General features: G+C 43.3%; 1 long non-coding RNA gene across 1 annotated transcript; it reads right to left on the bottom strand.

Moving 5' to 3' along the window:
• Window positions 1–28,129: 28,129 nt before the first annotated feature.
• LOC119627571 (uncharacterized) lies at window positions 28,130–51,554 on the bottom strand. Its single transcript, XR_005243767.1, has 2 exons — window positions 51,463–51,554; window positions 28,130–28,749 (listed from the first exon to the last, which is right to left on the bottom strand). It is a non-coding gene; the product is annotated as an uncharacterized lncRNA (long non-coding RNA).
• Between the last annotated feature and the right edge of the window lie 7,096 nt (window positions 51,555–58,650).

The raw sequence follows: 58,650 nt of genomic DNA, 5'->3' as shown, positions 1-58,650 counted from the left end.
AAACTAAGTGCCTTAATAATATTATGTCATATTTTATGTAATCTGAGGCAATTCACTACTTCCTGGTCTTCAGTTTATTGTAATGCAAGAGTCAGCAAGATAATTTCTGAATTTGACTATAGAATCATCTGGGGGCATCTTGGATCATTTATTTCATATTTAATATGAAATGAAGTTGCATAAATACAGGTGATTGGACAAGTGAAGAGATTCAATGCACTGGTTTCCATTTTATGGACCAAGAAGGAAATAGCAAATAAACTGTTATACTCACCATCTTTCAGTTTCAAATTTCTGCTTACTCTTAAGGCAATGAGATGCAGTGAAAAGATGGCTGAGCCCTGTGCTGCCACAAGGGGAGCTTAAAAGGGGTGAGTCATTGTCATATGTACTTTGTTCTAAAAATACGGGGTGACACTCCCACATCAAAACAAAGAGACCCAGTAAATAGAGAAAACAGAAGCACCAATGAAGTCATGTCTCCGAATCTTCTCTCAACACATACTTGAGGAAGAAAGCGCATCAACTGTCCTAAGGTGACCTAAGTTGACCAGGGGCTATTTGGGGTCTTAGCGAAGAATCCTAAAACATGAATGGAAGGGTCATGTGCCAGGGATATGGGAGTGAGAGCAGCTGCGACAGCTGCAGCTTATGACAGGACAGCTGTCCCACCGGAACCAAGTCTGCAGAGGCCCAGGAGGTGCCCCTGTTGCACGTGGTCCCTTTGAGCAAGAGCAGGACAGCAGGACAGGCCAGAGCCATGGCCAGTGGTCAGAACCACACCACCACCTACAAATACAAACCAAGTGAGCAGACCTCTGGTGCTCACACCGTGTTCAATAGTATCATTACTCTTTAGATTCCTCTTCTATTCCACAGTGCTTTTGAGGCATAGTTTGTGTACTATGTTATGCTGGGAACAGCCAGGGGGAAGAAGGGGTTCTGTCGGCTGCTGAGTGTGTCTGTTTCACTGATGCTCCCCAGACCTGGGGAAGGAGCCACAAGATGGGGACCTACTGGGCCCACTGGGAGACAGACTTGAGCTAAGACTCCACTGACCACCTGACCTCCATAAGCCCTTACTCTGACTGGGGGCCACAGACATTTCAAGTCTTCCGGAATCAGAACCAGTTCAGAACCAGAGTCCAATAGTCCTGGAAAGTTCTGATTATTTCCTTTCCCATGCACAGCGACGTGGGTGAAAGCTGTCCCTTTGGGGGAGTCTGGGAGAAAGAGTAACCGTGTAAACTCTGGGCAGCAGAGTGGGGTACTTCCTCAGGCTTCTTCTTTTGAGGCCTCTGGGTCTGTCCACTGGCTCAAGTCTGGGAATTGATTTAGGGGCAGCAACACTCTGTTTTTATGATTCAGATTCGCTTTCATTCACTCGGCCTAGGACTCCTCCGTTTATGCAGGTCAAGAAGGAATTGAGTAGGCTTCCCTCCATTTCCCTCCTAGGAACCCCACCATCACCAGCCAAGGCCACGGGGCCCTGGGAGCCACCCTCTTCTGGCTGCTGCTTGGCCTCTGTTGTGCCTGCGGGCACCACCTCACCCTGACACCAGGTTCTGATGACTCTCGCTGCCTTTAGCTTTCCGGCGGTGGCTGTGGCTCTGTGAGGCCTGGCCTGCAGAGAAGAGTTCTTCAAGGGTGCAGATCCCCTCCCAGGTTTGTTCTCACAGTCATGTAGGGTTTCCAGACTCTCCTAGGATGAGCAGGTCTTGCACGGCAATCCTCTCTGCCGGTCTACTCTCTCCTCGCTGCTGTGAGCTGCAGCTTCTTTCGCAGCATCCTCTCCCCTCACTGCTGTGAGCTGCAGCTTCTTCCACAGCATCCCAAGGCAGGTCACATGCTGACTTCATTTAGGATGGGGCACCCCTAGGCCCATGTTTTAGCCAAGCAAACCCCTTAGCCCTTTCTGGCTTAAACTAGAATGAGGAGTCTGCAATCGCCACATAGTGAGCACACACCCATGGGTTCAGCCTGGCCCAGCATCACCTACCATCACCCCACGCCCTCACTGTCCACCCCCACGTGGGTTCCCCGCTCCCATTGTGCAGATAGGAAGAGTCACGTGGTCCCTTTGGCATGGCCCCTCCTCGCAGGCCCTACTGGGGCTGGCCTGGCTGCAGATGTAGATGCAGGGAGTGCTAGGGGTCCCCGGGAGTATAACAGAGCCCACGTTTGTTCATGGAAGGGGCCCCCTGCAGAGGACCCAGTCCATGCCCCTGCCTCTCCAGGACCTGCACGCACGCCCCTGTCCAAGTGCCAGGATTCCATCAACGTGCATCATTTTATCCAGTGTGCGGGGGCCATGCAGAGAAGACTCACATTATTCCCGGAGCGCAAAGCAGTCCCTAACTCAGCTTGGAGAGAGGCAGAGGAGCATCTTGTGAAGGAGTCCTGAGCTGTGGGCGGCCAGGACTCAGGCAGCCAAGGGGGCAGTATCTGGCCAGGGGACAGAGGAGCAGAGGTGAGGCTGGGGGTATGTGTGTGTGCATGCTGCATATGTGTGTATATGTGGTGCATGTGTACACGCGTATGTGGTGTATGGGTGTGTGTCTGTGCACATGATGTGTATATGTGTGTGCATGTTCATGGTGTGTGTTCATGTGTGTGCTGTGTATGTGTGTATACATAGTGCATGTGTACACGTGTATGTGGTGCATGTGTGTGTCTATGCACATGATGTGTATGTGTGTATGTGCATGTACATGCTGCATATGTATGTATATATGGTGCATGTGTACACACGTATGTGGTATATATGCATGTGTGTCTGTGTGCATGATGTGTATATGTGTGTATGTGCGTGGTGTGTGTGTGTGCATGCTGTGTATGTGTGTATATGTGGTGTATGTGTGTGCATGTGTATGTGGTGTATGTGCATGGGTGTGTGTCCACGTGCATGGTGTGTATGTGTGTGTGGTGTGTGTGAGGTGTGTATGTGCGTGGTGTGTATGTGTGCGTGTATGTGTGTGCTGGAGCAAACAAGTATTTCTATAATTGCTGAAGTTTAAACTGTGAGGCAAGAAATCATAAGAAACAACACTGGACCACAATATTGAACTCATGGAAGATACAGACACTATTGTAAATTGAACATGCTCATATCAATTCACGTGGCCCTCTCGAAACCCTGATGTGTTTTTCTTCTTGTTGTTGTTGCTGCTGTCACTTGTTACCATGGTACCGGTTTCGAAGATGAGGAAAAGAGCCCACAAGGTGGTTCACTGCAGCCATCTGGCCCCAGAGCCTCAGGGCTTTCCCCAGGGGAGGGCGTGTGCAGAGGATGGGCCTGGAGGGCAAGAAGAGGCTGAACGTGGGTCTTCACGTGACATGGAGTCTGTGCTGTCCTCCATGATGAGCACAGAAGCTCCAGAGACACGCACATCCTCCAGACGCTGCACACTCAGGGCATGGGACGGTGCGCTGGAGAGCAGCACAACAGAGAGGGACCAAGTGAGGCCACGCAGAGGGTCGTGTCCCCACAGGGAAGCCACAGCGGAGATGCCAAAAGGGGCGGACTTGCTCAAGATTGAGGTGACAATACTTTCAATACGTTCAATACTGTCATTTGAACATGGAGTGGAAGGAAGGGAGATAGGGTGTGAATCCCACACTTCATGACAACTCAGACATATTTGTTTATAACCACTAAGACTTTTTTTTCCCTGTTTTTACTGTTGCTAATTAAAAGTATTATAATGTTTACTTCTTTTCAGCTTCCAAATGTCATAAACACCAGGCTCTTTTATTCTGGGGGGAACCAATTTGACTGATATATCATTTACATACACATACCAACTTTAAAAACATAAATTGATGAGTTTCAACAGATGTATACAGTCATGAACACTGCTGACTGTGCGGTCACGTCACAGAACATTTTCACCACTGTGCCTGTCTGTGGAGGCTCATGTATATTTTACTGGAAGGTTCTGGAAACTAGAGGAGAGACTGTTTGGCTGCAGGCACATTGGCAGGGTAGGACACTGCCCTCAGTCGTGCCTTTAGCATGCACTCACTGACCACCTGTTCTGTGTCAGAGCAGGTCAGATTCCTGAGGGGGCATGTGCTCCACACCCATTTCATCCTCAGGGCCTGTCTTATCTGCTGAGGGTGAGTTCCACGTGACCTTTCTTTAGAGGAAAGGGCACTGATGCTAGAGCCTGATGAACCCCGCTGGTGCCAGCCCCTCCTCCTGTTTGCTGGGTGCCTAACACTGGGCTGGATGGGTCCCAGCCACAGCCTCACTTCCCCTGTGAACCTGGACTCTGAATGGCTTCAGCCATTTAGGCGTCCAGGCAAACAGGGACTGATCCCCAGGATGTTCAGTGTTCAACCACACCCTCCGGTGACAGAGACCCAGGCCGCTTCTGAGCCTCTTGGTGGAAAGGCAGCCTCAGATGACAAATTCCACCTGGATTGGGCACAGATGTGATTCCTTCTCATCCTAGGGACCGAGTCTCTTGGCCGCTGTGGAGAGAGACAGCTGTGCTGCTGCCCCAACCTCCGGGGCTTAACTCTCCTCTCCCCGAGCCCAGCCCAGGTCCCCGTGTACCCCACAACCAAGGATGCAAAGTGTGGGACAATATCATAAGCACAATCAAAAGGCCTCAGTGAGCAGGTGGATTTGGGGAATAAAGAGAGTAGAAATTTATAGCTATGAATTTCAAATTTGGACGAGTAGGTAAGAGGAGAGGGAACTGGGGAGGAAAAACAGATGTGGGAGGGAGAGCAAGAGAGGGAGTAGATAATGTTTCCCCAGACAAACATTCAGCTTGGGACATATTATGCTTGAAGTCTCTCAGGGTAAACAAATGAAGATGTTTGATTGGAAGTTGAAAAACTCCATGATGGGAATTTGGAAAATTGAAATGAGAGACCCCTTGATGAAAAGGTGGTATTCATATTTCAAGCCATTGGAATAGACGGGCTTATGGGACGTGGGGAGTGCAGAAAGAAAACTATTATAGGAAGGACCCAGGGGAGGTCCCAACCTTTAAGAGATGGGCAACTGCAGGGAATGTCATGGAAATCAGGGAGGAGAGAACGTTGAGAAGAAAGGAGAGGCTGATGGTGTAAAATATGGAGAAGGGTTTAAGCAGAACGAGGACTGGGAAGAGAAGCCAATTGGATTGGCGAATCGAGAAGTGATTAGTGCTCTTAAAGAGTGTAGTTTCCATTCCATGATGCATTAGAAGTCACACATCATGGAGTTTAGGCATGACTGACAAGTGAGGAAGAGGAGGGAGTATGCCTTGCTTTTAACATGGGCTGGTGAAGGGTGGTGAGATATAAGACAAGATGGTGTATTTATTTACCTTACAGACCACATGCTCACAGACAAGACAGCAGATGAGCTCAGCATCAGAAGAAATAAGTCAAAATCATTCACCTGTGGCTTTTTTTTTTTTTTTTCCTAGATGGCGTCTTGCCTTGTTGCCCAGGCTAGAGTGCAGTGGCACGATCTCAGCTTACTGCAACCTCTGCCTCCCAGGTTCAAGAAATTCTCCTGCCTCAGCCTCCCGAGTAGCTGGGATTACAGGCACCCACCACCATGCCCAGCTAATTTTTGTATTTTTTAGTAGAGACAGGGTTTTGCCATGTTGGCCAGGCTGGTCTCAAACTCCTGGACTCAAGTGATCTGCCCGCCATGGCCTCCCAAAGTGCTGGGGTTATAAGCATGAGCCACCGTGCCTGGTCCACCTGTGGCTTTTAGGACAAAGACTAAATAGGACAAGGCTTGTTTATACCCTGCTGTCTTCCAAAATCATGTGAAGTGAAGTGTTATAGGGCAAAAGTATGCCTGTTTTCTCTTGAACTACTTAGAGCAAAAAGGGTGAAAAAGAGCATCTTATACTCTGAAAAAACACTGTTATGCTTAAACGTTATGAACAAAGTGCTAAGAGTCCTAGGTAGAAGGGGGGTCGCTGTGAGCACAGTGGCCTGCCCCTCCGTGCCCTGCCTTCCCAATGCTTTCCCTGTGAAGTGCCCCTCCCGTCACTCTGCTGTGTCTGAGTTAGTGCGTCTAGTATTCTCAGTACTGAGCGTCTAGTATTCTCAGTACTGAGCGTCTGGTATTCTCAGTACTGAGCGTCTGGTATTCTCAGTACTGAGCGTCTGGTATTCTCAGTACTGAGCGACTCCGCACTGAAGAAGAGGCTGCTTCTGTCAGTTACAGCAGCTTTGGCTGTAATTCGTGAAAAACCCTGACTATAAGTGGTTTAAGCAATAAGATATTTATTATCTTACCAACAAGAAGTCTAAACTGGCTGGATGGGGCAGCTCACGCCCGTAATCCCAGCACTTTGGGTGGCCAAGGTGGGCAGATCGCTAGAGCCCAGGAGTCTGAGACCAGCCTGGGCAACATGGTGAAAGCCCATCTCTACAAAAAATACAAAACTCAGCGGGGTATGGTGGCGTGTGCCTGTAGTCTCAGAGAGAGACCCTGTCTAAAAAAAAAAAAAAAATGTCTAGACTTAGTTCAGGTTGGTTCAGCAGTTCCATTAGGTTACTGTAGACCCTGATGGACCTATTTCTCCCTCTGCTTGTGAGGTTAATGTCATCCAAGGCTGACTTATCTCATGGCCAGAGGATGACTGCCAGAAATAAATAAAAATACGTGATGGCAAAGTTGTTTTATATTTTACATAAAGTGGCACAATAATAACTAAGTAGACAGTAGGAATTTACAAACTGATATTGCTAACTTTATAGCAATCACAAAAAAAATGCAGAAGGAGCTTAGTAGAACAATTAAAAGATATTAAAAGATAGACCATATGGATGCTGTCAGAAATCTGGAGTGGCTCAGATAATAGACTAGGAACAATGAGCTGTGCTAAAACTGACTTTTCCCCAGTCCTCATTCTACCAAAACTCTTGTGTGTATTTTACACCATCAGCCGCTTCTTTCTTCTTGAAGTTCTTGCCTCCCTGATTTCAGTGGCATTCTTTGCATTTGCCCATCTCTTACATATTGGGACCTCCCCAGGGCCCTTCCTGTAATACTTCTCTTCCTGCACTTTCCAACCCACCACAAGCCCATCTATCCCAGCGACTTGAAATGCCGCCTTTTCATCAAAGGGTCTCTAATTTCAATTTTCCAAATTCCCACAGTGGTACTTCCAATGCCCAATCTAAGTCCACACTGTCTGCAGTATATACATTGCAGGTACAGTAACATGACTAGGTTGATAGTGACACGACATTAAAAGATCTACCCTGTGGATGGTGTTAGAAATCTGCAGTGGCTCAGATTATAGACCACAAGACGATGAGTAGTGTCAGACATAGAGATGTTCGTAGCAGTGAAAGTCACTTAGCAGGAAGACATGACCATCATAGATGTGCAGATGCTTAAGAAGACTTTCCAAATAGATGAAGCAAACATTAAAAAAATTAAAGGAAGAAATAGATGAACTTGCACTTATAGTTGGAGATTTTCACATCTCTTTCACAGTAATTGGTTGATCAATTAGGTGAACAGTCAGTGAGGACATGGGAGATCTGGACAACGCTATCGGCTACCTCAATCTAATTGATATTCATAGAATCTTACACAACTGCATAACATACCTTTATCTGCAGGTGTACATTTTTGCTTGTATTCATAGTCTTTTGGGTAACTTCCTTTAGGAGATTATCAATTCATTAAAAGCAGAGTCTATGACTTAATCACCCTTTTCACATCCATAGTTTCTGTCATAATGCTTTGCATACAGCAAACCTCAATGAATACTCGACAAATGAGTGAGTGAACTGTCCTTTCTAGGAAGATAGGGAGAATTAGCAAAGAAGCAATTGCCTAGGGTAAAATGTCAGGGATTGTCAACAGGTTGGTGACGAGAAACAGGTAAGGAATCATCTTTCTTTGGTTGTCTTGAAATAAAAGATCATAGGAATACATAAGTTCTCAAACACACACACACGCACATACACAGGGCCCAAAACCACTGGTTTATGCGGCTCTATGTGGGTAAACAGATGTGAGGAGTCAGCCCACATTCTCCACCACTGCCTTGCACCGTCATTTCTGGAGGTCAAATACCTGAATCTGTAGAGTGTGCAACCAGACAGCCGTGGGTGCAAGGAGAGGCCCAGGAGGTCAGACCTCAGCCTGAACATCTCCTAGATACAGCAGTGCTTACAGCTTTTGATCCAAACGAGAAAGGCCAGTCACTCATGGATGCCCCAAGCCTTGGGTCTCTCCTCTGTATGGACACCATTGCCTAGGGCTGTCTAGATGGGAGTCACAGCACTGTCCAGATCACAGGGGCCCCGTGGCTGTCTCAGCTCACTTCTGTTTTAATTCTCTCTAGACCTAGATAGATACAAGTCTCTCCAAACGTGCAGCCTCAAGGAATCTGTGTAAACCTAATGTTCATGTCTGTTTTCTTGCTCAGAAACATTAAGCTGTTTCCAGGCCAGTGACATCCAGTGGGATTTCCATGGTGAGCTGGAGTGATTCCTGTCTCCAAGGCATCTCAAATAAGCACTGCTAATTTTCTAAAACACAGACAATTTTAATTAGTTTTGTTGATAGGTCAAACTGCCCTGCAGGAATGTTTTGTGATGGGTTGCTAGGAAAGTTTTAAAAAATTACAAATTGTCACTGCTCCAAATATTTTTTGGAGCAACTGATCAATGGGGCAAGGATTAGCTTTCTCTTCTATGCCAATAATAATTATACCGTCGTTGTGGGTTGAATTACATCCCCTCCAATTCACATGTTGAAGTCCTTAGTCTATTGTGACTCTATTTCTAAATGTAATAGGTCAGATATTCAGAAGCTTTTATAAATTCATCTTTGGGGAGCTTTTCTACCACCATTTATGGACAAAGGTAAGTTACATGAAACCGAATAGAATTGGTTAAGACCACACATTTCAGTCAAAAATTACCTCAGCGTAAAGAGTGAAGCTGCGTTTTGCCGGGAGATGGAGGCACTTCACCACCAACGCAGCCTAAAGGCAGTTCCGTGCATCTCAGCCAAGGTCTGGCGCTGATCCGCGTCCGAGCTCCAAGCTGTGGATGATTTTATGTACTCGTTTCCTTCTCTGAAGATCTCCAGGTTTGCATATGAATATCAATAATCACCCAACCGAGATATCAATGCTAGTCCTTGCAGAGTGTCTCTGGGAATTCCAAATGCAAAGAGGTAAGGAGAGGAGTGAGACCTGCAAAAATCCCATCTGAGCCGCAGCATTTCCTTGGCTTCCTGCCTGTTATTAGAGCTGCCCTCCGTTTCTTCTTCCATTTCCTATCACACGAAGATAAAGAACCCTAGCATGCACCTGCAAAAAATCCGCCCTGATCCCTCCAGTCCCAGAGCTCCTGGGCTTTCCATCCACAGTGCTCTTACAGCCCAGGAGACCTGTGCGCAGAGCCTTCCTCGAGTTAATTATCTCGTCTGCCAGACAGGCTGGTGAGCTCCACACCAGGCATCTTTAGGGAGGTGGGAAGAGTTTACAGAATTTTCAGAAGTGGGGTTTGGCAAGATGCTCACCACATCTAAATGCAAAGTGTTTCCATCTGAAGGGTTATTACCAGGTGTGGAAACAGGTTCCACGCAGGCTTCCTAATGAACAGATGGTCCTCTGACCCGGTGTGGGGGCTGTGCCTGGCTTGCAGAAATGTGTTTGAGCTGCAAAATGTTTTAAATCTCTTTTAAATTGGTTAGCCACGTTTAAAAATAGGAAAAGTTCACATAAAATATGAATTTCTGACTTGTCTTTAAAAATAGGGCCATCTGTCGATATGGGATGCACACTCGTGCATGAATTCCACAGTCCCCAGAGCTGCCCCCACAGGCCCTCCCTACCGCCTCGGCTGCTCCCCTCACACCCAACCTCACTGGGCCTTAGAGCACTGGAACCTGCAACCCCTTGTCTACAGCCTGTTGTCTTCCTCTAAGTCAGCACATGTGAAAACCTACAAGTCAGAGAGAGACACAAATAGAGTAAGATAACGATTAAAACAAAACCCAGAGTAAACCCTCATACCGCAAAGGAGCGTGTTCCCAGGCGGGAACCAAGGGTGCAGTAGGGCCTTTCCACATGCATTGACTGCTGCGAAGTTATTGGGTGGACAGGAATAAAACCAGAGCGGGGTTACCTTGACAGAAAAGAATAATCTGGTATCTCTTAAGGATGTTTCTCCGACTCCTGCCTTGGGCACTTTTGTGCTCACCACCAGAAATGTCCTTAGCTGCCCATCAGAGCCTCACTACTCAACTCTCAGGTTCTTCTTTCAACGATTCTTTCACCTGGAGAAAAGGAACACTGTCTCAGCTGCAGTTCATGTTCAGACCAAGAGTAGGAGATGTTCCTCTGGGCTGTATAAAAACCCAAGTTGTCCACCTGAGGTCAGGAGTTCAAGACCAGCCTGGCCAACAGAGTGAAACCCCATCTCTACTGAAAAAAAAAACAAAAAAACAAAAAAAAATTAGCCTAGCATGGTGGCACATGCCTGTAGTCCCAGCTATTCAGGAGGCTGAGGCAGGAGAATACCTTGAACCTGGGAGGCAGAGCTTGCAGTGAGCCAAGATGGTGCCACCACACTCCAGCCTGGTGACAGAGCAAGACTCCAGCTCAAAAAAACAAAAACAAAAACAAACAAACAAACAAAAAACAAAAAACCCACGTCATCATTTTAAAATTTAGTTGCAATACTTTTTACCAAGAAAAAAAAATTTGTTTTGGATACCATGAGTGAATAATTTTACCCCATTTTATAATTGCAGGCTGAAACTTATTTCTCAATAATATTCTATCAAAGAGGTCATGGACCTCTCCATCTGATTCTACTGATGTAATATTTCATGTATTACATGTCTAAACATAAAAGTATTACAAAATTAGGAGTGATTTTGAACATGGAGTGCAAATTAGGTAAAGAAAAGGACAAGTCTGCTTCTCTAATTGTGAAAAGCAATGCTTCTTTTAGAGCAGTGGTTCTTATCTGGGGGTGATTTTGCCCCTCCAGACACCTTTGGCAATGTCTGCAAGCATCTTTGGTTGCTACAATGAGTGTGGAAGGGCTCCTGGAATCGAATAGAGGCCAGTGAGGCTGCTGAGCGCCCGCCAGGGCACAGGACGGCCCCACGACAGAATTCTCCAGCTGAAAGGTCATCCGTTGAGAGACCCCATTCTAGAAAATTAAGTCGTCGAGAGATAATTATGTTAGAATTTGAAGTTAATCAATCATCTGAATAATGTAAGCAAAGAGAATAATCTTTATTCAAAACTACCCAAATTGGTAGAGCTCTAAATCACCCGATAATCGTGTCTTCTGCGGAGAGGTGAAAGAATGGCAGGGGAGTTTTCAAGCCAGGCCACTGTTCATTCTGGAGAATGTGGGAGTCGAATCTGACCACTGCATACCCTACGAAGCTGCTTTGCAAAACATACGTGCTCATTAGTGTGTCAACAAAAGTGTTTTTGGATATTTTCAATATTAGTTCAGTCACCTCCTTAAATTTCATTAAAATATAGTAACTTTATTTACTATTTCATTTACAACTACACTATCACAGCTTAATTTTTAATAATAGTTCTGAAGTAAGTAATAGTGTTTATCTATTTATAAGTTAAAAAGTGAAAAATACAGTAAAGTCCAAGTAGAAAATGAAAGCATTCATAAGCCTACCTACACAGATAAGACGATCGTTAATACTTTGCATAGGTGTACAGAATTTCTACCTAAATATAGAATCATGCTGTACACAGTTTTGTAATCTGCCTTTTATTACTCATATGATTAATATTTCCATACAAATAAATATCTGTCTAAAATTGTTATAGTCTTCGTCTTACGGAGGTACCATCGTTTATGTTTAACATATTTCATGGATGAATATATAGGTTGTTTTCAACTTCTCACAGACTTGAATAATCTTAATGAGATAACAATAGACAAATCTGAGTAAACATCTATGTAACTCCTTAGGATAAGTTCCTAGAAGTGGATGTCATGAGCCAGCCTTTGGAGGTACTGCCAGACTGTTCTCTGAAAGGTCATGTGAGATGCACATTCCCTGGGCATGAATTGCCCTCTCGCCAACAACATGCAAGTCATTGTCTGATATTTGCTACCTCAATTGGGGAAGATACACTGTTTTCATTTCATTTGTTTGATTATTTGTGAGAAATAATGTTTTCCATATGCTTATAGGATATTTATTTTCTATGCTTTTTGTGTGTTAGCTGTTCCTGTCCTTTCCTCATTTTCCTACTAATATATTTGTCTTTTATTGCTCTGTAAACATTCTTCCTATGTTGTTATACTGTCATCTGTCATTACTCCTCCAGTGTATGTTTGTTTATAAATATAATTTAGGCAATTAAAATTTTCCTTCAATGTCTCTTTGGTCCTTTATGGAGTCTACTTTTACATGTATGCTTAGAACCACTTAGTCTCTTAATACTTTTTACCATAATCCTTTTACATTCTGAAACTGATTCTTCACTGTTTTACTAGATTGTTTTTAATTTAATTAATTGATTAATTAATTTTTTGAGGTGAGATCTCACTCTGTTGTCCAGGCTGGAGTGCAGTGGCATGATCATAGCTCACTACAGCCTCCGACTCCCGGGCTCTAGTGATCCTCCCACCTCAGCCTCCCAAAGTGCTGGGATTATAGGCATGAGCTACCACACCTGGTATTTTTTTTTTTAAATTATGACTTATGTCTGAGTTTTGATGTTTATTCAGTCCAATTTAACAGATATTTTTTTCCATTCCAAGGCTGAGTCTAGCCAGGAGTTGGGGGTACAGAGAGGACTTCCAGGGGAGAAGACCACCTCAGTTTCCTTTGTTGAAGTTAAGTGGGAGAGACAAAGAGGAACAGACCACGACAAGCTTGTCCGGGAGAAGAATTAAGACATGAAACAGCCCACACAGTGATTTTGTGATCAATTATAAGCATGGTACCTTTTCACTAATGGTTTCAGTCATATTAAAATGCCACTTGATATTAATAAAAACAACAGTTTAAAAATTACTTTAAATGCCCTGAAATCCATCCATGGACCCTGAGAGCTGCCCCCTCACGTGGGCTCCTCTGGCGGTGGCAGGAGCCCTTGTTCAGCCCCATGTGGCGGGGCCTGCCTCCTCCTGGCTCAGGGCAACAGGAGGTTGCACAGGCTCAGGGACTGCTTCCAGAAAAAGCCGTTCTTCCCCGTTGTTCTCTTCTCTTTTCCCACCTATAAAGTCACCTCTAGGATGCGATGAGCATAGTACTGGAGCTAGAGGCTTATGGTGGGGAAATCCTCAGTCACCTCCAACGAGGAGTCTATTGACTCCCAAATACTGTGAAATCAAATGTCATAACTTTAATACAAATTGTGACTCAGTATTGTGACTCACTGTTCAGAGGCAAAGCAGTTTCATGGAACAGATTGTTGGACGCGATTAGGGAGCACAGTGCCCCTTGCAGATACCTTAGTGAGGACCCTGGCACACGGAGGTGACTGCAAGCAGGAGCACCTCCCGATTCCAGCCACCCGCTGCCCTGTACACACACTGCCAGGAGAGAGGACCCTCTCCTCCTCTTCTCTCTCTCCTCTCCCACCCTTTCTTCTCTCTCTTTCTCTCTCCCTATTTCCTCTCTCTCTCTGTCCCTCTCTTCTCTGTTATTCTCTCCTTCCTCACCTCTCTCTCTGTCTGTCTCTCTCCTCTCTCTCTCTGTGTCTGTCTCTGTATCTCTGTCTCTCCCTCTCCCACCCTCTCTCCTTCCTCTCCTCTCTCTCTCTCTCTGTCTGTTTTTCTCTCTCTCTTCTCTCTTCGTTTCTCCCTCCTCTCTTTCTCTGTCTGTTTCTATCTCTCTCTTCATTTCTATCTTCTCCCCCTTGTTTCCGCCTTGGCTTGTGTTTTACCGTCCCAGAGCAGCTGTAACAAAGCAGTTTTTTTCTCAGGGTTCTGAAGGTCGGAGTCTGTGTGAAGGTATAGCATGGCTGCACTCCCTCCACGGGCTCCAGGGATGGTCCTTCCTGGCCTCTGCCGGGGTCTGCTGTCCCCAGGAGTTCCCTGGTCCGTGGCTGTTTCCCTCCAATCTCAGCCTCTGCCTTCATGGCCTCCTCCTGTGGTGTCGTCCCCTCTTCTTATGGGAAAAACAGTCATTAGACTAGGGCCCATCCTACGTCTAGGATGGTTTAATCTCAAGATCCTTAGCTGAGCACACGTATAAGACCCTATTTCCAAATAAGGGCACATTCGGAGCTTCTGCGTAATCATGCACATGGGGCGCGAGGAGTATTCAACCCCCCCAGAGCTTGTAAGGCGGACACGACAGCTTGAGGAGGTACTGGGGGAACGCTGTTACCTCCCCCAACTCTAGGCCATTCCTCCTGCAAGAGGATGTCCTCAGTCTGCGGGACCTGCCACTCTTCACACACATGCACTCACTCTCCCTGTCAGGGACCCCCCTGGGCTGGGGCAAAGTTACCCCACCTGTGGCTCAGTGGATGAGCTGATCTGGGGTGCAGCGACCGGTAGGAAGCTAGTGTGGGCCTGGGTCCAAGCACGGTCCTGCATGTATCTCTCAGAGAGTTTGCACCAGAAGTTGGGGGGATGTGATGGGGAGGCTTGGGCATCCCCAGCAGTGGTCTCTGGTCATGGAAGAGACACCAGCAGTTCCTGTAGGAGGCAGCCTGGCCATCATCCCAGTGAGAGGATCCAGAGGCCCCAGCAGGCCTCCGCTTGCTCAGCCCCAATCTCTCCAGCAAAGCCCAACGACTCAGACGAGGGTCAGGCTAGGTCTTCGAAGGTACAAGCCTGGGGTGGTCAGGAGCGTGGGGCATCCTCACAGGACTGGATTACTGGGAGAGGAGTGGGGAAGGGGCACCAAGCCAGGAACCCACCTACCATGTTTCTCTGGCTGGTCCCAGGTTGTTCTACACACATTCCCCTGGAGGAGTAGGGTACCTGTTATTTTCATTTCAAACCTTGGGCTTTCGGTGCAGAGTCCTGTGCCCTGAGACCCCGTAACTGTGGTCAGATCCATGGAAGTTCACTAGATTGCCCAGTGGTGAGTAGTAGTGTGAAGCTTGGGGACAGCTCCCCAATCCCTCCACATTCCCCAGCCGGCCCCTTCCTCCATCCTCAAGCTAAGGCCATGGGATGCGGCACCAGCCCCAAGCCAGACCTTCCAGGAGCTAATTCTCCCTGAGAATAAGTCGCTTGCCCCATCGGCTCTGATCACAAGTAAGAGTTGCTAAGCAATCGACCGAGGTACTTGGGTAAGCTGGTGTGCTTCCACGGATCCGACCACAGCAAGGGTGTCTCAGGGCGCAGGATGGCACTGCAAGCCCGAGTTCTGAAATAAAGACCACATGTGACAGGATGTTCCCACTGGCTGTTGGGAAGACTCAGGATTCTAAGTCACTGACTCACATCAGGACTAGGACAGCTGGCGGTAGTGCCTGCCCGCCTCAAGGTTGTAGGACAGGAGTGAGCTGCTTCCTGGGGACAGGTGTCTCCACCACCATAGCTCACTGGCTACAAGGGAAAGGCCAGAGCTGGGCCTACAGAAAGAGCCACTTCACCTTCCAAACGCACCAGTGCCTGGCGTTTTCCAGCATGAAGTCATGTGACTGCAGGATTTGTCATTCAGCAAACAGACACTCATTGGTGAAACAGCTGTTAGTGGTGAATAAATCTATCTTAAGACGACAAGAATGAGCCTGGGATAGCAAGAGCATTTCTAGTAAACATGGCTGCCCAAATGATCATTCGCTTAACATAGTCTGTATCTGAGAAGTGTGACTTCTTTGCAAGAAAGTTGAGATTTAGACCCAGTGTAGCCCACTGTGAGGAAGACACAGAAGCATAGAGAACTGGCCAGCACACATGAGCTCTCCACAAAAGTTGTCTGTGACGACGCAGAGGGCGATCCCTGCACGGGCACTATGACAGCGGCTGGCATGGCAGCTGGGGAGCCTTAGATGACCTAAGGACTGGCTGCCTCCTGGATCACCTGCGTTCCCTAAGCACATGCCGGTCTGCAGGGGAAGCCCAGAGAGTCTAGTGTTCATTCTGAGATTAAAACTTTGATGCATGGAACTTCAAAACTGAATAATCAAGGTGTAACTGGATATATAAAATTAAAGCCCCTTTAAACATTAAACCTTAGATGATTGATTTAAATTCATTTGGTCTACTCAGTAATTTATTCTAAAATTTCTAATAGCTGTTAGTTTTCAGATGTCAAAATCAATTACTTTACTTAAATGAATTGGGCTTTCTCTTGTGGCCACAGTTGTCATTTGCCAATGGGGAGAGAAAAGGAGGAAAGAGATAAAGGATTTAGGAGCAGCATCTACAAAACGGTCTCAATTGTTACAACCACCACATTTGGGAGGGCTTTAGGCCTCCTTTACAGGCTACAGTTAAGACCTAAAATTGGTCCAGCTGGGTGTTGGAGCAGCTCATTTTTCTACCCCATGACAAAGAGGAAGAAGAGGTTAAAGTCAGCCTTTATGCCATGTCTATCACTGTCATCCCAAATGCCACGAGCTTATCAGTGTCCTCCTGGCTGCCTGGGCTGGAGAGCATCTGTCCAGAGGGGATGGTGCCCAATGACATTCTTGATCCAACGATGGCATGGGTGCCAGGCTAGGAAGACAGTCTCCACGGGCAGGCTGAGAACCCTGTAGGCAGCATCCTTCAGCACATCCCAGATGTGTTCTCTGTGCGCCGGGCATCAGGGCCACCAACTGCTCCAGCCACACTGCTACAATTCGATGGCACAAAGCAGCTAGTCCACGGAGGCTTTGCCCACAAAGATAGGGAGTTCTGTCCTATAACCGTGGCTGGAGCATGGGGATGGCAGGCACTCTCTGGAGAGAGTGGCGACCCAGGATGGCAGTCCCAACAGCTGAGGGCAGTGAGCCCTGCAGCCATGCTGTGCCCACACACCCAGGGAGTTCCACAGAGCTGGGCAGCCGGTGGCAGGGACTGCTCAAGGCCCATCGTGGCGATGCGGGACAAAGGCACAAGACTGAATGTAGGTGTGCAGCCTCCAGCAGAGCACGGGAGGATTCGGAAACAGCCTGTCATGGGTCTTCACCCCATCAAAACATTTGTTGGCACTGTGTTAGAATCATTAGGTCACAGAAGCTGAAGTCATGCCTGTGAGTAAGGAGGTCCCCCAAAATTGAGAAGAGGAGGTAACAGTTTGCTTTTTGCTACATAATAAACAAGCATTGATTTGGCACATAAATCTGTGGGTCAGCTGTTTGGGCTGGACTCGGCTGGATGGTTTTATGGGTCCTGGTTGGGCTCTCTCAAAGGTCTAGGTTCAGCTGCTGGTCAACTAGGTAACTGTATTTCTAGGGCTGCTGGTAATTAGTTGGGACATGGATTGCAAGATCAAATAGCATCTGACCCTGCAATTGCACAGCTCGCCAATAAGCTCAGGCTTGCTCCATTGCTGCTAGGCAGACTCTAAGACAGAGATGATGCATGCAAGGCCTTGGTGCAGACCTAGTACAGCATCAGTTCCTCTGCACCAGCCCTGATTCTAGGAATGAGGAAACAGACTCCACCCTACAAAGTCACACTGTGAGGGCTTTGGGTGGGGTGGGTAGAAGCAGAATTCGGGCTATTTTGGCAACTCACACAGGGACCCAGAACTGAGTTCGATGGACATCAATACTTAAGAAACAGTCAGAAGAAAAGAATAGCAGGTAAAAGAGGCCAAGGAATTCGTAGAGAAATAAGAAGAGAGCCAGAGACGCTAGCCTCATAGAGCAAGGGAGGAGAGTTCAGGAGGAACTCTCAGCAGAACCAACGTCTAAGAGAATACTTAAAAGGTCTGAAAAATGGCTCTCAAGTTTGGCAACTGCCATGCCTTTGATGGATGTGGCAGGAGCAATTCCAAAGGCAGAAGTCAGATTGCAGCAGGTTGGTTTAGCAGCTAGGGCTAAGGAAACCTCTATTTTAAACACACATGACATAGCAATAATAAAGAAAAATAGAGCTGATAGGAATGGGAATGAGTAGAGATTGTAGTTCCAGTTTCATTTTAATGATGGAAGTCCTCATTTGAGAAAGTGTGTGCCGGTGTCCCCAGAACACCATGTGTTTCAAATTTTTATCAAAGTTCCTCTGGATCCAGTCTGCATCTCACCTTCATTGAAGTCCTGAGTTTATCGTACGCTGGTGTGGCTATAGGAACTATTTCCCCGGTGATAAGAAGATTATCTTCTATTTCTCCCAGAGTTGTAATAGTTCCCATTCAGACCATCTTCAGTGCTGTTGCTACAAGTTGATGTCAGTTGGAGATACATGAAAGGACAAGAATTTGTCCTGTTTTGATCTCTACTGCTTGACAAAAGGAGAGATTGTTATTAAATTAGCTTTTCAATGACAGAAGCACTGCAAGTGCATTTTAAGGTAATTCAAAAAAAACCAAAACATACTAGATGAAGCTAAAGTTCTCCTTGAATACTTGTGTCTTCCCACTGCCTGCCTCTGCTTCCCACAGGTACCCTCTTACCAAGTGGTGTGGACTTTTCAGATCTTTTATGCAGTTATATGCTGTATTCTCATAGAAAACACAGTCATGTGGTAATACATTCTGAGAAATGCATTGTTAGTCGATTTTGTCTTGTACATCGTAGAGTATGCCTACACAAACCTAGATGGTACAGGCTACCACACCCCTAGGCTAGATGTTACAGCCTATTCCTCCTAGACTACAAACTTGTACAGCATGTGACTGTACTGAATATAGTAGGCAATTGTAACACAATAGTAAGTATTTGTGTATCTAAGCATAGAGAAGGTACAGTAAAAATACAGTCTAAAAGATTAAAAATGGCACACCTGTATCAGGCACTTACCATGAATAGAGCTTGCAGGACTAGAAGTTGCTCTGGGTGACATGTGAGTGAATGTGAAGTTCTATGACATTACCGTATACTCCTGTAGACTTCATAAACACTGTACACTTAGGCTACACTAAAACTATTTAAAATACTTTTCTTTCTTCAATGGTAGATTAACCTTTGCTTACTGTAACTTTTTTTACTTTAAAAACTTAATGTTTTAACTTGACTGTTGTGAGAATACTTAGCTTCAAACACAAACACATTGTGCAGCTATACAAAAATATTCTTTCTCTAAATCCTTATTCCATAAGCTTTTTTCTATTTTTCATTTTTTTGCTAAAAATTTGGCATAAACACACACATTAGCCCAGGCCTACACAGGTCAGGATCATCACTGTCACTGTCTCCCATCTCCAGGTCTGTCCCACTGCAAGGTCTTCAGGGACAGTGACACGCATGGAGCCGCCATCTCCTCTGAAAACAATGCCTTCTTCTGGATGCCTCCTGAAGGACCCACATGAGGCAGCTCAACAGTTAACTGTTTTTTTAATAAGGAGAAGGAGTATGCTCCAAGATAATAATAAAATGTGCAGTATGGTAAATACTAGGCAATGGGAATGTTCCAGCTTCATTATAAACTTATGGGACCATTGCCATGTTTGTGGTCCACCATTGACCAAAACATTGCTCTGTAGTACGTGACTGTACCTGGTGTAGTCAAACCACGTAGTGTCATTTTATGATTTTGTGTGTTGTTTCTTTAACACATACATTTAACGATTTTATAGAAGTCATTCTGAACTGTCCGTTTTTATTTTTATTTTTTTAACTAAACAGTGTATCTTCCCTCCACAACTTCATCCATTACAAGGGGAATTTACTGTCTTCAGCAGCTCTTTCTCCTGTTCAGAGCATTAGGGCTTCAAATGTATTCGTATTTTGTGCAATACAGTAAGTATTTCTGTTTCTTATTCTTTCAGCTTTGGGGCCATTTCTGAATAGCTAAGAGGAAATATCCAACTTCATTACATTTTCTTAAAACTGGACATCTTTTGTTTATTTTCCATTTGGTGTGTTAGGGTTATATCCCTAGTATAGTTTTGCCATTATGAGGGGTCTTCAAAAAGATCATGAAAAATGCATATTGTGAAAAAAACTACACATGAATTCAATTTTTTGCACTAAAATAAACTCATACTGACTTGTTATAACATGTCTGGACAGGACCTAGTTTGAGTCACTAAGAAGGATAAAACATCAGTTTGAAAAGAGCTCCTGTCAGAGCAATATGAATTCTGCGAAGACAGAAGCAAGAACAAACAACTTCTTAAATTTTTTGTTTTTTTTTAGAGACAGGGTCTTACTCTTTTACCCAGGCTGGAGTGCAATAACGTGATCATAGCTCCCTGTAACCTCAAACCACTGGGTTCAAGTAATCCTCCCACCTCAGCCTCCCCAGTAGCTGGAGCAACAGGTGTGTACCATCACACCCAGCTATTTTTAATTTTTTTTTGTAGAGGTGAGGTCTTGCTATGTTGCCTAGGCTGATCTCAAAATGGTCTTAGGTAATCCTCCTGCCTTGGCCTCCCAAAGTGTTGGGATTACAGGTGTGAACCACTGTACTCAATCTCAAATATTTGGGTGGAAGAATGGTGAAATCATTGATGCTTTATGAAAGGATTTATGGAGATGCTATTCCCAAAGAAATCAGCAGTTTACGAATGGATAACTTGTTTTAAGAAGTGATGAGATAATTCTGAAGATGAAGCCCTCTGCAGTAGACCATCTACATCAATTTTTAAGGAAAAAAATGGTTTTTGTTCATGTAATAATTAAACAGGACCAATGATTAACAGCAGAAACAATAGCCAACACTATAGAAATCTGAATGGGTTCAGCTCCACAATTCTGACTGAAAAAATAGAGTTGAGCAAACTTTCCACTCCACAGGTGCTGAAACTATTGTTCCCAGATTGGCTGCAGACAAGAGCAGAGCTTTCAATGGGAATTTTAAAGAATTGGGATCAACAGCCAGAAGCATTTCTTCAAAGAATTGCCACAGGAGCTGAAACACAGCTTTCCCCATACCATCCTGAAGACAAAGCACAATCAAATAAATGGCTACCAAGGGTAGAAGTGGCCCCATCAGAGCACAAGCAGACCGGCCAAGAGCAAGGTCGTGGCAACAGTGTTTTGGGATGCTCACGGCATAGTGTTTGTTGACTTCTTGAAGGGCCAGAGAACGATAACATCTGCTTCTTATGAGAGTGCTTTTAAAGAGTTAGCCAGAGCTTTAACAGAGAGACACCTGAGAAAGCTTCACCAACCAGTCCTCCTCTACCACAACAATGCTCCTGCTCATTCTTCTCATCAAGTAAGGGTGATTTTGCTGGAGTTTTGATGGTAAATCTTTAACCATTCACCTTACAGTCCCAATTAAGCTCATTCTGACTTCTTTACTTCCTAATATTTAAAAAATCTGTAAAGGGCACCCTTTTTTTTCCAGTTAATAATGTAAAAAAGACTGCACTGACATGGTTAAATTCCCAGGACACTTAGTTCTTTAGGGATGGACTAAATTAATGGTATCATTGCTTACAGAAGTGTCTGGAACTTGATGGAACTCGTGTTGAGAAATAAAATCATATTTTAAACTTTTATCTCTTAAATCCATTTTTTCATAAACTTTTTAAAGTCCTCTCATATGTGAGAAATGTTCTAAATTACATCTTACAGTTAGTTACCATAGACATATGGAAAGGCTATTTATTCGATTCTATTAATCAGCATATACATCGTCTTGCTAAACTTGGGGCTAAGGATTAATGCTAAACTGGGCCTAAGGATAAGATAGTGGTAATGGTGCTGAAATTTATTATTACATAATGTATAATGTAACAATGTTATTTTCCTGACTTGGATAGGCATTTTGTAACTGTGTGGGAGAAACCCCTCATAAAAAATGCATAAAAAATGTACACTGAGGCCATTTGGGGGGGATGGAACATCATGACCTCAACTTATTCTCAAATGATTGGGGTGGGGGAAAGCATTTTATTGTAGTGTAAGTGACAATTTTTTTATATGTTTGAGATTTCCTAAAGTGTATTAAAAATAATATTTGGATGGGTACAACATATGTCATTCTAGTAATGGATGCTCTAAATACCCTGACTTCACCACTATACAAGCTATGCATGCACTTGCACCCTGATATGGTTTGGCTCTGTGTCCCCAGTCAAATCTCACACTGAATTGTAATCCTTGGTGTTGGGGGAGGGACCTGGTGGGAGGTGATTAGATCATGGAGGCAGTTTTCCCCGTGCTGCTCTCAGGATAGTGAGTTTTCACGAGATCTGGTGGTTTGAAAGTGTGTAGCGCTTCCCCTTTTGCTCTCTCTCTCTCTCTCTGCCCCACCATGCAAAGACCTACTTCCTTCCCATGTGTATTCTACCACAATTCTAAGTTTCCTGAGGCCTCCCAGCCATGCTTCCTGTACTGCCTATGAAACTTTGAGGTGATTAAACGCATTTTCTTCATATAGTACCCCGTCTCATGTAGCTCTTTTTAGCGGTATGAGAACAGACTAATACATATCCCATAAACCTACTAAAAATAACAAAATCCCTTTGCAGTGCCTCCTGCTAAGAAAATGAAGTCTTAAAGAGAGGACAGGAATGAGAGTGTGTAGCCAAGGGCTTTTGAGTGTGTATTACTGCGAGGTCGGCCAATCCAGGCCTGGTGGGAAGTCTCCTGCTGACAGTGCAGTCACCTCTGACTCAGCCTCAGCCAGTGAAGGCTCCAGAACAGCCGCAATGTCCTCGTGTGCAGCCGTCAGTCCCACAGACAGACTCCTTGCCTTGTTCCCATGGCTGCCGTTGGCCCCGCGTATAATTTCTCCTCCCACTTGACTTTTCTGGAAGTTAGAATCCACAATCAGCTGCCAAGTAAGATGATTGTGGTCTCAGCGGAACTGCTTAACGAACAATGTAGACATACTTCTCCAGAGAGAGGGCTGGACAAGCCCCTTTTTGGGGTCCTTCCCAATTCTGTGACTTCTGACAGAAGAATCAGGCACCGGGCAGAGAGTGGCCTGGGCACTGGGTCCAGCCACCTGTTCCTGCTCCCACCCGCTGCACTGAGCCAGAGCCCGGAGGACCTCATGGTTAAACCAGCTCAGCTTTCCGGGCAGTTGATTTCAGGGAAATCTTTAAATAGGAGCAGCTGTTGCTTTCTGAAGGCAGTTTCTGGGAATGTGTCTACTTAGTTCAAGTAACATTTTGGAATTTTGTTTTAAAATACTGTGTTTTTAGAAATATTGAACAGTAATGCCATAAATCAGTTTAGTCACATATTAGGAATTATTATTATTACTTTAATACATATGGAGAAACTAAGTGCACACATGGACAGTGGCGAGGGCAGACATAAAAACAGAGCTTGGACACAGCCTGCAGCTGCTGCCCCGGAAGCCAGCCCTGGGTGGAGACAAAGCCCAGCCCAAGCAGCCGACTCATGCAGGTCAAACTTGCAGGAAGTCAGATTGGAAACAATAATTCTGTAACAATCGGCCTGATGGCCCAGACTTGATTAATAATTTCCCTAATTTTTGTCCCTACTTCCAACTCAGGAGCAAGAATAGAGAGCCAAACACACTCCCTCACCGATCGCACGGCATGCCTCTTTCAGCCACAACCTGCAGCGTCCTCAGACCAGCAGCCACATTAAGGGCATGCCTGCAGGAACCTCCCCCGTCTTCATCATAAATCCCTCCCACTCCCCTGCCTGCCTTCCAGTACCTGTCAAACTCTTGAGATGGCAGCCGATGCCCTCGCTACAGCAAGCTCCTAATGATACGCTCTGCTTTTCTCATCCGGGTGGTCTCCATTTACTTCCACAATACTTAAATACATTTTGATGCACATTATCCCACCTGATTCTACACACCCCTGCAAGAAGGGTACAGCAGGCATTCCTTGGGTTTTTGGAGGCTTGAAACTTCCAAATACTCAGCTAAAGCTACGGTGAAAGAGAAAAATGATCCAATGACACTTGCTGAAGGGGGAAAGCAGAATTTACTCAAGGGGCAGTGGCCGCAGGTTCAGGGACTGCTGCCGTGGGTCTTGCAGTGGAGGGAGATGAGCTCAGCCCTGATGACAGCACAAGCACTGGGAATTTGTAGCCAAGGAGTAGGGTGGGGTCCGTGGATGGAAAATGAGTAAGCAAAAATCTCAGGGCCACGGGGGATTGTGGCCAAACCCACCGAGCAGGATTCCTGGGGAAGGCAGGCGGGGTGCTCGGATGTCACCTGGGGAGAATAAAGGCTGACGAGCCCACTCAGACATCGAGGGTGACTGAGAAGGGAAGATGACCCTGCATATTGTAGGGAAAGGTCAGAAACAGTCACCACAGGACAAGCCCATCAAAATTCAGTGGCGCTCACTGAGATTTTACACATTTCAAGGCTTTTATTTTCAGACTCAGATATCACAAAATCAGGCAAATAAAAATCTTTCCAATTTTTGTCCTTCTTGATGATCCTAAATATTCTGAAACAGATCTCAGAGAGTCTATGAGGTCAAAATTGATTTTGCAATAATACTGAGATTTCATTTACGTTAACATGCAATGTGTTTATTATTGCTGTCTTCCAATGGAACAATAAATATTTTTTAAAAGTTCTCAACCTCTGTGTTGAATGTAATAAATATGGCTATGACCTACATTAACAGAAGCTGAGGTCTTTGTTAAGTTCTAAGCGTGTTAAAAGTGCGCAGAGATCAAAAAGGTAAAACCACCATTTGAGGACAAAACTCCCTTTCTCCTTGCCAAAACCACAGGAATGCCTGGATGCGTCTCCCCGCTGTTGCCGCTATGAGTGTGTTCACCCATATTTCAGAATAGAAACCTGAGGGCTAGGGTGGTGCTGCATTCTGTGTGCTATCTTGACTGGGCCGCAGGCTACCCGTATTTAGTCAAACGTGACTCTGGGTGTGTCCGTGAAGGTGTTTCCGGAAGAGACTAACATTTGAATCCGTGGTCTGGGCAAAGCACACGGCCCTCCACAATGCAGGTGGCCTCACCCAACCAGTTCAGGCCTGAATGAGACAAAAAAGGCTGCCCCGCTCCCATGCCAGGTACGAGGGAACTCCTCTCCCTCACTGCCTCCGGCTGAACATCGGTCTTGTCCCTCATTGGACTCAAACTGAAACATCGGCCCTTTCGGGGTCTCAAGCCTGACAGCTTGGCCTGGAACTTATACTGCGGCAGGGGCTCTCCTGGGTCTCCAGGTTGTCGACTGCAGACCTTGGGCTCGTCAGCCTCCATGATCATGGGAGCTCAGACAGCCTAGATAGCAAGCAACCATGGCAGTATTGATGGCCATCCCTCCCCCTACATTTTTGTTTATTGTATAAATAAAAATATATACAATTTTTATTTATGATTTACAATACATTTTAAAAACTAAAAAATGAAAAAAATAATGTTTTTGTCATGAGACATTCTTACTAATATAGTAAGTTTTCTTTTTACGACAGAGAAGAAAGGGAACCTGTCTTGGTCCATTTTGTGTTGTTATAAGAGAATGCCACAGAGTAGATAATTTATAAAGAAAAGAAAATTATTTCTTAAGGTTGGGAGGCTGGGATGTCCGAGATCAAGGTGCTGGCATCTTGTGAGAACCTTCTTGTTGTGTCATCCCATAGTGGAAGTTGCAAGGGCAAGAGAGTGTTTGAGAGAGCATAAAAGGAGCCAAACTCACTTCCATAACAAATCCAGCCTCTCAATAAGTAACCCACTCACTCCATAAGACATTAGAGCCCTCAGATCTAATCACCTCTTATTAGGCCCCACCTCTCAACACTGTTGCATTGGGGATTAAGTGTCCAACACATGAGCTTTGGGGGATACATACAAACCACAGCAGAACTTATTTTAAAAGAAAATGTAACTGATTCTAAAAGTCAAATACATGGCCTTCGGGTAATTAAAGTGGGATGAAATTTTAGAAACTAAGATGGAGGCTTACTAAAATATATATAAGAATTTTTTATGCAATTTTCCAGTAAAACTTGGCATTTATAATATATTTAGACTTGAATACTGTAACGATTTTACTCTCCAACTGCTTATATATTTATTGTTATTCTATTTTCAAAATAAGCTCTGCTAATAAAAGAACTACATCTTCACAGAATAAGGCAGGAAGGTAGCCTGTCATTCTAGGGACAAAGGATATATTTTATGTTAAAAAGCAAACTTCTCTGCCCCACGACTGACCAGAGTACCCCTCACTAGGAAGGGGCCGGGGTCTGTCCCCGGGATTGGCTAGCACCTCCCAGACTCAGGTGGCCCAGGGGGCTCCCAGGCTTCAGTTTCTGTGATGGAGACAGGGAGGGGAGGGTGGTAGCCGCAGGGCCCTGCTCCTGGGCCCACGGGAAACTGGATCGAGGACCCTGAGTGGCTCTGGCTGGCACCTCAGATTAGATCAGGGATGGGGGAGCGGGGGTGGCCTCAGAGCCAGAAGAGCCCAGGACCGGAGCAAGCTCCTGCAGGAGGAAATGTGCAGGCCCGGGTGTGTGGCCTGTACCGTTGGGGGTGGGGCCAGAGGCCACCATGGAGAAAGAGGAGGTGCTTTAAAAGCAGGCCAGGGCCTGCACAGGGCAAGAGACGGGGCGGCGCTGGCCGGGCAGCCCTGCGAGCCTCCGGGCCGGGCTTGGTCCTCCTCGCCGGGAGCCTGCGCTGCGGGTGCAGGGGGCTGGACTGCGGGCGGCCCCTATCTCCAGCAGGCGGGCTCTGCTGCTTCCCACAGTGGAAGGCCAGAAGGAAGGACACCTGCACTCCTGCCCCTGGGTCTACTGGAGACCGGCCTGGGGTCCTGCCAACCACCCGCACCTCCATCCCTGCAGCAGTGCCCCTGCAGACTCGGCCTGGTTTTCTAGATGAAGACGCGGCACCCCCTGGCCGGGCGCGCCCACCCTTGAGAGGAGCTCTCCTTTATGCACAAAGGAGAGCTTTATCCCAGTGTGCAGTCCCCCCAGTCATCCATGCTTGGCTGATGCTGGCTGTTGGGGCGCTGTCTCCCTAAGGGGCCTGACTGTGCATCCACAATGACGGGGAGTGGGTCCCACGCAGCTCCTCAGAGGCCTCACCCCTTCCCAGCTCCCACCCTCCAGACCCGCAGGCCCCCCGCAGGGCCGCACCTCCCGGAAGCCCTCCATAGTCCACAAATCTGACCTAAGTCTTGGTGACTCCTACGCTCCAATGGAGTCGTAATCCCTAAAATCGAGGGGGGGCCTTTGCTAGGTTGGTTTCTACCGAGGATTAATCCCTGGAATAACTGTCTGAATAGAATAAAATAAAAACAGGCTGCATGGTCAATAACCTTGGAACTTTTCTCTTGGAAATACACAATAAGCCATAATCTCTAGGAAAATTGCAGTGGAGAAACCTGTTTCAAATTTCTGATTTTATGAATTTTAAAACTAAAGTTAAATTGTTTTTATCCTAAGAATTTCTGGCCTTTGCCGTGGAATCATTTCTGCACGGCCAGGATTCCTGATGGCCCCTTAGTTTTAAAGGGAATCCACACCTAAAGGAGTCAGAGGCGGATTCAGATAACTGAAGCGCCGCTCCTGAGGCCTGAGCGGTGGCATTGCCTTTGTTTCTACACCGAAAGTCGCACAAAATCTGATTTCTTGGTTTCTAATTATGATTAAATAATTCATATGCTGTACTACATTAAATCAAATCCTGTCAATCCCCACCCCCCTGGCAAATGAACTGTCACTTAATAGACTATTCAAAAAACAGCCAATGCTCTGAAAGATAATTGCTTTCAATTTTCTAAGTTTTCACTTATACAGCATAATAAAGACAAACTGGTATGACCTGACTTTTTACAGACACAGTTCTCCCCAACATCTGGTCAATAGTATATAAATGTTTACAGGGAGAAATTAGTCGAAGAAAAAAGAAACCTTCATTATCCATATCGATTTCTTTCTAATGCTCATCAGAATTTTAAAAATAAAATAATTTGTTAACTTTCCAGTCATTCCTGTTGCCACACTGCTTCAGCTGGTGGTGTCAAGAAATTTAAGTTTAAGGATGTTTTTGTTCCACAACACTCCTACTCCTGTTCTGTACTATTTTAGAAGTTATCTAGAATAGTAAATTAAATATGTAAGTGTAAACCTTGAAAGGAGAGAGAAAAGAATAGATATATGTAAGATACAAAAATGTTCACACTTTACAACCTTGAATACCAAGATAATAAAATGCTCCCTATGTTTTCTATGTATTTCAGTTTAATTTAATAATATTGCAAAAAAAGATTTCTGAAGAGGATGCTAAATAATAGCAATGACATTATCACTTTATAAACATACCCTTGCCCTAATTTTTGCTAAACAAACTGTTATTTTAAAGTGACAAATACAAGTTATAACATGGAGCACTTAAGATTCAGAAGCCTCAGCAAATTGTGGTATCTTTTAGCGATGAAGACTTTTAGAGACAAATGTGAACAGGGCAGCCAGCCTACTTGACTTAGTGATTTACAAATGCATTCGACTCCGACATGAGAAACACGCGTGGCTTGTCCCGCACGCCGCTCCGCTGAAACATGGCGCACTCGTGGGCGGAAGGGCAGGACACCTGCAGCGTGCAGGTCCTGGAGGACGTCGATGGGACTTTCGTGTCTAGCGGTGCAACGAACATCATCTGCAGCTCCCTGCGAGGACCGCAAGCTTCACGTGTGGGAGCTGCGCCGCCCCCTGGTACCCAGAGACACGCGGAGCCTGGGCTCCCTGGCTTTGTAATGCTCGTTAAAGTCTAGCCTGAAGCTAAGAAACCGAAGACTTTCATCAGAGCTGGTCTTCAGTGACACCAAAAACTGCTGCACGATACCCTGAAAAGAAGCAAAAGGAGTGAAATATTGTTGCAGAAAAGAACACCCACAAAGGTATTCCCTCCACCCTTAATTCCCTTTGAGTTGGGTTTGTCTTTCCAGATCAACAGGTCCTTAGTAAACACCCACTACGGCGGGTGTCCAGGGTGCGAAAGCTGCTGGGACCCCGGAGTGCACACGGCCAGTGCACCTGCATTAGGAACAGGCACCCTTTTACAAGGACAAATGAGCGATGAATACATTTTATTTGAAAGCAACTAACAAATAGCTTTTTCACCTTGTTCTTAAGTTCCACAAGAATAAGCAAAGTAACAGATGTTAGAACATTCTATTCTTTTTATTTTGAATGCAGAACTCAGTGCCACACATTTCATCTTTCACATGACTCATGAAAGAGGATTTAGTCCTAGAGCCCTCACTGGAAGACAAATCGAGAACATTGAACAGGTCTACATTCCCAGTCATGACCTTAAGGTTCAACACTGTTGGGCGTGAGGCTGCAGCTGCCTTCCTGACATTCAGGAGTCTGTCTACTCAGGTCTCTCCTTAACAATTTTATTAGCTGTAACTTAATGAAATATTTGAGAATCACTTTCCTAGAATCACTGATATTCACTAGCCTCACTCTTTGCATGACCTTTAACAGCAAATCCATCTTCCCAAGTTGAGATCATTAACTCAGTGATTTTAGGAGTAACAAGGCCTTGTGCTCTGAATGAATCTATAAGTCTACCTGTTTCCTTCACATTTAACTCTAAAGTTGTATTAAAGCATCACTCAAAAGTAGACTTTCATTTTCTTGGCCTCATAATCCATTCTCTGTAATTATTTAACATTGCCTTTGTGGTATGAGTGGAAAAAGCACACAACATAAAATGAATGACTGGCACCATTATGTTACTCTACACTTAAATTACCACCTGGAAATCTAGGACCATAACATGGGACCACAACCACCACCACCTTTAGCTACACGGTGCATCATCCTACAGGACTTAAAAGTACAAAAATGTCCGTCTTCCCCATGTGCATCCTAGAAAACAGCACAAGACATAAAATTCTATCAAATTTATCAAAATGTGTTTTGTCATATAACCAGTTAACACCCTTCATGTCTTTACAGCAGATCAGCAGCTTATGGGGTGAGCTACAGGGTTCCACAGACTTTGTCTTCCCCATTGTTTCCCCAAAGACAATTCAGAGCATTGCTGTCTTCTCTTGGCTCATGTAAATCTGAAAATTTTTATTCCAGTGCTGTCCCAAAAAAGACAATGAGGAAAAGTCTATCTCCAGGATTAAGATCTATGTATTAGTCTGTTCTCACACAGCTATAAAGAACTACTGAGCCTGGGTAATTCATGAAGAAAAGAGGTTTAACTGACCCACAGTTCCACAGGCCTAACAGGAAGCATGACTGGGAGGCCTCCTCAGGAAACTTACAATCATCGCAAAAGGCGAAGGGGAAGTAGTTAGTAAATATTATTTCATTCCACTTACTTGAAACCATCGCTTTACATTGTGGCAGGAGAGAGGGACAGACAGTGAATGGGGATGTACCACACAATTTTAACCATCAGATCTGGTGTGAACTCACTCACTATCATGAGAACAGCATGGGGGAAATTCGTCCCCATGATCGAATCACCTCCCACTATGGCCTTCCCCCAGCATTGGGAATTATAATTCAACATGAGATTTGAGTGGGGACACAGAGCCAAACCATATCAATCGGTTAAGACAGAAACCACCAAAAGAGAGAGGCAGTGAATGAGAGGGAGAATGTTTGTCTTCATTATCATTTTCCTTTAGCCTAAAATGATTTAAGCACCTGGGACACAGAGAACCTGACCCTGAGAAGTGCGAAGTGAGGATGTGGCAAAGGAAACCCTTTCATGCTTGTGCAACAAGACCAGCATTTAGGAAATTGTGGCAGCAAAGAGTTTTCTCCAACTGTAACAAGGACAGACACTGATCGTGTCCAGACTTGGTTTTATGAGAACATGTGCTATAAGAACAAATCTTCAATGAAAATACTGGCTCCCAGCTATAATCAAGCAAATATCTATACATGTCCATAGATGTACATTTGTACAGAGTAGACTTTACTGAAATGTTCTTAGGAAACAGGACTTGAATAGCATTCCTTCAATAATATGTTTAAGCACCTTTCAGTGTCAAGTTTCTGAGTTGAGTGCCAGGGAACACACATTTACCTACCACAGAACCTGTTCTCAGGGAGCTCACCGGAAGACATGGTAAATGAATGAATGAGCTGGGCGCGGTGGCTCAAGCCTGTAATCCCAGCACTTTGGGAGGCCGAGACGGGTGGATCACGAGGTCAGGAGTTCGAGACCATCCTGGCTAACACGGTGAAACCCCGTCTCTACTAAAAAATACAAAAAACTAGCCGGGCGAGGTGGCGGGTGCCTGTAGTCCCGGCTACTCGGGAGGCTGAGGCAGGAGAATGGCGTAAAAACCCGGGAGGCGGAGCTTGCAGTGAGCTGAGATCGGGCCACTGCACTCCAGCCTGGGCGATACAGCGAGACTCCGTCTCAAAAAAAAAAAAAAAAAAATGAATGAATGAATGCAGTAAGATGAAGGAGGTGATGAATTATGTGTGTCAGCCTGAAATAATAGAAATGATCAGAATCCAGTTTAAAAAGCTTATTCAGGTGAAAAGCTGGGAATGACCATCTGGAAGACAAAGACACCAGAGAAATGGGGTCAGCACTTAGAACTTGAAAGTTGTTTTGCTTTTATATATAGTGTCATTTGAAGAATCATGAGGTTCATAAATTTGGAAAGGAGAGCTTTATTTCTCATAAAGGGTTGCAGCCTGTAGGCTGGGCATCCTGTAGGCTGGGAAGCGTAGCCTCTTTCAGAAGCAGGAAGCAGACACTTCAATGGAGGGAAGGATAATACAGGATCTTATATTGAGCAGATTGACTAGGTATACATATTCTACAGGTTATAAGAGGAGCTCTGAATATTTACAAAGGGGAGGCATAGGCATGTGTAGTAGAGTAACATATAAGTAACATGTGTCCCACGTTCACTTTGGGGTAGAGACTTATCACTTAAATGTATTATTATAATTAGATCCTATACATCAAAAGGTAAAGCAGACGACCTGAAGGCCCTCATTGTGCAACCTCTTTAAACTGATCAGAACCACTCCATGGTTGGTGGTCTCTTATCAGGAAGGAATGTTGATCAGTTCTGTCCACCAGACCGGGGTAGTGTCAGGTGGTTGGTTGAAATCAGCAGTCAAGTGAGTCTTTTAAGAGGGCTGGTTTTTGTTTAAACCTTAGGAAAAGAAAGTCTAATGGCAGTTAGCAAAGGAGGGTCCATCATGAAGCCCATCTGACCTCCTATACTGTCATGGCTGAGAGCTGTTTTTTTTTAAAGATTTCTCCAGGGTCCTCTTGGCTAAGAGGGGGTCTGTTTAGTCACATGGGAGGCTTAGGACTTTAGTTTTTATTTCTCATTAGGCAGAAAACAAAGAAGTTTAGTAGGATTATAACATTTTCTGTGCAAGGCTGGTTTATTAGTTGCAAAAATTTAATCAGTACAGTTTGCTTTTTTCTCCATGTGACACATTTTCTTTTCTTTACAGCTAGTTTTTGTTTCCAATTTAAAAATGTATATTTAACATTTTATTTTAAGCAATGTGATAGCCAAAGTCTTTGTATGAGAAAGGTAAGAAGGATGTTAATCTATAACAAAGATCTGTAGTGAAAAGGGAAGGGGTCTTTCTTGTCACTCTTTAGTCATTTGCAGCACTTTACAAAACACTGTAGGTAAGGAAGAAGGCTAATCTATAATCAGAGAAATAAAGATTACAGCTGCCTACATTACAGCTGCCTGTTTGCATGACTCAGATCCCATAATCACATTTCCTTAAGGCTCAAAATATTTCAAAGTTTCAGTAGCTTAGATTTTGAATTACTTATTTTCACATGTGAAGCTAAAGTCTTACAGAAATTCGGAGAAGGAAGCTATGATATTATGAAATACATATATTTGGTCTTTGCCAGTTTTCCTGGCATACAACTCCTAAAATCCTTGGAAACTTCAGAGCGCTGTCTTTTTGTTTGCTGATGTTTACTGATAGCTTCAGGGTATGGTTGGCCACCAGAAAGACAAAGGCATAATTACAGGGCTAGGACTTTCAGTCCCACCTCGTAATCTCCAGGGAGGGGAAGAAGCTGGAGGTTATGTTGATCATCAATGGCCAATAGTTTAATAAATCATGCCTACATAATGAAGCTGCCATAAAAACCCACGAGGACAGGGTTCAGAGAGCTTCTAGATGGCTGAGCCTGGGGAGAGTCCTGGAGTATGATGCCCATGGAGGGCGTGGAAGCTCTGTATCCTCCCCGATTCCTCACTCTGCATCTCATTATCTGTATCCTTTGATGGATGTATCCTTGTAATATCCTGTACAATAAACTGGTAAACACAAGTTGGTGTTTTCCGGAGTTCTGTGTGCCACTCCAACAAACTGAACCCAAAGAGGGTTCTGGGATCCCCAATTTATAGCCAGTCAGTCAGAAGTTTCAGAGCCTGGACTTGCCACTGGTGTCTGAGGTGGGCCGTCTTGGGGACTGAGCCTCAACCTGTGAGACCTAAGGTTACCTCCAAGCAGATGGTGTTAGAACTGAATTAGAGGGCACCCAGCTGGCATCCACCGCTTACTATGTGAGGAAACCAACCCTGCCACATTAGGTCACAGAAATCTTCTGCGTTGATGGCTGTTGGGATGTGAGAGGAGAGGAAGAACAGGGTTTGAGAGATTTACCTAAACAGCTGAACACGTGGAGGTGCCTAGAGGGTGGCATGCCCCTCTCCCATGCCCCGTCCTGTGCACCTCTTCATCTGTAGTCTTTGTAACATCCTTCGTAATAAACTAGCAAACATAAGAGTTTTCCTGAGTTCCATGAGCAGCTCTAGCAAATTAACCCAAGAGGAGGCCATGGGATCCCTGATTTATAGCCGGTCAGTCAGAAGACAGGTGAAACAACCTGGGGCTTGCAATTGGCACCGGAAGTGGGGGCAGTCTTGTGGGACTGAGCCTTCACTCCGTGAGGTCTGACGCTATCTCCGGTAGACTCAGCACTCACTGGGCTGGAGGACTCCCAGCTGGCATCTGCTGTGGAACAGATTGATTGCTTGGTATATGGGGGGAAAAACGCACACATTTGGCCATAGAAGTCTTCTGTGTTGATTGTGGGGTGAGAGCAGAGGAAAAGCAGTCTGTTTTTTCCCCTGCACAAGCCTAAGTCCAAATGGGAACAGTCACTTATTCGCTGAACAAATTCTTGGCACCTACCATGAGCCATGCATTGATCTAGGTACTGAGGATACAGCAGTGAACAATTTCGAAACAGCCACTATCCCCCTGGGCACTGTTCCAGTGGGGAGATAGACAAGCCCATAAACAAATGAAGATGAAATTGGATGCATTTGGCACTCCTGGGCAATGAAAAACAGCAAAGGCAAGCTAGAGATAATACAAACGAAGAGGGTGTGTGGAGGGAGGTCATTTTAGATTGGGGGATTCACCTAGAAAGGTTGTGAAGAGTATACGTGTCTGTGTGTATATGTATGTGCGTGTATGTGTGTTATATGTGCGGGTGTGTATATATGAGTGTATGTATATGTGAGTATGTGCACACACGCACACAGGGCATGTTAATGATGTCAAGGTCTTATGTTTGATTGCTGTAAATAAAGGCTAGATGGTATCAATTATGTGCTGTCAAGCTCCTTTATAAGTAGGCATATGAATACATGTCAAAATTTTGATGACCATAGGGAAGAGATTTCTACATTTATTTTCAATTGCCATGTCTAATCTTTAGAGAACAATTCAAATTATTAAATCATTAATTGATCTTTTCAAAAATGTTTGCTTCCTAGGTTTATAGTCACTTTTAAATTTTAAAGAAGTAAACTAATAAATGTTTTGAGGAATAAACAAACTACTATAATGAGATTATCACCACTTTAGCATATAATTAAAAGATTTCTGTTAGAAGCCAAAACATTTTTAAACTCAGAATGAATAATCTGAAAGATTATCCTACCACAATCATTGTTCTGTAATTTGCCACTGAACAGGTTAGACTAATTGCATATATGCTTTTTATCTGCTCTTTAAACAGAAGAGCTAGTTTTACAGGCAACATACAAATGTACTTTGACAGTTGGAATGTAGTCATATTTTTGTCCATATGAACAATAAGAAAATGTAAACCATTAGAACCTCAGACCATTCAGGCATCTTCAGAGGTTATGAAAGCATCGCTTCATCTAAGGGCAAGACAACACACAGTCATTCCAGCAGCACACATGACGAGCTTGGTATGCTTTAGACTATAATTAACCTGTGAGAAATATATAGTTATAGAGGGAAAAGCCAAGGTCAGAATATAATTGCAATATGCTTTTATTTTATTGATGCATTTTCCATTCAAGTTTCTTTTTCATCATTATATCAAACACAGAAAGAACTCAGAAAAAAGTTAAATATAATTATATAATAATTTCTCATTAACTGTTGAATAAATGCCAACGACCCCTCGCAAAAAGCAGAAATGAAGAGGGTACTTTTCTTAGGAAGGGAATTAATTTCTAAGAATCAGATCCATTAATACAGACCATAAAAAATTCCAACTTCAATTTGCCAATCATACAGGCAGCTACCAAGAGATTTCTTCAAAGAGAAATCTCCTAGAGAAAATAAAATGGCAACTGGACCAGGGGAATGGGTGAGTTGGTCAGATTCTCTGTATAACAAAGGATAATTTACAAGATAAACTTACAAATTATAATATTCTAAGATGTATGGTATAAAAACACCAAGGCAGTAAGATATTTCGTAAGGTAAACATTTAAATTTTTTAAATTCTTAGCAAAACAATAGAAGAAATAAAATAGCAAGAGTGGCCGGGCTCAGGGGCTCACACCTGTAATCCAAGCACTTTAGGAGGCCAAGGTGGGCGGATCATGAGGTCAGGAGTTCCAGACCAGCCTGGCCAATATGGTGAAATGCTGCCTCTACCAAAAATACAAAAATTAGCTGGGCATGGTGGCACACGACCATAGTCTCAGCTACTCAGGAGACTGAGGCAAGAGAATCACTTGAACACGGGAGGTGGAGGTTGCAGTGAGCCGAGATCGTGCCACTGCACTCCAGCCTGGGCGACTCTATATATAAATTAAATAAATAAATGCATACATAAATAAATAAATAGTGAGAGTGCTGAATGAATCCACAGAGATATTCCAAAAAGCAGTAAATGCGTTATTTATAGTTCACTGATCTTCAAATTCAAGGATGTCAATTTTTTAGGGTTTTAGAGCAGTTAAGTAAACACTAGAGACAAATGTGAACATTTTCTAACTTGAAAGCAAGAGTGCTTAATTCTACCTTTCCCCTACTTTTTTTACCCCTGTTTGAAGCCCTGATCCTTTCTTGCTCTGGTAACTTTGTCTTAAAATCTCACCACCCTCCTATTTACTTAATGCTGAATTAGCTTGATCTGTTTGCTTCAGTCAGTTCGTAGGGGTCAGAAACAATCTTAGCTACAAAAAGGCATAAGGATATGACTTCTGTAGTTAGTTTAGTAATACATGAGAGAAAATGTGGTTTTCTTACATAATACTGCCTTTTCTTCCAAAAGTAATTAGAATTTTTCCCCCAGATTTTGAAAGTACTTTCCAAATTAATAATTTAGAATACTGTTGAATTCATATAACCGTCTATTTTTGTCTCTTTGTATTTCAACGTAAATACAAATGTAGGGAATAAAAATATATATATTTTCTCACTCTTTGCTAGGTTTATGCCTGAGGCTCTTATAAGACAGATTAACAAGAAGAAAGCATGCAAGCATATTTAATATAATTTGTAAGTGACATGGGAGAGTCTTCAGAAGTAAAGACCCAAAGAAACAGGGAAACATGTTTTTTATGGTAGGTTTGATGAAGAGTGGACAGTCTTGGGGAAGTATGGCTGGACAAAGGGAGCGTGATCTAACGGTAGTAAGCTGGGAGGCATGGGATGGCTTAGCAAGGCCAGTGTGTTCAGATTATTTTCTGTGTCTCTGTGTCTTCAGAGATAAGAATGTTTCTTTTCTTTGGTTATAGGGTATGTACTTCTTGAATGAGGGTCTCATGACCTGCTTCAGGGTAGAAGGGCAGAGGAAGATGAGAGAGACCTTTCTGCTTCTGCTGTTTTCTCAAATGTCAAAGTGCCATGCTTTGGGTTATTGTGTCCTGAACCCCATTATGAGACACAAATAAAATATATACATAAAATAAAAGTTGGATATCATTCTCTGCACTATTGCACTAACAGTTCATATCTTTTTTTTATATTGAAAAGTAAAATTGCAGATGCTAGACTGAGGCAGTTTTTACTGACACCACACCAGAAATAGCAAAGCCCAGATGCCATCTGAAAGTTTCTCTTTCATTTTGAGTTTGAAAATCAGCCACGCCCAAAGGGAACTGGGCAGGGAGGCAGTGCAGTGCTCAGCCATGGTCGGTATTCAAAGAGCTTCCGGAAGGACGACAGGAGAAAGCCTTCACAAGTGGAGTGAGCTCTGATGGGCCGTCAACAGAGATACCGAGAAGTCCCTGAGACTGGCAGGAGCCCAATGCAAGAAGTCCCTAAGGAACAGCTCTGGACAGAGACAGCCAAGAAGGAGATGCATCCCTTCCAGTGGATCCAACGGTCATTCACCAACTTCCAGGCAGGAGGAACTGGAGGTCGAGGAGAATTCAGGTTTCAGGTCACTACAAAAAGTGCAGCTCTCACACCAGCACTATGCCCAATTCATGCATCTCTTGTGTTTGCAAAAGCCCAGGTCAAAGAAAAGCCCTGTTCCCACTTGGGCTTCCCTTAACCAGAGCCCATGGACAGAGAGTGCAGCAGGGGGCAGGAAAGTGGGGTTGGGAGGAGGTCTGTGAATTTGGGATAAAAAATAATCTCATGTTTATTTTCAGTAATTTTTATTTGAAATTTAGCTCTTCCTTTAATTATAAATGCAACTAACAAACTACGGTACCCATATCTGTCACCAACAGAAACCACATATTTCACATGTTAAGCTATTGCAGGTGTTTTGAAATAGCCACTAATCCTTATTTAATATGTTAATAAAATAAGCCCACATATTGCCACAGCACTGATTTGATATTAAGTTTGGAAACACTAGATGGAGCAAAGTTAAGTGGAGCTCTTTCCAAGGGAATTTCTTGGAGCCTGCACTACTGCACAGAGGAGTGTGAGTGTGGAGGGGAGATGAGTGTGTGGAGGTGGAGTGGAAGGAGATATCACTCTGAACTCAGCCCCCTCTCATCACCTCAATTTTAGAACAAACTTTGCAGGTCCCCACCTGACCCTGGGGGTGCTGCAGAGAATCAGAGGTTGGGTAGGCTGTGGTCCTCAAGTTTCGCTACACGGCAAACATACCATGAGGCTCTGAGAATCCTCATGCCTACATCAGTACACATTAAAACTCCTGCGAGGCCCCTAAGGGGCCTTCAGATCTGATGGTTTATAAAGGGCAGTTCCCCTCCACATGCTCACTTGCCTGCCACCATGTAAGATGTGCCTTTGCTCCTCCTTCACATTCCACAATGATTGTGAGGCCTCCCCAGCTATATGGAACGGTGAGTCCATTAAACTTCATTTTCTTTATAAATTACCCAGTCTTGGGTATTTCCTTATAGCAGTATGAAAATGAGTTAATACACTACCCCACTGGAAATTAAGTTCCAACACATGAATTTTGGAGAGACAGATTCAGACCTAACGTTTCTATCAAATGAATGGTTACCAACCACACAAATTGCTATTTAAAATGGATTGTACACTTGAGGAAATAAGATATTTCAATCCAAGATACCACCCACATTAGCCATATTGAGGAACAACTAACCTACATAGGAACTGAAAAGATAAAATTCTCAAGTTTTAATTATGTAAAGATCAAACACACAATTATCTTTAACTACTAACTTCCTACGGTAAATACATTATTTTGAGTAAATTGAAGAAAAAATTCACCAAAATTAATCAAGACTAAATAAAAGCTTAGAAATGTAGAGCCTATCAGAAACTCAAAGAGCAGAAAATTGCAAATAAATAAGAGAAAGGCTATAGACATTTTAGAAACAGAAGATACTCAAATTTTATCCAATGTTCTTTTTAGATTAATGTTACAATGGACAACATACTGAACACTTCCTATTTGTCTGACTCAATCTTCACACATACACAAAATCCTATGAGATAAGCACTACCATATGCACATCTGGAAGATGTGGAAGGGAAGGCCCAGGGAGGTGAAGGTATTTGTCCAGGATTCAGGAACTAAAGCCAAGAGTCAGACTCAAATCATCTGACTTCAGAACCTAAGCTCTAAACAGCTACCTCACAGAGATAAAGCAGTCAGATGAGTTATAACAAGATAAACTGGTAGGTGGTATAAACCCACTGGCATTGCAATACTAAACATAGCAGGCCCATGGCAAAGAACACAATATGCTTTATGTCAAGAAAGATTAATTTTAACTCTATCAATCATGATGCATTTTTGAAAAATCCCACAAGTGAAACTAGTGAGGCAAACATAGCAGTTGAAGTCAAAGGTGTCACCTGAGCAAAAGACATTTCCAGATAAAATGATGAGGGATCTTGAACTTTCCAAAGCTCTACCTAAACTCAGATCCTAAGTGTCAGGTTCAGTAATTGTACTGAGAGAGAGAGGACGGAGAAGAGAGGAGAGGAGAGAGAGAGGGAATGCTAATGTAGGAATATTTCGGGAATGTAAGTGAAGAGTATTTAGAAAATCTTTGTACAATTTTTGATACCTTTGTGAAATTCTGAAATTATCCAAATAAGCATTTTAACTAATAAAGTTATGACTTTACAGATGAAGCAAGATTAAGATATTTAAATGAGAATTTGAAGTGCTTATCTTAATATTATATTGAATAGATATGAACATTTATATAGTGGTTTATCGTTAAATAACTGAAATCTGAAAGTTTGTCTTACGTTTTCACATGTGTTAAACAATGTGTTATAAGAGTTCAAATAGTCAAAATGAGAGTGTGCACAATACCAATACATGACCCAGACATCACTGAAGAAGAAGGCGACCTGGGTGTGCTGTGTTCAGGACAAGCAGAAGAGTGCACATAGCTGGGTTAAGGTGATCCATAAAGCAGAGCACACTGCCCAGCATGCAGAAAATGGGCGTGATGGAGGGGAAGGGGATGGGAACAGACCTATGGAGATCACACCTCGCAAGTCTAGGATGAGACTAGAAGCATTTGAACGTCAATCAAGATTTTGACATCAATGCTCAGCCAATAATAGTAGCCTCTGAGCTCTCACGGCGTACTCCTCAGAGGGGCATGCAAGGTTGTTTGATTCCCCAGTTGCTCCACAAAAGTGAGTAAAGTTCTATTTCCCGATTCAGAGTTGCAGCTCCTGTGTCCTGTGGCAAACAACAAGGGAAACTGTCATGCAGAGGTGTACGCTACACACACACACATACAGTGTGCATTGTAAGGTCGGAAAACATTTTCTCCACCCTCTTTTGTTCAGTGGCTGGAACCTGTGAACAGAACTGACAAAAGTCAGATTAACAGGAGAAAAGGCATAGAAATAGGATTAATCTTTTGAATTTTGTGTGCACAAGGGCTTCACAAAAAAAGAAGTAAAAAATAAAAAAAAAGAAGCAGTTAGACTTAAGAGATTACATACCATTTTAACAAAAGGCAATGCGTTTCAAATAAGAGACTAGACAAAGGAGAGAGGGGTTTTAGGCTTCTAGGGGTGATAACTTGTGGGAAAGTGACTAGCAAATATATCAGGGAGCTAATGAAGTAAGGGTTATTTTAGTAAGGTCTTTTTATACTGACTCATCTTAGTGCCGGCTCTCCATCTGTGGTGACAAGGGTAGCTCTCTTCATCCTGGTTCAGGAGAGGGAAAAATTCATGTCATTTTCACAAAGATAAGTTTATGCATTGCTTTTAGGCACAAAAGAAAGGGTAGAGAATTTTCCCTGCATCTGTTGATACTCAGTTGCCCTCAACTCAAAACAATCCTTATGCCAAAGATGGTTTTTTTTGGAGAGGCATGTTCTGGACCCTTCAACACCTTTCCCCTCATGCCTGAAACTCCAGGTTCTTTATCCCTAAATGACTGCATTGGCCTGTTTTTGGCATGAATTTGATTTTGGAATAAAATCAGTTCTTTGCTCCTCACTAAAGTGAAATTGTATGGGTCTTCCTCCCCATTTGCTTAATAGTTTCTTCACCGCAAAGCTTCAGTTCAATGACCATGTCAGCCATCTCCAAGAGCTGAAATTAGATATACCGGGTAAAAATCAATAGAAAGAAAATCAAAAGTAAAAGGCCAGTGTCTTAGTCTGTTTTTGCTGCTATAATAGAACACTATGGACTAGGCAATTTATACAGAAGAGAGATTTGTTTCTCTCAAGGTCCTGCAGGCTGGAAGGTCCAAGATTGTGGGGCCACGGGTGGTGAGGGTCTTCTTGCTACATCCTAACACGGCAGAAGGCATCACATGGCGAGGCAGGGTGCAAGACAGAGAGAGAAAGGGGCTGAATTCTCGTGATAACAAACTTACTCCTTTGATAATGGCATTAACTTATTCATGAAGGCAGAGCCTAATTAACTCCTAGAGGTCCCATCTCTTAATACCATCACAATGACAATTAAACTGTAACATGAGTTTTGGAGAGGACATTGAAACCATAGCAACCAGATTATTTTTACAGACTTCTTTGTGTAAGACAAGTTTGCATTGAACTCCTGGACTACCTGGAGACTCCAGAACAGTCTGCATTTCAGTCTCAGGTACACAAAGGCAATGAAGCAAATTTTATAAGCAGAGATTAATGATGAGACCTATTAAAATGGAGTCATTTGGTCTATTCACTCCAAGAGCTACCGGATTTTCAAAAATAGAAAATTCCAAATTGGTTGTTAAACGTTCAATTTCAAATTGAAAAAAATTCTGCATTTGCAATTATGTCTCAGTTACCTCTCATTGCCTCCAGTTACCATATTAATTCATTTCAATGTGATTTTAATGCATTGCTTTCTCAATTAGCCAGTAAGATGTGTAAGGAAGAACTGGGTAACATACGTAATGTTTCTCGAACGATATTAGATGTTTTGTATCTAGCTCTGATGATTGTTCTCTTAGTACTTAATTAGTACCTAATTCTCTTGAAGCTGTTCTTTTTTTCTTTTTAAATTTTAAGCTGCATCACATTATGTTTTCTGTACTATATTCGGTTTTGTAAAAACCATTTGTTAACACTTTTATTGAATTTCTTATTTGTATTTAACAAGAAGAGGCCAACACAAAACAAAACCCAGAAAAATCAAACTGAGTTCAGTTAACACACCAGTACTGATTTGTCTGGATAAGTCACGGCTTTCTTAAAGAGTTCTGCAACTTCATGTAACTTGTTTTAAAACTGAGTGTATGAGTTCATTTTCACACTGCTGATAAAGACCTACCAGAGACTTGGTAATTTATACAGAAAAAGAGGTTTAATGAACTCACAGTTCCATGTGGCTGGGGAGGCCTCACAATCATGGTGGAAGGCAAGGAGGAGCAAGTCCTGTCTTACATGGCTGGTGACAGGCAAAAAGACAGAGTTCATGCAGGGAAACGCCCCCTCATAAAACCATCAGATCTCAAGAGACTTATTCACTACCACAAGAACAGCATGGGAAAGACCTGCCCCCACAATTCAATTACCTCCCACTGAGTCCCTCCCACAACATGTGGCAATTCCATATGAGATTTTGGTGGGGACACAGCCAAACCGTATCACTGAGCTTCTAAACTTATTAACTGTTGAGAATAAAAGGGAGATGTCAAAGGCTTTTATTTTATTGCATATAGAAATTTAAAATTAATCTGATTTCCTGTAACAGCAACACGGTAACCTGATCTCAGAAAACATATTCTATGAGAAGACAAGGAAAATAAATGAATGAACAAAGGAAGGAAGTACGTATGAATGTAGGAATGTTTAGTGTATGAATGTATGAATGTTTGGATGGGCACAGAAAGCTTTTAGGAGATTTTCTTACTCAGGCAAATCTTCCACTGTTGCTTCCCCAGAATGGAGAGCATTCCCAATTTTGCCCTCTTCACTTTTGTCACCAACACTTAGAATTACTAGTAGAGGGATCTCTGACCACTGAAGTCAAGGTTGATGAGTCCAAGAAGATGTCATGCACTGAAGTGGCCTTGGTCTGGTCAACGGCAGGTCTTCCTAGACAGCATTTGTGGATTCTCCTGGGCAGGAAGGACCATTGGCCACAACCCTACTGTGGCCCTCCATGATGGATCTAGGTCCTTCTGTCTTTTAAAACAGCAGCATAATGTCTCTACGATTAATCTGAAAAGTACTAGAACTTTGTGATTCTGACACAGTTAATCACTCCCAGTATCTCTATTCAATATTTTCTAAAGATAAAACTTAAAAAAGACAATTATACAGATTACAGAGACCAGAGTAAGAGAAGCTTGGAGAAAAAAGAGAAACTTAGAGTGCCAACAACAATATAACATAAACAGACCAGCAAATAATAATGCAATTTCCCAGCTAATAGGATTGCTTAACAACTGAATACATTCACACGCCTGATTAAACAGTAACAACATACACTTATAGAGAAAGATTGTAAGTTGTAATATGTCTTTTCAAGAAGCAGCATATTAACCACTGTTTATGCTTCTCTAATTACATTCCTTTAAGTTCTTCATTTAGAAAACAGTTTACATTATAATAGCCAGCATCACTTCTGTTTTTAAAACAATTGGTCACATTTATAGTGCCAAATTAAGGATCTACAGGATATTTTTGTAAGAAAAAACAAGTGCAAATGTGCTTTGAAAATGATGTTTAACTGAGGAGTCTGGTTACATAAAGATGAAGAGTCTAATGATCTCATCTCTTCCCAGTGGTTTCAAACCCTCTATTTTTTCTTATCACATTTTTCGGGAGCAGAGATTTGTTCTATGAACTTAGAAAATCAAAAATATGTGACATTATTACAGAACCTTCTTTGTTCCACCCTCTTTCCCCAACTCCATTTCTTTAGGCCATAGAAAATGAGGCAGCCTACACAACCGAGTCCTCAAACTCTTGCTTAGAATAGGGTATGGGAATGTGAGGAGAACACAAATATGACTTAAAGAAGATTGGAAGGGGATCAAATAGTCATTCACTGTTTATCATAACAACATCTGAGAGACCTGCCCAAATACAAGCAAGGTGAAAAGAAATACACGGAATAGCACAAACTTATTAAAACAATAGGAATCAAAGAAAAAGAATACCAGGCAAAAGGCCAACCAAAACAACAACACAGAGGAAACACAATACAAAAGACAGAGGAAAGTCCTCTCAACTCTTCATGGGATGGAAAAACTGATATATTACAAAAAGCCCAAAGATGAACAAAACACAATATATTGATCAATTTTTCTGTTAACCTAAAACTACTCCAAAAAATAAAATATTATTTTTAAGAAATTCTGAGGAAAAGACAGCCTGAGTCAAGTGTATCATTCCCAATCATTTAGTTGTTAGAATATAAACTCAACAAATATAAACTCAACACACCTGAATTCTCAAGCATCAATGAAGTCACAGATTATAATATCCATGAGCTCATTTTAAGGGAAATGAAAATGTAATAATAAAACATAAAACCTAGCTAATTGAAATTGAATCAAACAAGAATTTCGAGGTGAGAAATAATGTTTAAAGTGGGAAAGTCTTTTCATACCCCCATATCAGCAATTAAAAAATAGAGTCAAAGATCCCTGATGGTCAAACCATCCTTAGGGTCCTGACCTGGTCTCAGGAGGCGCTGTTGTAAGTTCAGGACCACTTCTTTGTCTCTCTCTACCATGGAGCTAAGATTTGAGGGCTGTTCACCCAGGACCCCACTGCTGGCCCAGTTGAAACCAGGTGCCCCACTGTGAGCCCTGGACATAGGAGTCAGCCCAGGGGTGTGATAGGATCCAGGGGAGCCAACCAAAGTGACTCCTTTGGGGTTTTGTCATTTGCTGATGGAGAAAGCTCTAGAAACTCTAGGAGATTGAGCTGGGAGGATGATAACAAGGAAATGCAGCCATGTTCTCCTATTGTGATGAAAGTCTCACTGCCAGGGAGAGCTTGGGCCTGATGCTGAGAAAGAAGGTTTGGGGGAAAGGAGGCTGAAACCTGGGTCATCTGTCTCCTGTTCTTCACCACCTTGGAACTCTGAGGGTGGGAGAGAGTGGGAAGGGACATGGGGCCATAGGCCTCTGTTCTTCAAGGCTGTGTTCCTCAAGGGGCCTTTAAGAGGTGATTAAACCCTCTGGATCTGTTGGTTCTGGCACTTACTCTGTAACTCAATGACCTCTCCAGCATCCTTCCAATACGCCTCTTTCCATGGGAGCAGATTTTGTTGGCTTTTGGCCACCGGCACTTAGAGTTCTAATTAGTATCTACCCCTTCAGTCCTCAGGGTCCTCAGGATGGAGGAAGTCGCCATAAAAAGCAATGGGAGAGAGGGCATCTGTTACCTTAAGACCGCTATCAACCTCCTCCCTCCTTCCCAGTCATAGACTGGATAGAAACTCTGCTCACCTCAGGCAAGATGCCAGCAGCTCCCTTCCTGGTCATAATGTCACAGGCCCTGACATTCCACACTGTCCTGGAGACCAAGGCTGGGAAGCTGAAGACTTCTATAAGGTCCTTCTCCCTCAGCTGGAGGGAGCATGGCAGTAAGCCAAGAAGACGGGACCCTCTGCTTTGTCCTCCTGCTGTGCTGCTGGCAAGAAGTGAAGACCTGGCCAATAAGAATGAATTCAGATAGAGTCCCAAGTAGATGGTTGGGCAAATAGAAAACCATGGGTCTGAATCAGGTAGATGATAGTCTTTTCTCCCATGAATGTGTCCCCTCAAAAATTCAGGTATTGAAACTGATAGTGATAGTATTAAGAGGTGGGAGTTTTAAGAGGTGATTTTAAGACGCAATTGGGTGCTCCCTCATGAATGGGATTAAGGCCTTGTGAAAGAGGCTTTGTGCAGCATTTGGCTCTCTTGCCTTTTACCATGTGAGGACACAGGGTTCCTCCCCTCCAGAGTACTCATCAACAAGGCGCCATCGTGGAAGCTTAGAGCAGCCTTTGCAAGACACCAAACAAGCCAGTGGCTTGATCTTGGACTTCCCAACCTCCAGAACTATGTGACATAAATTTATGTCATTTTAATATTACCCAGTCTCGGGTATTTTGTTATAGCAGAACAAACAGACTAAGACACCGTCCTCCCTATCTCCCTGAATTTTTTACCATTGGACATTTATTCCTTGGGCAATGGAGGAATTTAAGAAGTTTTTCTGTTTTTGAAGCCCTTTATAATTTCAGAACTCTATGCATACATTATATATTTTAACCTTTTGTTAATTTATGGAAATGTTCTAACTTGCAGGAAGTCAAGGAAGAATACCATGAACACCCACATATTCATCCTTCAGTTTCAATAATCGTGCACGTTTTTCCATCTTGCTTTTTCTACACACACACACACTTTTGTTGTTATCAGGAATATTTTAGCACTGTCCCAGGTGTCTTATCACTTCATGTAAAATGTTTTCTTGCTAACAGATTAAAGCACTGTTTTTATGTATCCAAAATGACATAATCACACTAACAAAATTAATAAAAATCCTTATAGCAGCTAACACTCAGTCCATATTTTAATTCCCCCCCATCTCTGTCCCTTAGACATACAAAGTCCCTATACAACCATAAACTCTGAGAACTGCGTCACACATGGCCTGGGGCCCCCAATGGATCCTCTGATGTAGTTGGGGTAAGAATTCCCTCATAAGGGGTTTATTCAACATTTCTCTCTGGTCTGGCAGTACCCATTTTCCTTCTGAATTCCTTTTAGTGCCTATTTTTATTAGTTTTTCTTTTTCAGTGGAAGAGAAAATTGGGATTATGGTAAGAGGAGGGAGGCAGGGAGTTAAGTGAAAAATATGCACTTCGGAAGACACAGCAGCCTGCTTGGCTTCCTGATCTGCTAGGTTATTTCCTCGACTTTCAAGAGAAAGGCTTTTCTGGTGTCCAGGAACATGGACAATAGCTATTTTTTCTGGCAACTAAAGATTATTCAATACTTGAGTGATCAGCTCCTTGTGAATAAGGTCTTGACCTTTACTATTAATAAGACCTCATTCAGTCCAAATTTTCCCAAATGTATAGGCCACTCCAAAGGCATACCTGGAATCTGTATAGATGGTTCCTTCCTGGTTCTGCAAGTACTTTAAGGGTTGGCTGAGTGCAAACAGCTCACACATTTGAGCAGACCCAACTGTTGGGCAATTTTCCTGATTCTATTTCTTTCTTTTTTTTTTTTTTTTTTGAGATTGAGTTTAGCTCTGTCACCCAGGCTAGAGTACAGTGGCACAATCTCGGATCACTGCAACCTCCACCTCCCGGGTTCAAGTGATTCTCCTGCCTCAGCCTCCTGAATAGCTGGGATTACAGGCGCCCACCACCACACCCAGCTAATTTTTGTATTTTTTTAGTAGAGATGGGGTTTCACTGTGTTGGCCAGGCTGGTCTTGAACTCCTGACCTCATGATCCACCCATCTCAGCCTCCCAAAGTGCTGGGATTACAAGTGTGAGCCACCGCGTCCGGCCTTCCAATTCTATTTCCACAAGAGTTTCTCCATCAATCACTGAATACCCATTGTGTCTTTTTCCCTCAATCACCCGGGAGGAACCATCTATGAATAAATGCCGTCTGAAAGGGGGTTTCTCCTAGATCTGGTCTAACCTTTCTATGGTAATCAATTAAATCTAAACATGTGTGTTCCCTCCCTAATGTGGATTCCCTGTTAGGAAACCTGCTGGGTTGAGTGAATTATCAGTGGTCAATGTTAAATCATCCTTTTCTAACAGAATGGCCTCATACTTTAAGATTCTTGAGTCAGTAAGCCATCTCCCTGCTCTCTGGTTTAAGATAGTTCTAGCTTGGTGAGGTATGCTTACTGTCGATTTGCTTCCAAACATTAACTTTCTGCGTTCCTCGACTAGTATTGCTGTAGCCACGGTGGACCGGATGCATTGAGGCCATCCACAAGTGACTGGGTCTAAGACCTTTGATAGGAAGGCTACAGGCTGCCAGTGGCCTCCATGTTCTTGAGTCAGCACTCCTAAAGCTACCCTACTGTCCACATTAACACAAAGGTGGAATGGCTTTTCTAGGGAGGGTAAGGCTAAAACGGGCAGTTATGAGCCTTTCCTTCAGCTCCTCGACTTGATCAACTTCCTCAGAAGTCCACAGGAGACGGATAGGCTTCTCCTGGGCAAGTTTTTAATATAACAGTTTACTGTGTAGTGCATATGAGTCAATTCACAAGTGGCAGTATCTGACTAATCCTAAAAATTTCCTGAGTTCTTATTAGTTTGAGGCAAGGGTAGGGACACGATTCCCTCGATTCGTTTAGGCCCTATTCTTTGCTTGCCTACGCTTATCAAGTGGCCTAAATATTTAACTTTGGGCTCTACATACTGAAGCTTTCTTTTTGAGACTCATAGCCCCTCAAACTGCAGATGGTTAAGAATATGTGTAGAGAAGTCAGTTACCTTCTCTGTACCTTCACCAGGTATAAGAATGTTATCCACGTACTGAAGAAGGCATATTTGTTCTGGGATGACAACTTTTTTCTACTACTTGTTCTAAAATTTGACCAAAAAGATTAGGGCAGTCTGTGAACCCTTGGGGCAAGACTGTCCATCAATATTGTTGTTTCCGCCCTGAGTGGAAATCCTCCTATTCAAAACTAAATATATCTCGGCTATCTTCAGCCAGGGGACACGCCCAAAAACCATCCTTCAAATCTATTACAGTAAACCATTGATGATTATATGGAATCTTGCTAAGAATGGTGTAAGGACTGGGGACAATGGGGTGGGTAGTCTGGACTATTTGGTTGATAACTCTAAGGTCCTGTACTAGCAGGTATGACCCATCTGTTTTCTTGACTGGCAGTATTGGAGTGTTATATGGGGACATACAGGGCTTGAGAAGCCTGTCCTTAATAAGGTCTTTGATTATAGGTTTCAACCCCATCCTACCTTCTAGGGGAATAGGGTATTGCTTCCTTCTTATTACTTCTCCCGGGGTTTTTAGCATGATGTGGATCAGAGGGACTTGGAGTTTCCCTCAGTTTCCTTCTTTGGACCAGACATTAGGATTAATACATTTTTCATCTGCAGTGGTGAGTAGGTTTCATGAAGTGAGGAATCCTCTTGGGCTGACTTGTAGACCTATGCCCAACATTAACATTAAACCTCTGCCCAGTAAATTAGTTCCTGCTTCAGGGATTAACAATAACTAAATATGAGCTGAATGATCCTGGTATCTAACTTCTGTGGTTTCTAAAATTTTTGCTCTAAATCCTTCCCCTTTTATCCCGGAAACTAAAAGTTCCTCTGAGGAAGAGACAACATTAGATGGGGAGAAACAGAGGAGTGAGCAGCCCCTGAATCGACTAAAAAGGTGATAAGCTCATGTTTAGGTCCCACCTCCAAATTTATCAAGGGCTCCTGATGAGACTCAAGATAAAAGAGACAGAGCCCCTATCTTCCTCGAAAGTCATGGGTGGAAGGGCTTCTTTCTCCTTTCTTAGTTCAGGACATCCTCCCTTGAAGTGGCCTGTTCTTCCACAGCTATAGCACCTATCTTGTCCTTCCTTCCTCTTAGTTCTGGGATTCTTTAACCCTGCTCCCCCATACTCTTTAGGGGGCCTGGCAGATGAGGACCTTGATCCTCCAGATGGAGGCTGGGGTCCTTTAAAAGAGGGTTCGGACCCTTTATAGTTTCTGGCTCCCTGGAAACTCTGTCTAGAAGTACCTGGGTTTGGAGCCATCTGTTGGAAGGTGGAAAACATAAGTTTTGTCTTTTGTTTCTGTTTTTCTTCATCCCTTTTCCCATATACTTTCTGAGCTTCCCTGAGGAGCTCATTTAGCAGACGGTCTTCCCAATTGTCTATCCTTTGTAACTTTTTTGAAATTCTGGCCAACTTTCAGTGACAAATTGGAGTTTCAACATTCCTTGCCCGAACGGATCACCCAAATTGAGGCCTGCATATTGCCTCATTTGCTCCCTCGGTCTGTCTAGGAATCTCATAGGCCCTTCATTCTTTTCCTGTTATATATCAAATGCTTTAGAAAGATTTTGGGTTCGGGGTACTGATTCCCAAATTCCTTTTATTATCATCTCCCTTAGGTGCTGCATATTTTCCCGGTGACCTGCATTGTTATTGTCCCACCAGGGGTCTCGGGCAGGGAATTTCTGGTCCGCGGTAGGAAAGTTTTTTCACCAGGAGGGTGCTCATGTTCCTAAACTACCATAGCAACCCTACAAATCATAGTCCTTTCTTCCCCTGAAAAGAGGATGCCCAAGATGGACATTAACTTGACCTAAGTGTATAACTGAGGTCCTAAGTATTGGTCGGTTTGGTCTGCCATTCCATAAGGGTCATCTAGTAGCAGTTTAAGCTCCTTTTAAAAATTCTGGACTTCTGAATGGGTTAAGGGAGTATTTACAAAGCCAGTGGCCCTCCCCCGCTTATGGTATCTCTTTCAAAGGGAAGACGGTCAGGGCTGACCTCTTAGGTACAGAGGGAAATGGGAAATTCTGAATATCTTTTTTACATTGTTCTACCTCACACTGGAGTCTTTTTAGAGAGAGGAATTTAGATTTGGAAGGGAACAGGCTGATGGGACGGTAATTCCCAAGAGTCAGGGTTATAAGGAGAAGGGATAGCATGAGTAGAGGGGAAATTTGGAAAGGGATCTGAGGTGGCAATGGCTGTCTGAGGGGAAAGACTGAGGACACTGAATGGAGGAAGATAGTCTGGGGGATCCCATGCACTGGAGTCTTTAGGCATGAGAGCTGGCTCCTCTGACTTTTCATGTTGATGTGCTAGATTGGGTTCTTCCCTATTTGTTTTTAAGGGAAAAAGGAGGGCAGGTCCTTGCCTCCAACAAAGGGCATAGCCTAGTTCTTCTTGAGACACTGAACTTTTATCATTAACATATCAGATTAGAAGCTGACACATTACATCTTCATTCAAACCAAACTTTGGCCAGAAGATTGAGGGTTTGAGGATGGGTCCCTGAGTCCAAATCAAACAGCAATATTTTATCATTTGCTGCTTTTTCCTATGTTTAGTCCTTTCATTATCCTTCCAGTATTTTAGCATGAGACCTAGGGGGCTATCTGGGGGGATATCTTTATTACCATCTTTATCCCTCTTGCTCCCTGTCTTGCTTTGGGTATTTCCCCCAAGCATCCTGATGGTTTTGGGGTAAAGTTCAAGGTTCAATTTCCCTTACTGGAAATTTCTCGCCTTTTGGGGGGAGGCTCAACTTTCCCTACTGCAAATTTCTTGCCTTTTGGGGTGAGGTTCAATTTCCCCCACCAGAAATTACTTGCCTTTTCTACTACTGGAGGTTTCTGTGAGGTTCAATCCCCTCCCACAATGGGGATGTCTCTTCTCTTTTTAACCTCTAAGCCACCCCAACCAAGGAGTACTTCACCACCCCCTCGTAGCTTTCTTACCTTGGTCCTGACCACCAAGGAAATACTTTACAGGCTCCCTTGGTATCTTTTCCTTGGTCCATGCACAGACTTGCATGGCTGTTATGGAGGATCCTTTAAGCTAGGTTGCTGGCCAGTTTCTTTCCATGCTGCTGAGAGCTCGGGTTATTGTTCACACTGGGTGGATCTTGATTTCTCACCCCTGAGGCCACCACAGTGGGGCGGGGTGCACGTCCTCACAAGAGAGAACCAGAGACCACCCTCGGAGGGGAATGTAATCCCGGACGAGCCCCCAAATTGTTATAAGTAAAGTTTTGGTGCCGCAAAAGAAATAGCACTTGAATACAAAATTTTCTTTTTAATTCTCAGCAAGGCAAGGGTGCACCCTTACAGATGGAGTAATGGTGAGTACACATCTGGACAAGGGAGGGAAAGGGGTTCTTATTCCTTATGCACATGGTCCCTACTGCTTTGTCGCTCCCCCATTGGCTAGGGTTAGACCACATAGGTTAACTAATTCCAATTGAGTAATTTAAAGAGAGTGACAGGGTAAGTGATTTGGTGGTAAAAATGGTTATGAAATGAGTCAAGGTGGAGAATGAGTCAGGGTGGAGAATGAGTCAGGGTATAGTAAGTAATCAGAATGAGTCAGGGTGGAAAATGAGTCATGGTGGAGTAGGTAATCAGAAAAGGTTGCTTTACAAGGAAACTAAGTTTAAAAGTAGAAGGCAAATAATTGAACACACTCTCATATTAATTCTTTGAAGAGAAATTTGTAATTCATATTTAACATCACAATTACACGGCATGCGGCATCTTAAAACTGTGAGGCTGAAGTCAGAGGTGACAGAGGAAGGATATGGCAAAGCCACTCCACTTGACAATGCACTTTAAAAACCACACTGATGATATAAAATCCAAATATTTTACTGCACATGCTTATTGGCTGATTTGCACAAAACTTCCATTATAATTATGGGACAGACACAAAATGAAAAGAATATTTTTAATGAAGCACTTGCACGATGCAGCCATACCCATTCTTAATGATCATTCATGTCTTATCCAAAGAGAACTGTACTTTGTTTGTTTCATTTACCGAAGGTCAGTATACTGGAAGCAATCGTCATCACATCTCAGACCTTTTTGCATATTTTTCCACATTATTCTGAGCCTGTATGTGCTCAGACGAGTTGATTGGTATGCAGATTGTCTGTCATTAAAGCCATTTGGAAATCAGCTTCATCACTGGTTTAGTGTTGAAACTTCAGATCCTAGAAGACACCACTGGAAAGCTCTGTGCACTCAGAAAGGGAAGGTGCGTGGCCCTGCTGAGCCCAACCTCAGGGCTGGAGGAAGAGGCTGACCTTGACCTTGAGCCTAAGCGATGCCCCAGGACACTGAGGCACCACACCTCCAATAAAGAAAAACCATGAATGGCAGAAGGAAGAAACCATAGTGTGGGGGCTAACAAGGAGAAAGAAGTGCTCAGAACCGCCACTCACTGTCAGGGTCACTCAGCAGGGTCAGCTCCTGTCAGCCAGGCAGTCGAGGCTACAGGTCAGGAGGCCACAGGTCCTGTGAATAATCCACATTCCAGACATCAGCATTTCACCCACATGACTCCACCTCTTACTTGCAAATGGGACCACCCTGAAATCACTTTACTTATGAAGGAGGAGAAAGGGGGGTGGCCCATCTCTCTGAGTCCTGCCCCTCCAAAAACACAGCCATGAAGCCAGGTCTTCATGATGGAGCCATAGCATTGCATACTGTTTTCCCATTTCCCTAGAACATGTTTCTAAGCTTCCAGGTGTTACCAGAAAGGGGTCCCAATCCAGAGCCCACAAGAGAGTTCTTGGATCTCACGCAAGAAAGAATTTGAGGCAAATCCATAGAGTAAAGTGAAAGCAAGTTTATTAGGAATGTGAAGGAATAAAAGAATGGCTATTCCATAGACTGGGCAGTCCCAAGGGCTGCTGGTTGCTGTTATTTCTTGATGATATGCTAAACAAGGGGTGGATTATTCATGCCTCCCCTTTTTAGACCATATATGGTAACTTTCTTATCTTGGCATGGCATTCGTGAACTGTCATGGTGCTGGTGGGAGTGTAACAGTAAGGATGACCAGAGGTCACACTCATCGCCATCTTTGTTTTGGTGGATTTTGGCCATCTTCTTTACTACAACCTGTTTTATCAGCAATGTGTTTATGACCTGGATCTTGTGCCAACCTCTTATCTCATCCTGTGACTTAGAATTTTTAACCTACTGGGAATGTGCTCCTGCAGGTCTCAGCCTTATTTTACCAAGCCCTTACTCAAGATGGAGTTACTCTGGTTCAAACACGTCTGACATTTCCCTCCCTCTCTTTTATAGGAGGACCCTTAATCCCAAGGGTTGTAGAGGGTTGAAGACCATCTTTTGTAACTTTTTTAGGCTGAATAGGGACAATAATATTCCTGCCTAATTATTGAGTTTCTTGCATCCAGGGTAGAGAGGAGTTTAGTTAGAAAGCACTGGTGTGGCAAGGTCCATTCATAACTTTTGAGTTCCAGCAAAAGGTGATATCTGGAAGATTAATAAGTGTTTAATTTAAGAAAACATTTGGTAAACTTATTCTGCTTTTTACACAAAGAGTACAAAGGCAATATATTTTACAACAGTAAAGCAAAATAAGTAAAATTATCCCAAGTAAACTAAATTAGAAGGCTTTTTATGAACTGGGTAATTGTTGAAACTGAGTTGATATGGGGTTAGTAGCTGATTTTAATACATGCCCAAAATTAGAATATTGATTTAGACTTTTATATTACCCATCCCTCTTGTTTCTTCCGAGCAGCAGTCAGAGATCACTGGTTGGTTCACAGGAATAAGAAAAGTTAGTGTAAATTGCAGGAAAAAACTTAAAAACAACTGATGAGACTAAAATTTAATAACAGGTATACCACAGTTCTTGAAACATAATGTTTTTTCTCTCCAGTCTCCCCATTTTTACCAAAGACAAATTGTGGTATGACTGATTTGCTTTATTATACTTGGCCTGATTATTTGTATAAAGTGCAGCAAGAATAATTATTTTTCACACAGGCTTTTAAAATTGGCTTTGATGGAATTTTGTTCTATAGAAGGAATCTCAGTTAAGACTTTTTTTTTAAAGCAGAGTTCAGACATGGGTTTGTATCCCCAAATACCTATATGAGTTGGGTGAATTTTTTTCTTTTGAGGTTTTAAGATAACTTGGAACTCCTGGGCCTGTCAGAAAGTGAGATTTTTTACTTACCACAGGTCAGGAACCCTGCACAGGGACTATGTAGACAAGGTATGAGGCCAGTTTTACCAAGGGGATTTTTCTTTTCTTTTAAGACAAAAGTCTTGCTCTGTTGCCCAGGCTGGTGTGCAGTGGCAAAATCTTGGCTCACTGAAGCCTCCACCTCCCAGGTTCAAGTGATTCTCATGCCCCAAGTAGCTGAGATTACAGGCACATGCCACCATATCCAACTAATTTTTGTATTTTTAGTAGAGACAGGGTTTCACCCTGTTGGCCAGGCTAGTCTCGAACTCTTGACCTCATGTGACTCATCCCCCTTGGCCTCCCAAAGTACTGGGGCTACAGGCATGATCCACTGCACCTGGCCTCCAAGGAGTTTTTATTGGCTCTATAAGTTAAGCTTGATTCCTTAAAGGAAAGCACATCATTCCAGTGAAGGCCTTGGTAAAATAACCAGTTTCTTTAATTGTGTCCTATTGCAAAAGAAAGCAGATTTTTGTTGCACTTATGTAAATAATTGTATTACCATAAGAATACTTAGAAATAGTTTCCAAATTCTGGAGAAATCAGGTAGAGAGAGACAAATATTCTTCAACTTTTGTTCACAGGAGTAGACTTAATTGTTAAAAGTTGTAAATAGCTTAAAAGAAAAGTTTCCTTGACTCTGAAAAACAAAACAAGGGATAAAAGACTACTTTAGACTTCTATTAGTTCAGTCCATGCATTTAACTCTGGTTTGATATTTATGAACATTTTAGCTGTCCATGAGTCCTGAAAATTTTTTTCCTCTGTTCTAATGTTACAATATCCAAAGTTATTAGAAACCTGCATTTAAGCATATCTGTTAAAGTCCTATAGTTGATTATAAAACAACCTTTTGAAGGGGATTAACACAAGACAATTGTTTGTGGATGGCAAAGTCTTAGGGCAGCCATGGTCAAAACCACAATTGACAAATTTTTTACCTCTGCATCACACAATAACTTAACAAGACAATTATAATTATTACTGATAATGTAGACAAAGTCCTAGTAGAATTATAGGAGTTTCCTGTAATTTTGGAACACATACCAATATTTAGTGCATGTAAGATTTTTCATTTGCCAGTTTTTTAATTTGATTACTGGCTGCAGCGTGGAGCCCTTGGAGGAACAGGACCAGGAAAACATGCAGTTTCTACAGCCTAACAAGCAGGCACAGCTGGAAGACAAAACAAATCCTCCAAAATTAAAGGTCCCATTTTTATATCAGATTTTGGATTCTAAAAAGAGAGAATTAGCCTATTCTGTGATTAGCCTATCCCGCATGGGAGTCTTATCTCTTAGTGCGTGTGTTAGGGGAGACATTTCCATAACTTTTAGATGGCCAAGAGTGTGCTTCTCTGATCCAAATGTGCAAAGAGCCTCATATCCCCCCATAAATGCCATTAGCCATTTATAAAATTACATTTTTTACCTAGTTATTATACACCAAAGCTTTTTTATAATGTGAAGTAATTTTTGATACCCCCAAAAGTCATAAATGTCAGATAACACAATGCAAAATAGAATAGAGCCTTAGATTTTGAGAGGGATGTATCTATTCTTAATTCCTGGGGTTTTATGAGAAAAACAGAGAATTTTTCCCAAACGGTGTTTGTGGTGCCTCCTCTGTTTTTCCCAAGGAGTTCCAGGTGGTTAGAAATTGAACATCTGCTTTTAATTAAGCTGAATTTTAACCACACAGCTCTTTTTTTCCTTTTCTTTCTTTCTTTCTTTTTTTTTTTTTTTTTTTTTTTTTTGAGATGGCATTTCACTCTTGTTGCCCAGGCTGGAGTGCAATGGCGCGATCTCAGCTCACCGCAACCTCCGCCTCCTGGGTTCAAGAATTCTCCTGCCTCAGCCTCCTGAGTAGCTGGGACTACAGGCATGTGCCACCACACCCAGCTAATTTTGTACTTTTAGTAGAGACAGGGGCTTCACCATATTGGTCAGGCTGGTCTTGAACTCCTGACCTCAGATGATCCACCTGCCGCAGCCTCCCAAAGTGCTGGGATTACAGGCATGAGCCACCATGCCCAGCTGAGCTCTTAAAAAGAAAAAAAAACTTTTAAATTTCTTATTACCCAACTTTAGCCAGGCCAAACAGTCAGTATTTCTGGCTTTTGAAATTTACCAAAGGTAAACTCCCAGGAGCTTAGAGAAAGGAAAATTTAAAACCATTTGTGGAGGGGAAGAGAATTAACAAATGTTTACCCAGATATTAAACCAGAAAGGACTTATTTTTTAAGGCAGGAATTGAGCCCTGAACCTGGGCCGCCACTGTGAAGAGACAAAGCCTTAGCTACTGACCTACAGCCTTGGGTAGTCTCCATTCCCAGAAGGAGCTCAGAGCAGCCGATTTTGAGCTTGTGAAGGCTTTTAACTGTTTGAGATGATTTTTAGGGCTAACTGACATGAACTCCAAAATTCCTGTTCTCCACATGACAGAGACCAAGAGAAAGTACCACCACACAATTACAAGAACAAGCTCCCAAGGATGAGAGGAAAACATTATTCAGTTTTTTTTCCTCAGGAACCTGCAGCAAAGTTTGTTACTGACCAGTTTGCAAGGCCATCTTGAACAGCAGGCTTATGGTGTCCTAAGCCTGCATTCTATCCTAAGGTACCCCACTTTATGACAGAACAATAGAGAAAGATATGCAAAGCACACCAGATTTACTACAGCTTAAGACTAGCCTTACGAATTCCTTTTCCTATTAATCAAAACTTTATAGAAGAGATAAACTGATTTTTACCATTCATTCAATGGGCACAGAGAGAGAGAGTAGTTTGCAGAGAGAGAGAGAGAGAGAGAGAGAGAGGTCAGAAGTCTGACTGGTAAGAAATCCTTTCCCTTTTGCTGACATGCCAGGCTTCTGTGTTCCCTTTCCCTGAATGGCCCTACTGATCTGGCTCGCTACTCCACAGCTCGCTACTCCACAGCTCGCTACTCCACAGCTCGCTACTCCACAGTGTTGGGGCAAAGCCGCAACACAAAGGAAAATTATCTTTTTCTGTTCTGGCCAGAGCAAAATACATGTGACAAAACACGGACTTTAGCCTCTCTGCTTAGCACTCAATGTCAAACTGGCAAAGCTCAAGCTTCCCCCGGCTGGGCCCCATCACTTTTAATCCAACCTCGAACCGAGAGTTTCAACTTGTGGTCTCTCGCAAGATGTTTGCCCTGAGTAATAGAAAAGATAAGAAAGGAAAAAGAGAGAGAGAAAAACCATCGCCTACAGGGTGGGGAAGGTGAAGAGCTCAGGGAGGCCAGAGAAACACCCACCCAGTGTAGTGACACTGAAAAGTTCAGGTGGCCACTTGTCAGTAGCAAAGGGATCTTTTCCAGCAGTCCCATCAGCTCTCAAGTTTCCCCCATTAGTGAGCAAAAAGCCCCCCATGTCCCATGATTCTATACATGCATAATTCTGTCACCCATAGCCATCAGCAAAGAGTGCAAGGTAGATTAATCCAAAGAGAATAGCAGTTAACATCCCTTAGTGCCAAACATGTTCTTAGCCGAGAGGGACTTTACTGAGAGGGGCCTCTCACCCCCTAAACCTTAGGAAGAACTCTAACCCTCCTAAGTTGGGCCTTGAACCCAAGTTTTGTCAAGCTTTCTTGCCTTTATTAGGAGGTGCCTTTAACCCACCCACTCTGTCTTAGGAGAGACTCTAACTCCCCTAAGTTGGGCCTCTAACCCAATCCCATCCTTCACCCGGGTAAATGCAACCAACTTACCCAAGGTCAGCCAATCGGTGTGCAGTCTATTTCCTTTGGGTTGGGGGTCTCCTTAGTAACATCTTTTCCACGGTTCACCAGAAAGATTTTACCAGAAAGTGGTCCCAATCTAGACCCCAAAGGAGCGTTCTTGGATCTCACGCAAGAAAGAATTCAAGGCAAATCCATAAAGTGAAA

The sequence above is a fragment of the Chlorocebus sabaeus genome, chromosome 3 (genome assembly GCF_047675955.1).
Source record: "Chlorocebus sabaeus isolate Y175 chromosome 3, mChlSab1.0.hap1, whole genome shotgun sequence".
Taxonomy (NCBI): domain Eukaryota; kingdom Metazoa; phylum Chordata; class Mammalia; order Primates; family Cercopithecidae; genus Chlorocebus; species Chlorocebus sabaeus.
The sequence above is the reverse complement of the archived record's forward strand: the minus strand, read 5'-3'. Positions and strand labels throughout refer to the sequence as shown.